The following is a 72,089-nucleotide window of genomic DNA, read 5'->3' as shown; positions in this document are numbered from 1 at the left end:
ATTATTCCTCAAACAAATGCCTGCAATACCATGCGGCCACAGATTAATGTAATGACCTGTCTAGTTTTCCACCCTTGTCTATTCCCCAAGGTCACATGTCCTGTTTCTGTCTCACACCCCTCTCCGGCTTCAGCCTTCTCAAATGTTCTGCATCGCTCAGCATGGCCTCCTGGCTAATCCCTTCCCGGCCGAGATCCCCGCACTCATGCTGAAACTGGACCCTGCAGTCTGGCCCTGATAGGCACATCGATAACAGTCCAATGCCTGGTCTCAGCGTCCCGGCGTCGTTGCAAGAATTCCACTTATACGTCAACACAAACCTATTAGTGGCCAGAGGACTCAAAGACCTAGCTTTACAAAAGGTGAATGGCTGGCTATAAGGCCCCGGTTAGGTAGAAGGTATTAGATATAAAGAGAACAATGCCGTCTGCCACTTAATTCTTCTGAAATCTGGAGAAGTGCATTGCGAATTTGTTCAGCGTGAGAGTTGGATATCACTTCATAATACCAGCACTCACAAGCAAACTGAGAGCAACATGCGTTTGTAATAAGCACAACTGGTGAAAGATGGAGCAGAGAGAGAGAGAGAGAAAGAGAGAGATGATGGGGCAGAGGATGAGAACGTTTGAGGATTGAGTGTTTCTCAACTTTAGAGAAATGTCAATTACTCATTAGTGCCTCAAGGCAAAGACAGAGAAAATGATTGATTTTGCTGTTAGGCATTGTAAGACAAGACAACAAATCTGTGCCTGTCAAAGGAGCTAATTAATGACTCCAAATGTGCAACTGCAGATTTCAAATGTGAGTGGATTTGTGATTGAACTTGTTTGTAGTAAATATTTGTTTTTGTTGTTAATACAAAAATCGTCTCTTACCAGGCATTTTTATATACTAGCATTTGTCAAGGCGATATTAACCTTATTCATCTAATAAGAGCTGAAGCAGCCATTGGAACCTTATTGGCTCAATACTACTGGTCTCATTCACTTCCATTGATTTTACCCATAAAAAACAGCTCATTATACTGCTTGATGTTGCAAATTGGTATTTCGTAATTATATTATTTTTATTTTTATGTACACTACCTGACAAGTCTTGTCGATGATCCCAGTTATAAGAGCAACAAGTAATAACTTGACTTCTAGTTGATCATTTGGAAAAGTGGCAGAAGCTAGATTTTTTTCAGATGAATCATCTGTTGAACTGCATCTCAATCATCACACATACTGCAGAAGAGCTATTGGAACCAGCATGGACCCAAGAAAAATCATAACATTCGGTATGGGGCATGCAAGAGATCTGCAGAGTGGATGGCAACATCAACAGCATGAGGTATGAGGACATTTGTGTTGCCCATTAAAATACAAACCACAGGAGAGGGCAAGTTCTTCATCAGGGTAGTGCTCCTTCTTGTACTTCAGCCTCCACAACAAAGTTGTGTTGTAATATGTTATTTGAGTCATTGCGGAGATGTATGAATGCAGTCCTCCAAGTTCATAGAAATCATACACAAAATTATTTGTTTTTTCACTGCGCCATGACTTTATATTCTATACTGGACATTATTTCTGTTAAGTGACAAGACTTTTTTTTTGACAATAGCAAAGTCAGACCTTACTGTCCTAATTAAATAATTAAAAATCAAGGCATGATCATATTTTTTTTTTGGTAAAAGAAGCACAATCTAGAGGCCTTTGTTTTTCGTATAAGCCACTTCTGATACCAATTGATCAACTAGACTGCAAGTTAATGTTTGTTTCTAAAACTTCGGTGGGCAACAAGACTTTTGTCAGGTAGTGTTTAGTCATAAACATACTTGTTTGTAGAGCAAGTTTTTGAACTTTTACATTAACTAATTCATTTGTTTGTTTGTTCGTTCGTTCGTTCATTCATTTTGTTTTGGCTTAGTCTCTTATTTATCAAGGGTTGCGTCAGCAGGATAAACTTCCAACTATACCAGCATATACTCGAACCAACGACCTTCTTGCTGTGAGGCGACAATCCTAACCACTGAGCCACAGTGACCTTTTTTTCTGACATTTGTTATTCCTTGTCACTTCTTCAATACGAAACTAAATCAGAAGATCTGAAGCAATCGCAGAAAGATGCGCACTTCCACATTGCAGAATAAAGTCAGTAGACAATTTTCAACGTGGCTTTAGAAACAAATGCTACAGTAATTGATTCAAATCTTTAAGTCTTCAGAATGCAAATGCAGATATTCTGTCTATTTATTGGATGCATATACACTCAAAATGTTTCAAAAAGTTTGTAAAGACGTCAGATAAGTGGTTTAGTCCAAGTCTTGAAAATAGAATAAAATTGTGTGAATTTGTGGAGTGTAGTATAAATATATAAATATTATATGGATATTTTTGAATTGTGCACTGAAATGAAATCAAATTTCTTAAGGTTTTGAAAACACTGAATTCATCAAACCAGCAGCTGCAGTTGCTGAAAACAATGTAAATCCACAGCATTGGTTCAGAGAAGTGTTTTGATGTGAATGTCAATGCTAATTTAGTAAATTCATGGAAGTTCAAGTTTGTGGAGATGGTTTGTTATGGTTCTCCTTGGTGGCGCCTTTGGACTGGCGGTCTTTTTAACGGCCGCCTCAGAGCTAGAGTTTGGTCTTGGGCGTTGTCCTTTAGCAAACCCGCAGTCCTTATCACTGTGGACATTTCTATAGTGGCAACTGTCCTCAGTGTTTTTGCAGGTCGGCTGTGTTTACACTGAGGCCAGCATTTGTTTATCCAGGTCGTAAACTCTGCACTCTCATCTCATCTTTTTGTCTTTGCTTTACTTTATGTCCCTTCAATTATCATCCCACTCAGTGTGTCTTAGTGTGGCTGACAGCAGTGTCTGTGTTTAAACACTAACACTTGCCCGACGTGTCTTCGGGAGGCATTTTATGTTCAGTAAACAACAGTGCACACGTCCAAGCCTTCAATTAAACTGACTTCCAGCGAGAGTTTGCATGACCATGACTGGGACGTAATTAAAGTAAAGACATAGTATTTGCAAATGCTTAGCTGACAGTTCACATTTGTACTGTGTTTATTGCTGCTGGCGTGGTCATAAAGGCATGTGGTGTGCCTCTGACAGCGTTTTCTGAGACGCTGTGTGTTTGTTTGTGGTGGCTAATTCAGAAAAACAGATTTCAATCTTTTCCTGCTTTTACCTTGGCATCTAGACACTGTGTTTGGACTCATCGATAATGGCTATTGGCTAGGAGTTGGTGTGGTGGTTCAATCTACGACTGGCAAATGAATATGAAGGAAAATGTCAAGCTTGCTGTGATCTGCTTGGCACATTCTAAAAAGCTGAATATTGCAAATCTGTTACTGTATGAAAGTGCCATGCCAAGTTCTGATGAACTGGAGAGGAACCAAGTGCTTTCACCCTGCTCATGTTCAGTATGTGTAGCTGGAATGTTAGACATGAATTTATTATATTTTGGAATGGGTCCTGTGCTTAAAGGAATGCTAAGGTGGCACAGTATATAGCTTTGACATACAGTTATAATACTAAAGTGAGAAAGCCTGCTTTCAAAACAAAACAATATCTCCAAATTTTTGCAACATTAACCCTTTCACACATACAGACCTTTCCGGAACATCACCAGCAATTTTCTGGAAAGATCTGTATGTCTGAACAGGCCCTTTTTGAAAATTTGGAATGCTGCGCTGTGTGTACGCAAAAGGAAAATTGCCGGAAAGAGCACATTTATGATTAAAACGCGCTGACGTGAGACGTTTACTCCAGCCAATCAGAACATTTCAGACGCATTCACATCTGCGCTATTAATGTAAATCAGATAACGTTTCTATGTTCCTTCTTAATGCTAACAGTGTTTAAAAGAAATGATTGATAAAATGCTTATGGTAAGCCGCTGTTTGTTTACCTTCATGCTCTGCTTCAGTTGCTTGATGCGTGTGTATGTGAAGGAGCCGTTAAGTGCCACACACAGATATTATGTGCATCTCGGAATTTTACAGTATTTTTTATTGTTTTCAAACGTGTAAACATTTAGCTGCGGTTCGCACTTCTGCCTTTGGATGTCTCTGGGACTAAGGCTACTGCATGCATGCTAAAACTTCAAATAAAAGTAAAACCATCAACAGAAGCCTGACCCCTTCTATGTTTACAAATACAAACTGTTTAGAGCTAAAAAAAAAAAAAATAAATAAATCTGTAATATTGAATATATTGAATATATTTACGATTAGTTTGGGGTCAGTATGATGACAACAAATGAATTGTTTAATCAATTGGCAGTAAAGACATTTAGAATGTTTTTATTATATATATTTATATATATATATATATATATATATATATATATATATATATATATAAAACATATTAAAAATACAACATCAGGGGAACATCTGCATAAAATCTAATAAACAAATTGATATATTAATACAGTAATTAAAAAGTTATAATTGAAATAAACAATGTTTTATAGTATTCCGCATTTAACAGTATTTAACAGTATTTAACCTCAAGGTACAGTAATTGAAAAATAAAAATAGAAAAAAATTAATAAAATTTAACTTTATTAAAGTTATTAACATTACACAGGCCTCAAAAAATTATAATACAGACTCAGCATTGCAAATCCTGTGATGTGACTACTGCGAATTATAAAATGATAATGCAGCCCTAATAATAACCAAGCCATCACGATTGTTGAAGGATCATCTGACACTGCAGACTGAAGTAATGGGGCTGACAATTTAGCTTTGTCATTGCAGCAATATATTACCATTTAAAATAAATTAAAATGGAAAACAGCTACTTGAAATGATACACTCCACAGTATTGCAATTTGCTAGTATTTGTGATCAGATATGGCAATGACTGTTGGTATATTGTAAACGGATTTGGGATTATTAAAAAAGACCCAAGGTGATGTTTTTAAATTTATTTTGTGTGTTATGTGAATGAATATGTTTCCATATCTGTTTTATATATCAGTTTTGCTTACACACATGCTAAACACTGTTGCATTTATAGGATCTGTGTAATTCACTCTTCCATAAGGATGTGTGCTTCTGCACAAAAAAATATTCAGCGCTCCTTCCTGTCCAGCATGTTTCGATTTAACAGATGGGAATAGGAACCCATGGCACAATAAAGCAGGCCAGAAAGTCACATGCGCTGCCAAACGTCAAGTGAGCTGTCCACCCGAGAGAAGGGAACCTGCTCTTTGCGTATATCAGCACATTGTGCTTTTGGAAGTGTGAGGGATTCACGCTGAGCCTAAACACAAATTGAGATTAAAGCGTTTTATGTATGAACTCATATTCGTAAATCGACAAGGGAAGACGAAAAAAATCTGAATTATTAAAAGGAAAGTCAAGCTGCTAGTTTTTACCTGTAAGTTGTTCCTCAAGGGTTTTGGCCTGGTATGTTTGGTGTTAGACAGACAGGTGATTTTTGCAAGTTTCCCCTCAGCACATGATCCTTCATCCCCCAGCGACTTCACTTTACAGAGCTGCCGCCCAGGCATGGATTAAGTTTAAAAGCAATAATAAAGAATGGACCTGTTGGCTAGGTAAAAACCCCACAATCTGATTCGTCACAGCAACTTTCCTTTTCATGTGCGGACTGTGTTCAACCGAGCATTTAATTCAGCAAATCCACGGTTGTGATCCTTCAGGACTTCAGCTTGGGGTTTGTTCAATTTGTAGCGAGCGATCCTCATGTGATCAAAGCCTGAAGAGCTCTCCCCAACATGCTGCTTAAATTAGACTAACACCAAAGTTTCTGGCTCTGGGACAGTATTTGGAATGTTTTACCAGAGAAGAACATTCCTTTGCACAGATGTTTCCAATAAAGACGAATGCCAGCCTCACATCTTTAATGGGCTGACACTCACAAACCCCGCAAAAAAAAAAAAAAAAAAAAAAAAAAAAAAAAAAAAAACGTCTTGTGCTGTCACCCACAATTCAGTGTTGCTTTCTATCTCTCTCTCGCTCGCTCTTTTGCTTCTATTATCTTCCTTTCTGTGATCCGGTATCTTGTAACACGATGATCTGGGTTGTGGAGGAATGCTGGATGTTATTGAGAAAGTGTTAGGCCTCACATATGTGTGTCAGGACCTTTTGCCTAAATGTGTGTGTGTGCGTAAGTGTGATAAACTTTGGGCTGTGGTCTGAAACAGACGTCTTAAATATTAGGTTTCGGCTCTCTTGTGGTAGACAGTCAAACGTTTGTTTGTTTCAGATGTGGGTAGTGTTTGTTTGTAAATGATGTGGTACGTTAAGTTTGCTTGTATACGTGGGCATGTGCCTCTTCGCTCAACGCACAATTGACACATCATCTCGTTCACAAGCAAACTGCAATTCCGGCATCATACCGTTAACTTTAAAGTCAGCTTTGCTTTGATTTTTTTCAAGCTGAAACCATTTTAGCCCATCAGATTTTGGATTAAAGGGAAGGTTCACGAATAGGGCTGTAAGATTCTGGCTAAAATGAGAATCACGATTTATTTTGCTAAAAATCAAGATCACGATTTTCTCGCGATTCTGAAGATGTAAAATAAAGGTTAATATGAGTAGGCTATTATTACCGTTATTTATCAAACATATGGTAAAACAACAATAACAAAATGAGACCTATTTGTGGGTCTACAGTTAATTAAAACTCCAAGTTTTGTATAGACTTGGAATGGTGGATTTGAACAGACTTTGATGTCCTGTTTGATAATGCACAGGAAAGTGATGACCTCAGAATACAACTATAATTCTTGATAATTCTAAAGTTGAATCATCATTTGGTCATTTGTCATTGACAACATTATTAGAAATTTTTTTTACAGGTAAAGTCAGACATTTGTCATTATCATTCAACATTATATATTCAACTTTATAGAGGTTAGAGTAATTATAGTGACTCTATAAAACATTTATTTACATGCACAACACTTTGTATTCGATATGAATGAAAAAAAACAACATATGCTTGTCGTAATCATAACTCTAAAATGTGATATGATCATTTAAATGATGTGAGTGCTTTCAGTTTCAGTTTTGCTGCAGAATACGGCTCATGTCATGGCTGCCGTCACTTTGAAAAAAAAATATATATATTTTGTCGGTTTACTAACGGTAGTGAGCGTTTTGCGTACTGCTAATGCGCCCTGTGCACATTTTAACTGCCTGCTGCACCTTTGCGTTTTTGCCGTTGCGCGCTGTCGCTCACAGTTTACATAAATATTAAAATTATACCAATATCAACAGCAACACTCTCGCACAATACCCAGCTTATTCAGTTATTGCGACTTAAAAGGGGAACTGTGCTGGTTCGCTTCCCATTTTTGGAACAGAAAATCGTGTTCAGTGTGATCGACCCATAGGCGTCACTGGTGGGCACATGTGCGTCCTTTCTGTAGTAAAAAAGTGGTCAGTCACGCGTGATTTCGTGGCCACAAATACATCATTACATTAAAGCATATATAACTTTTCTGGGTCAATTATACCTTATAAATACTGTATGTGACTCTTTCAACACCATTTGGAGGTGTCCACATTGCTGTGAAGACTTGTGTGACCGCGTTTACGCTTCTCTCTTGACCTTGCAAATATATTTGGGGAAATTGTAGAAAAGCTGAATAAAGATCATGTGTAGGGTCGAATCGAAATGGTGATCTTATTCCAATTAATCGTACAGCCCTATTCATGCACACACACACACACACAAATAACTCATCATTTATACATGGACTTTAAATATATGAACTTAATTTTTTGTGAAAAATACTATCTACATATCTTATAGACTCAGAAACAAAGTCATAATGTCAACCTCAAACCTAACAAAATAAAAGTCTTTTTTAAAAGATAGATTTAGTTTCTAATAAATGCAAAATTTTATTGACCGCCCATTCATTTATATATATATATATATATATAAATGAATGGGAGAAGGACATGTTTTAACATGTTTTTTAAAGACATTTTGCACTATAACAACAGCAGGGTGAGTCAGAATTCATTTTTGGATTATCTATTCCTTTAAGAAAAAATATTAAATTATCAAAATAATTAAAATTGCTGTATCTCATCAAATATCATTATAAAGTACAATTAGACGACACAGATATGTTGTGTTACATATACAGAATTCAGAATCTCAAAAAAAGTGTCTGCTTTCACTGCCACTGATTTGACTGAATTCTCCAGAGAACGTAGGGTTCCTGCTTTCATTTCCCACACTATGTTTGCACTTTTGTCACCACAGGCATAAAAATCAGAAAGTATGAAAAGCTAGAGACTCAGTCTGGGAGTTGACTCGGCCTCACAGCATTATTTCTGATATGCTGCAATCAGTGAAGTCCCTGTAGAGAACACTGCTGTGTGTGTGTGTGTGTGTGTGCGCGTGTGTGTGTGTGTGTGCGCGCGTGCACGAGTGTGTGTGTGCGTGCACGAGTGTGTGTGTGTGTGTGTGTGTGTGTGTGTGTGTGTGTGTGTGTGTGTGTGTGTGTGTGTGTGTGTGTTTACATGTGTGTTTTCTCTGCCAATGACACACTGGGTGCAGTATTGTGCATCAGTTGTCTCCTTGCATTGAATCATTTCAATAAAATGCTTGACATACCTGTTAAAACCTGTTAAATCTTTTCAGAGAAGGAAAAAAGATGACCATAAATTTCTTCCGTCAACTTGATAATAGCTAATTGGTTAAGTATAAATAATGTTAGTCATTGTGTGAAGAGAGGTCTACACTGACATTCCATTATTATGGGGGAATCCAGAAAAGAAAGAAAGGGGGAAAAAAGGTCCACGTTTATTTTTCTATGTGTATCTCGTTTCCCCCCTCTCTTAGCTTTCTCTGAATGTCAAAGGTTAACCTAAGGCATAAAGTGTAAGTTGTATGTCCTTTGAATAAAGGTGATATTGAGATGGTGAGACATTGTGTTGTTGTTAACCTCTGCTGATGCCTGAGAGGATCTACAGATGCTGTGGATGGAACTCCACCTTAATGAAAGAATGAAAATAAAGCCAGTCTGCATGATGTTAGACTCGAGACATACTGAATACAGAAATACAATAGTTTTGTGTGTTTTTATAACATGATCGTGCTCTCGGTTGAATGCTACTGTCTTCGTTTTCTTTGGTCTGTGTTTAGACTTTCTTTAATATTTTAGATGCTGCAAACGCCAAAACATGATTATTCTTATGTGATGGATCCCCATCCTAACATGGAGCAAGTAAATCTAATTAGCGTGTAAAAAGCCCCAAGTTATACTATGAAACAATATCATAAATATGTCTGAATTATAAAATTATTTATAAAATATTTACTTTCAAAGTTACATTATTGCTCAATATTAAAGTATGCTATTTTGAAACTTGCACATTCACCAATTCATTTTCATATTTATCAGTGGTTGACCTAGCAGAATTAACCACCAACGTATCCAGTATATGTTTTAGAGACAGAGGATGCCCTTTCAGCTGCAACCCAGTATTGGGAAACACTCATACACTCTTGTATTCACACACATACATTTAGTTAACCCAATTCACCTATAGCGCATGTCTTTAGACCGTGGGGGGAACTGGAGCACCCAGAGAAACCCCACGCCAGCACGGGAAGAATATGCAAGCTTTACACAAAAATGCCACCTGACCCAGCTGGGACTCAAACCAGCAACTTTCTTGCTGTGAGGCGATCAGTTCTACTAAAGTATAAATACATTTATTTTATTATTTTTTAATCATATCTTCATATTATATTTAATTCACATTTTAGAAGTTAATTGTTTGTAAATGTTTATTTTAATATATATTTTTCAATAAATTACATAAGGATGATTCATTCCTCTGTGGCTGTAACGAAGTGGCTGACACAGAGGGATCCATTTGCAGTATTTTTAATTAAACACAGTTTAATAACAAATAGCACACAGATGTGCATGTGTGAACTCACGTCAAACACAGTTGTATATCGTCGTTGGGCTGGCGGCAGGTAAACACAGGATGAGTATGCAGGCATCGGTCAGAGGTAGGCGGCTAGTATCAGAGTCGGTAAGCAGGCTAGAGTTCAAGGGCAGGCAGCGAGGATCAGAGACGAGGTTCAGGCAAAGGTATAAGACAGGTGGCAGGCAGGACAAGGTCGGTAATCGAAGCAAGGTGACAACGGGGAAGCAGGCAAGGATGAGATAAGCTCAGTAGTGTTAGCCGGGGCAGAACAAGACTTCGCAATGAGTGAGTGTGAGAGTGCTGCTTATATGTGTGAGTGTGTCATCAACTGGATGAGCTGAAGGTGTGCATGCTATCAGTGTAAGTGGATGACATAATGCTAGAAGTCCGTTGATGATGACCTCTGCTGGCCAGTGGGGGGAATGACTGGGACCGGTTCGGTGACAGTGGCGACCCCAGATTGACAAAGGGACAAAGCCAAAAAGATAATTAATAAATGAAAAATTACATACTGTAAGTATGTTCCACACACACCTTAGCATGCTACTGTACTTAATGAATATGAGACCAATTGTGGTAGTTCAACTAAAATCATAAAACTAAAATTACTTTTGTTTATACTTATTACAAAAATATTTTTATTTCAGTCCAGTTAACCTCTAAAGTAGGGGTGTCCAAACTCGGTCCTGGAGGACCGGTGTCCTGCATATTTAAGTTTCAACCCCAATTAAACACACCTGAACCAGCTTAACAAGCTCTTTCTATGTATTCTAGAAACTTCCAGGCAGGTGTTTTAAAGGAAGTTGGAGCTAATGTATGCAGGCCACTGGCCCTTCAGGGCCGAGTTTTGACACCCCTGCACTAAAGTGTCAGTGTTTCTAAAAATATATCATGAAACACTTTTAGGCTTTTTTTACATGTATAATTAAGATAAAGAATTGTTTATTCTGCACTAAATTAGCATGTCAGGATTCTAAAGGAATCATGAAGAATGGAGAATTTTTATTTATTAAAAATGTTTTTTTTTTTTTTTTTTTGTAATTTCAGATTTAACTACAGTTCAATTATTCAGTCAATTGTGACCATTTACAATTATATCTGAGTAAAAAAAGTCATCATTATTAAGAATAAAAACAGCCACATTTTACAGTGGACTGCCCAGAGGGGACGTCCGAAGAGGAAACGTATCCAGAATCCAGAGGTTGAGGAAGGGAAAACCTCTGAAGTAACATGCCATTACCCTCTGCCACGACCCTGTGACTGTTTGTTGACACTCTCTCTCGTGACGACACTTGAACAAAAAAGAGAGCGAAACAAAGAGAGAAGAAGAAAGAATGTTGTTTATGATGGATGAGGGCTTCTCCTGTTACTTTTGGAGGGACTACAGCTGTGATGAGCTGCTAAGTGCAGACAAACAAGTGGGCTAGATCAGTGAAGACTGCTTAACAGGCAGCAGCTCGGTGTTGTAATGACAGCCATGTTGAACATAAGGGCAGACACAGAACGAAACAGAGACGAGGCTTCGGCTGAATCATAAACAATCCTTTACCCTTATTCCTCTGGGAGAGACAAAGCAAGAGACTCATTTATCTTGTTATTCACTTATGAGAATGAACGAGAGATTGGACTTCTGAGAAAGATTTGACAAAATGCAGCTGTCAGTCTGTGTCTAATGGTTTCGTCACTGCCGTGCTTTGAAAATGTCCAACATGTTTTGATCAAAAAAATATTTTAGAGGGGAAAAAGGCATGAGGTTTGTGAGATCTTTGATGCTATGAAGAGGCCCAAAAAAAAGAATTTAGATTTCTATGCCACTACATTGAATACTTTAATTCAGTAATTACAATTAAATTAACGTAAAAAAGAAAACCCTATTCTTGTATATTTCACAATTAGTTACAGTATAAGATGGCAAGTAGCATTATACTTAACAAGGTTAAATTCAGCGTTGCTGTAGAATCACAACACAAGGTTTTCCAGAAAATATTTCAGTTAAAGCTTTAAAAGGTTTGAAAAATAGATCACAAAAAGGTTATAACATAGTTTATGTACAGTTAAAGTCAATTATTAGTCCCCTTGTTTATTTTCCCCCAATTTCTGTTTAATGGAGAGCAGATTTATTTCAACGCATTTCTAAACATAATAGTTTGTTCTGTAGACAATTAAATAAATATAGCTTAAAGGGGCTAATAATTTTGACCTTTAAATGGTGTTTAAAAAATTAAAAACTGCTTTTATTCTAGCTGAAATAAAACAAATAAGACTTTTTTCCAGAAGAAAAAATATTATCAGACATACTTTGACAATTTACTTGCTCTGTTAAACATCATTTGGGAAATATTTAAAAAAGAAAAAAACTCAAAGAGGCGGCTAATAATTCTGACTTCAACTATATGTAATGACAGTTGTAAAACAATTTTGTTAAAAATATAAATATTTATTTCCAAATGTCAAACTTTAAAACAGATAGTAGTGATAATAGAACAGATTATTGGTGTATATTTAACCTGTAAATTAAATTAAATTAAAAATAAAATTATAAAAGTATAAATAAATACAAATTTAATACATAATGCAAGACATTCATACATGCATAATGCTGTTTAAAAAAATAAAAATAAAACCAGGCAGCAATATTTATTTTTTATAATTTTATAGCAATGTTATAATATATTATAATTTAGTCATTACTAGTAAATTGAAAAGAAAATAATAATAACAAAGAAATGGCTAGTAAAACATTGAATATAACACAAAATATAATATAAGTAGAATTAATTGACATTATGTATTATAATATTATAATGAAGTTGTATAAAGATAAGATACAATCTGTTTAAATCAATTATTTTTCACACTTGCATCTTGCAACTTTCATTCATTCATTTATATTTGTTTGGCTTAGTCATTATTTCAGAGGTCATTTCAGTAGAATAAACCACCAACTATTCCAGAACATGTTTTTTTTGCAGTGGATGCTGCAACCCAGTATTGGAAAACACACACACACACACACACACACACACACACACACACACACACACACACACACACACACACACACACACACACACACACACACACACACACACACACACACATATACGCTACAGACAATTTAGTTTATTCAATTCACCTATAGCGCATTTGTTTAGACTGTGTGGGAAACCGGAGCTCCCTGAGGAAACTCACACCAACATGGGAGAACATGCAAACTCCACACAGAAATGCCAACTAGCCTAGCCGGGACTCGATCCAGTGACCTTCTTGCTGTGTGGTGACAGTGCTACCCACTGAGCTATCATGGTGCTCTCATTTGCAACTTTATATGTTGTAATTGTCTGAAGTTTCAATTGTTTTCATCTATTCTCAGGGGCAGAACCATGATTCTATAGTTGTTGTTTTTTTCACTTTACCAAAAAATACCTAATACAAAAATCAGTGTGTCATTTGATGTGTTAACACACCGAAGCAATTGTCTTGAGCCATTCCACAGACAACGTTTTCCACTGACATTCTTTGTAGCCATTATTTCATCACTAGTGCATTTCATGACTCAGAAGTTTCTCAATCCCTCATGTTGTCCCACAGCAGAGGCGCAGCGTCTTCCCCTTTTAATAGAAGACGTATGGAACTGTCAGCTGAGATCCAGCCCTAGGAAAAGCAGCATTGACATAAATGTGTTTGTATGTGAGGAGCTGGTGGTGAAGCATAAGCTAAATGGTCGTGGTGAACCACAATTGAGTTAGCAAATTTTTAACTTTGGTGTCCCTCAGACTGAGGCGAAGGAGAGAGGGAGAGGATGGCACCCATGAACAACCCAAAGCATATGGCCTGTTGTTTGTCTTCGTTACCATCAATCTAACAGAGAGCAGTGACTGTGTGTCGACAGACTGATGCCGGGTCTGATGTTTGTGTTTACCCTGTGAAAATAGGTGTTTCCACATGATGTTCAACATTTATTTAGAATGCCAATGTTTCCCAGACAAACAAATGGAAAGTAAATGTAACAAATAAAGGCTTCAACATTATCCACAGCTGCTCCAGTCTACACAGCGTTTCTGTTGTCGAAAGCATTTTGAAACTTCGGATTGTTCCTTGATTTGTTTTTTATTTTGATATTTTTTTGTATAATTAATATTTGCATAACTTTTTTCTTTTGCATAAAGGAGAAATAATGTTTGATACAGTGGGAGATGAAATCTAAAAAACAAAACCTCTAAAAAGTTGATTCTTCTGTATCGTTCATTGTTCTAAATTGGAAATATTTTTAGTTGTGGCAATATCATACTAGAAGAGCTTTGTTTTACACGTCTTTATAATTTATAGAGATATTCACTTTCTTTTTTATTCACTTTTATAGAAAGTACACTCAGCAGACACACAATGCCATTAGATGTTAATACTATATTAGGTAAGATTTAGGTCTTCAGTGTCTAAGGACAGTGTTATTTTGACGTCTACTAATGACATGAAATGACATTTATTATTTGTTGATTTTAGGTTGTGTTAGAAAGTGACCAAAATCCAACGTTGAGCTAACATCTTAAACCAACGACAAATTGACATCAAATACTGATATTGATTCATCACGTATGGCAACCTAAATCCAACGTGTGATAGACATCATATTGGTTACGTCTTAACAACGTCAAGCGGTAGTAGGGCTTGGTGTTTTGGCCTAATCAAAATCTCAATTAAGTGAACATTTTAACTCAATTACAATTTTATATATATATATATATATATATATATATATATATATATATATATATATATATATATATATATATATATATATGTGTGTGTGTGTGTGTGTGTGTGTGTGTGTGTGTGTGTGTGTGTGTGTGTGTGTGTGTGTGTGTGTGTGTGTGTGTGTGTGTGTGTGTGTTTTGTTTTGTTTTATTTTTGTTTTTTTGCATTCATAGTTTACTGACAAGTTTTGTAAAGTAAATAAGTTCACCTATTATTACAAGTGAAAGATTTTTGAATAAAGAGTGCATTACTTGATTTTAAAATAATGGAAGGAAACACAAACTATCTACCATCTATGATTATTTATTGAACATCATGGCTGAACAAGTGAAATTAAAACACATACTGCCTAAAACCTAAAACACACAGCCTAAAACCTTATAAAAAAAGTGAAAATAAATGACTTGCTCCTTTGGAAACAAAATGAATCATTTTCAATGTTTTTCATATTAAAAGTAAAAAAATAAGCAGTATCTTTTCTAAATAAAATAACTTTTGCATATCCTGTAAATAATATTTTAAAACAGTGCATTTCTTGCATCTTCTGCAAACAAATATTTTAATGCAAATAATAATTTGAATGTAATGGAAAATATGCCATCTAAAGGCGTATCTGACGCAGCATCCAATCATCATCACTGCAGTGCAAAGAAATGTTCAAGAATGGGTCTACCATCCTACTTGACCAGGGATCATGTGGCTGCAAAGTGGCCAGAAAGAATAAATCAGCCTCAGACTTTAAAGCTGATTTATACAACTGCATTAATTGATCACCGTGACCCACGGCACATGCCCTGCGCATAACCGTGCTTTAACTCCAGTGTGCTGTTTGTGTTGCATTGCAATAAACTTTCGAAACGCAGGTTTTTATGTTCCTCTGTGTTGAATTTCTTCGCTGGTGTTTTGTTTTTTCTGAACGTATATATAGAATAATGTAGAAGAAGCTAAAACTCGCTCATTCAGAGGCTGAACCGGGGCACCGGTGGATATGCAGCAGCTTTAATCATAAGGTAAACACAACAACAGCTTCTCCATGGGACTTATTAATTTTTTTCAGATGAACATCATTTAGTATTTTTAATTATTTATTTCCCTCATGGGGACCACTCGCCATTCCCCTGCAATGTCATAAAAATGTCAGGTTTTACTATCTTTGTGGGGACATTTGGTCCCTAAAATGAAAGTCAAATAAGATTTCTCTCTCTCTCACACACACACACACACACACACACACACACACACACACACACACACACATACACACACACACACACATATACAGCTGCTGTCAGGATGCCCTGATGTTAAGTGTCACAATCCATCATGTGTTTGGGTTAAAGAGTGATTCTCCTTCCTGCAGCACACACTTCACACTTGCCTGAGCTTTTCTCCAGGTCACTACACAATACACTGGTAACCTTTATACCACTAACATCATCAACATCCCTTCTCTCTCTATCTTTCTCACACCCACACACACACAGTCTCTCTATCTCTCTCTCTCTCTCTCTCTCTCTCTCTCACACTCTCACTCAGAGGCAGAAAGAGAGAGAGGAAATATATTTATACCTCACGTTTGACGGTGTTATTTTTCGAGCAAGCGGCGGTGTTGCTACGTGCTGTTTTGGGATATTTATTGGAGAGAGGTGAGAGGAACAGAGAAGGATATCCAGGCCAAACGCTGGTCCACATTTGAAGTGCTACTGTACCCCTGCTGAGGTAACTGACCTGGCAGCGGCGATGCTGTCTGCGAGCGTGCTGTTGACGTCAGACACACAGGGAAACATTGTCACCGAACAAGAAAAACACGGCAAAGGGCCATGTCGGTTTGCAAGCGCGTATAATAAAGGTCAGGTGTAATTTGTCATGTAGGAGATCTGTCCTGTGTAATGGATTCTAAATATAGCCCGCAACAGTAAACAAAACAGCGTGCGACTCTTTTTCTGTCAAAATACACCATGCCCTTTTAGAAAAAATATTGTTTTTGCTCTGCCCATTTAATACACAGTGACTGAATTCACAGAGGTTCTTGGTGTCACACTTTTTTCTTCTTCTTCTTCTTCTCTTCCCAGTCTTGGGGGAAAGAGAGCGGGAAATCAAACAACAACAAACACTTGCATGTTTTGCACCCAAATCACTGGCATGTTTGTCAGTTATTAATTTGATTTAATTTAATTTGGAAAACATCTTCAGCAAGTTTCCTGCTGCTCGCTTTGAAGTGACATTATTAAATAATAAAGCCCAATTAAATATAAATCACAGCGGGTCCTCTGTCGGCATTTGTGTGATTGTGTGATGTTTTTAGAGCATATTTGATCATTCTCTTCGCCTGTTTTCCTAACAGACCTCATCTGGTTTAATTGAATAGTTTCTCTCGCCGTGTGCGAGTCTCTCATTGTTGTCGGTGCCCACCAATCATCCTTGTCTACTTCCTTGAGCACGTAATGCATGCAGTAAATTATTTAGACCAAATTAATTTTACAGCACCTTGTTTCCACCAAGCATGCCAACATCTGTTGTCGAGTCACAAGTTTACATTGTTGGTCATTACTTTCCACAATGAGCAAAATGTTTTATTAACATCCCCGGGGATGCCTCCTTTGGATCAAGCAGAAACGCTGCTGCTTACTGAACCTCCCCTCGACTTCAATAATCAAAGCTCGACTGTTGTTTGGACGCCGCTGTACTCGCGACACATTCTGTTTGAGCAATTGAGCTATCGGACATCACAAACCACTGTCAGGAAACTGCTGACTGCGGTGAAGTAGCACTAGCTGTAAAGTGGTGTCGTGCCTCCTGTTTTTTTTTCTACTTAGGCTAATACAGTCTGCTGCTCTATTGTTTTTGTAATGATAGTAACTGAGGGGATATAGTGTTAAAAGAGAAATTTTAACATCATTGATTAAAATATTTGTTTGAGTCAGTAATCTTATTTATAAATGTATTGTATTGCATTGTGGGCTTCTGTTTGTTGGTATAACTTTTTTACTTAATTAATGCTGGTTTTTGAATATGATATATTGCATTCAAGATTTTTTTTTTTTGTTGTATTATTAGTTCTTCTTGCTTATCTTGGGAATTAAACCCATAACCTTTTTGTTGATTTTTATATATATGAATTAAATTCATGAATATATTGATGAGTTTATACAGTAGCAGTGTTTTTGCTCTAGTCTATTCTAGTGAAAGATGGTCATGCGAATGTGAATTAGATATACTTTTGTTTTTTTCATCATGTGAAATGTGTTTTAATTATGTGACTATCAATTATAGTTCATGTAACTTATATAAATTGTTATGTTTGTTTGATATTAAAAATTACTGTGGAAATACCAAACTATGACAACGGTGACAGAGAATGTATAAGTTATCCAAATGTAGTTCAAAACTTCAAAAGCCACAGTTTGAGGGCCCTATTATACACCTGGTGCAATAAGGTAAATAGTAAAAGTAAAAAGATGATGGAGGCTCATTCTTTATCTCTGCACAGATTGAATGTTTTCTCGCTAGTGAAGTGTTCAGTTTTTCCACTTACAAATTTCACTGTTAATTGCGAATGCGCCATGACGTGACGCAACAGACTCTTAAAGGGAATGTGAGATGAGACTCTGATTGGTTTAATGCAGGTTACGCTCAAAACACACCCATAACTTAATTAGAGAATCAGCACAAACCAGTTAGACCTTGCACCAGAGGGTGGCGCAGAGCGTATTTTTCTGTTCTTAAAATAGCAAAAGTGGATTCGGATACGAATACTTTAGACTTTGCGCCTAGAACGTTAAAATAGAGCCAACTACACATTTACAGAAAACGATTATGGTTTATTGATGGTGCATATGAGATTATAGACTTTATCAGGGATGTGGAATAATAGATTAAAAAAACAATCAGAAAGTCATTTTTTTTTAACAAGTTTAAGCTTTTTTATCCCCTTTGACACTAAATTAGTGTCTTTTTCTCCCTGCTTCTGTCAGTCTCTCTTTGCCTCTGTATTCTGTAATGAGCCTCCTCACTGACTGGTTCTGTGCCAGCGACAGATGTGCTCAGTAAAATGACTAATTGAAAACCCAAAACAAAATCAGCAGCCTGGCTATTTGGCCTCTTTAATAAGAGACCTAGATGACTACATACACACACACACACACACGCACACACACACATACACACACCTCTCATCAGGCAAGCCATTAACAATCACCAGGAAAGATGAAAACAACGCTTGGTTTATTCACTAAATGAAAGCACATAACTAGATGCTATCCCAAGAGTGCATTTCCAGTTTTAATAATACATCAAGGAGCCATGGCCCCAGCACACACACACACGCTTTACACATGAGCCAGGCAGACACACACACACATACAGATGCGAGCAGACAAATCCCAGTGCTGTGAATTTAGCAGAAGGATACACAATACGAGCTAGCAAGCAGAAAAGAGCGGTAACCGGTGAGAAGTGTCAGTAGGTCTCCTGCTAAACATCACTGAGTAAACCTTTCCATTTCTGAAAACACATCAACAAGCTGTGCTCCAATTTTATGCCCTCTTTCTTTTCATCTGCTGTTTCGTTTTAAGAGGTTGTGCGGCTTCAAATTATGGGCATGAATAATACAATACCATCTAATTAAAAACTGTTGTTAAATATGCAAAATTCTAATGATAATGAGATTGTGCAATACCTTGGAGTAAAGCACATTATAAATTACTTAGAGAAGAGCGGCGGCTTGACCCAAGCGGAGCCCATCGAACGTGCTTTCAAATATTGAATGTTTGTATGCCCTCTTTAGCAACATGGAAAGCGTGCGTTTTTATACACTGCTCAGTAGGCCATCGTGTGTTCTTCCTCTTGTTAGACACGATAGATCACAAAGAGTGTATACAATCAGAATGATCCCATTTATTGAAACATGCAGTAGAGAAAGCGTATGACCGACTATACATCTATACCGTGAAGGATTAAAGCTATAGTTCAAGCAAAATGTAACATTTATTTGTTTTTGTTTGTAAAATGCAAAGGAATGGCACACTAAGGGCGCACTCACATTAGGTACAGTTGAACGGCCTGCACTCACATTGCATTTTTATCTATCCAGACCTGAGCACACTTACATTATCGATGATGTGACTGTCCACTTCAACAAGAAGAGAAGTGCTCTCGCTCAGCACAGTGGAGATTGCTTTAGTATTATTTTTAGTCATTTGGGATGCAGTGAAACGCTGTCAAATATTTTGCCAATCAGAGACAACACTTTTGATGCTCATAAATTATCATAAAAGTCCTCGTGCTGCAGGTATTAGGAGGTTTCATGAAGGTGTAGCTGACGTGCAGCGAGGGGTTTATTAAATGACAGTTCTGACAGTTTATTAATGACAGTTCGCACTCGTTGACAGTAGGAATAATTAATAAATCCACATGAAACATTCCCTAAAAGTGACGTTGCGTCTTCAGTTATGGGCTCAGGCGCGCTTTGAGCCCAAGTGAACCACGCTTTGGCACACCTTTTCCAACCGAACCGGGGCCGGCTAACTTAACCGCGCCTGAGCCCAATTCAGAAAATTGTTCAGAGAACAATTTAGAGAAGACCAAGGTCGCTGGATTTTAGAGATGGGTTTATAAATACAAATGCATCATTTTTTTCATGAATATATTTACAAACTGAAATGTTCAGCTAAGATTATTTAAAACTAGAAAATTATGTGGTGTGTCATCTCAAAATTTACACACACTTTCATTTTGTTCACTGACTGGCTTATTTGCTAAACTGAAGAGCCAATCAGAGTTCTTTCATTGATTGATTATGTTAGTGGATGCCAATTCAGACTATAACTGACTATAAATCAGAGCTTGACCGACGGCCAACACTGGCTGACCACTGAATCAGTGTGTCATATTTTCTGTTATGTTCCGCAGAAGAAAGAAAGTCATACAGGTTTGTATGACCTGAGGGTGAGTAAATAATGACAGGACTGTCATTTTTGGGGTGAACTATCCCTTTAATTAAATGATCTGTGTTTTTGAAACGCTGTAAAGTGGAAACTTATCAAAGCTAATCAAACATTATCACTCTGCAGTAAACAAGCAGAGAAAGAGCATGTACAGGAATCTGCTCTGGCTTTGTTCAACCGAACAAAGACAAAAACCCAAGCAAAGTCTCTCCATCTTCTCACTTTCATCCCTGTTTTGTTTGGTGTTTGGAATTTAAATGTCAAAAATCCACACGTTTTTTTTTTTTTCCTGTTCTGATCGAGCTTGTGTTGTTGTGTTTGACAAACACCCCTGTGTTCACAGATCTGATGAATATAAAAGTCTTCAGAGCCGAATTTATTTATTTAATTGTTTTGAATGGCAGAGATAAAGAAGCAAAGAGATGGAGCTTGTCATTTTAACAGACTATTTCAGATCTCCCACCATAACACAAAACAGGCAATCACATTATCTCGGAGCTCTCTCACACGGCTTTGTTCCAATGACAGTCACGATCAATCTAATCGAGCTCATGCGCTACATTTGTAAGTACATTCCAAAATATTTGTTTATTTGCGAATTTCTGATGTTTTTTTCTCCTATTCCTGAGTATATTTTCCTACTAAGCTGGTGAGTCAGTGTGTATAATGCAGATGTATTTATGTGTGGGCTCTATTCTAGGGGAGGTACTGTATTAAAATTGCTCCAGTAATATTCTCTGCTTAATAAATTGTGGCTGACGTGAGCGGGATAGATCCTGTAGTTAATGTGAATGGGTATAATCTTTTACGCAGATGGAGAGGTTTTCAGCGTGTGCTGTCAAACACAATCGTGCCATTCGGTTGCAGATGGGCTGGGAGGGTGCCTGCATAACTCACCCCCCATTTGATAGGCCTCTGAGATGTTTATTAAAATTTTAACAAGACTTTGAGCTTGACAGGTTCATCAGCTATTCAAAACAGCCCAACCGATCCCACTTTCTCACCTCGTGTCGATGACCTTCCGCCACACGCAGCCGTCAACGACTTTCCTCCGAGTTTTTTACGAGCGAATAAATATCAGCATGCGGGGCTATTCATCAAGCATTATTATTATGATTGTTTTTATGTCTGAACTATAAACAAATACTTGATTATAAAGTAAAGGGATAAATCTTGGGCTGTGGGGGGTGCCGGCGAAAGCGTCGTTTAGATTAACAAAGCAGGGTCTCCTTCCCTCCCGCCTCTCTTTTAGAGTTGGCTGAACATGATGACCTCAGTGCTGCGTTGTGAACTTTAAACCTTTGCATGCTAATCAAAATACACAAGACATCTGACCTTGGTCAAGGTTCTGAAGTATTTCATAAAAGAGATCAGTCTCGTATCTCCGAGAGCCATGTTGTCATGACAAACGACAACAGCAAGTTCAGGGCAGTTTACCTTTTCATTATGTCGGAATATGGTTTAAAATGAGAACAGAGCTAAGGTCATTCGCTGCACCAGCAGGAGATGATAAATGAGAAGGAACAGCGCTCATTACGCGAAAACATCCCCAACTAAGGGAAAACCTGCAGGTGCCTATGATCATATGAAATTAGACACAGATTAGCAATCGATCTGGTTATGGTTGTTTATTCGTATGTTCTGCAAAACAACTGATGAGGTCATGGGCTTCAGAAGGAAAACAAGCTGGGAATTTGGCTCGAGGTTTACGCAACAATGACATGACGTCAAAGCGTGAAACAGTGGACAGTCGAGGGGAAGACTGTGGCTCTTTGAAGTATGAAACAAACAGACAGACAGGATGTGACATCAGAATACCAGCCTTGAGTTTACCTTCATGGTCTTCTGTTATGTACTTGAAGGCTGAAGGTGCTATGAGGGGAGAGAATTTCGAATAAAAGAGCTTCTTTATGCTAAGTTATTTGCTTTCCGGTTGGAATGAAATGTTTTTATTTTAGAGAGAATTGCCCTAAGCTGTAATGAATGCATCCTTGTCTGTTTTGTGGCACAGCATTTAACATGCAGATAAATCACACTGGGACTGTGATGCATTTATTTTAATAACTGCCTAATGAATACTAAACACACAACTGATTTTGCTCATTTTTAGCGGTATAGAAGGATGAAAAAGATTCATGCATGCTGTCTAGGGAAACTACAATCTTGGGTAGGCTGTATGACTGTTTACTTTTGTAAAACCCTAGCTTATTCAAGGGCATTCTGAAATGCATAATTTCACAGGTAGGCATGGGATGATAATCGTTTTCAAGGTATATTGTGGTTTGGAAAAGTCTAGGTTTTTAAGACAATAGTAACAGTATCTTCAGCATAAAAAATGTCCAAATATACCAGTTTAAATTGTAACGAAATCAGTGTTTTAGAACCTAATGAAGACAGCAGAATGATTCATTTGAATTATTTAGCTTGACATGTTAACTATTCCAAATATTTTAAGTGTTACTTGTTTTTTCAGACAATAAAAAAAAGAAAATATTTTAGAGCAGTAATCACAATACCGTCAAACCATGACACCATGATATTTTTATTGAAGGTTATTATTTCATCTGAATCTTATACCTGCCCATGCTTATTCACATGTACTCTTCTAAAATACAAGATCAATGTGTGATAGATGTTTTGTCATTTTTTAAAATTTATTTAAAATGCATGAAATACAGTTTATTCATATTAAAATACAGTTTATTCATTATTCATTAAAACTGTCCTGATATCATCATAAGAATTTAAATATATATTTGAAACTCATTATTAAAAATATAAAATGATGATGATTATTATTATTATTGATAATAATTATTGATAGTAATATTTAATTATTAATACAAAAGTAAGAAAATCACTTGAAAATCATCACTTTTTCTGAATTTATTAAAGTTACTATGTATGGGTTTGAGCTAGGCATGGGCCGTTATAAGATTCTGACAGTATGATAACCTTGGATAAAATCAAAATTTCACAGAATTGTGATTACTGCTCTAAAATATGTTGTTTTTAAATGTCTGAGTAAAAAACAACTACTTTTTTCCCATTTAACACAATATATTTTATTATAGAAACATTTAAAATATTTTGGAAAAGTAGCTTTTGATGTGGAGGGTCATTTTCACCTGGGGTCAAATCAGTGCTAATGTTTTGTCTAAAATTGAAAATAATCAAAACATGGAACATTTTGGTTTTATGTAAAATAAATATTTTTGTATATTAAATTTGGAAGATATGTGATGAGTAATTTTCAGAATAATAAAACATTCCATTTCCTCAAACTCATAACACGAAATATTATTCATAAATTCATTTAGTCACCATCTTTACTGAATTAAAATATATCATATATTTCTTTAGTAGGTTTACAGACTCTTTTAATAGAAGTAAATAAATAACGTGTTCATTTATTAATTCATATGGGCTTCATCTTCCTCAAGATATGCCTAAAATAATTGTGCACTTAAAAGAGGCACTTGCTCTAATGCCCTTTAAACATATATTCATGTCACTCAGAGTCTGTATCCAGTGGTTGCGGTAACACACACAATAGTGCTGTGGTTGTCAAGTGTGGTGTGAGGAAGCATTGATAGGGTAGGTCATCTCTGAAAGGGAAGAAGGCAGAATTGGGCAGGTGGGCTCCAGGAGGCGCTGTACAGCCTCTATGTTTGACTGCAGTGGCCTGAGGCTCTCACAAATCAGACGAACTCCATGGCAGGCTCAGAGAAGATGCACTTGTTCTGGGTAAGGTTGTATTTGGTAAACATGTCAAGCCGGCACCAGGTGCAGGCAGTCGTTGTGGAGGGCAAACACTGGGCCATGTAGCACAATGTTGTCAAGGTATATCACCCCTCAGGGACAGCAGTAAAGATGCTTGACATAATCTTCTAGATACAGTTTGGGACAGAACTGAGTCCGGAAGGCATCTGTTTGTAACGAAAAACCCAATCATTGGTGACAAATGTGTCAGAGTTGTAGCTACAGTTGGAGGCCAGCAACACCTGCACTGGCAGAGCTGGAGCCTGAGATTAAAACAATGTGGAGCTATCAATTAGTAACTAACCATGGGCAATGTACATGTATGTCTTTTTGCATATTACAATTTGATTCATTTTTGTTGTATTTTTAAGTTGTATCTGTGTAATTAGACCCTCACGGTTAAACTTTTTATTTTTTTTACCCTTTTTCTCTGCCTGGTTCTCGGGAACTGGGTCTGGTTGCCAGAACTCAGGCTACATGTGCAATGTCACTATATGCAATCATTATAAAATATAATAATCAAAATCATAGTAGTTTTTATGATAAACAGACTTTTAACAGACTTTAACATAAATTTCATGACCTTATTTAACTTATTTACAAGTATTCATTAATATATGTTCCAAGCAAACGTATGTTTTGTTTGCTATGTTTGTAGAGAAAATCAAGCAGTGGAGATAATATCAAACAGGTCTCAAGAAAACATAACTATTTTACATTTTGGAAGATTTGTGGCTAATCTCATTCATATGAAAATATGTTTTTTTTTCTGTTTCTTTTTCTTTCTTTCTTTCTTTTTTCTTTCTTTTTTTTAAGGCATTTCCCTCAACACAACCAACACTGGCAATGAGACTGTACATATTCATCTTAATTAGACACAAATATAAAATAAAATGCATCTATAATAATAAAGTATACACTACCTGACAAAAGTCTTGTCGTCAATCACGGTTCTAAGAGCAACAAGTAATAACTTGACCTCTAGTTGATCATTTGGAAAAGTGGCAGAAGTTTTTTTTTTTTTTTTTTCTGATGAATCATCCATTCAACTGCATCTCAATCATCACAAATACTGCAGAAGATGCATTGAAACCCATATGGACCCAAGATTATCATAGAAATCAGTCAAGTTTGGTGAAGTAAAAATCATAGTTTGGGGTTACATTCAGAATAGGGATGTGCAATAGATCTGCAGAGTGGATGGCAACATCAACATCCTGAGGTATCAAGACATCTGTGCTGCCCGTTACATTACACACCACAGCAGAGGGCAAATTATTTAGCAGGATAGTGCTCCTTCTCATACTTCAGCCTCCACATCAAAGTTCTTGAATACAAAGATGGTCAAGGTGCTCCAGGATTGGCCAGCCCAGTCACCAGACATGATCGTTATTGAGTCTGGGGTAAGATGAAGGAAGAGACATTGAAGATGAATCCAAAGAATCTTGATGAACTCTGGGAGTCCTGCAAGAACACTTTCTTTGCCATTCCAGATGATTTTATTAATAAGTTATTTGAGTCATTGCAGAAATGTATGGATTCAGTCCTCCAAGCTCATGGGAGTCATACACAGTATTCATTTTTTTCCACTGCACCATGACTTTAAGTTCTATACAGTACATTATTTATGTTAAGTGACAAGACTTTTGTCTTAACAAAGTCAGACCTTACTGTCCTAATTAAACAATTAAAAATCCATACATGATTATATTTTATTTGGGTAAAATAAGCATAATCTAGAGGTTTTTTGCACAAGTCACTTCTGATACCAAATGATCAACTTGAAGTCAAGTTATTATTTGTTGTTCCTAAAACTTGGATAGGCGACAATACTTTTGTCAGGTAGTGTACTTTATATAGTAGAATTCTACTTATAGTGTAGTAATATACATGTAAGTGTGCCTACTTGGACTAAATTGCCTTTTAAGCACATTTTACACTGTAACAATTCATAAAGTAAAAAATGTATTGAATTCAGCACATTTTAGTTTATGAATATACACTTTGAATGTCTTTCAATATAAACCTATATGCTAACTGTAAACTATTTATTTTTGAAAAATACATATAACCAAAGGTTTCAATACATTTCTGCATTATGTAAAAACACATCAACATATGAACTTTGGAATGGCCTTTTTAAATGAAACCAATTATGAAGATGATCTGATGTCTCTGTTGTATTTCTCTTGCTCTTTCTGCCTTCCCTTCTTATTGACTGACAGACAGGTCTGATCCAGTGAGCTCACTTATCTTTTGCTTATAAGAAGGTCAATGATCTGCTCTTTTCGGCTTCAAAACATGCTTCACATAGCTTAATTAGGTCAAAAGACTTGCAAAGACCTGAATTTGACTGGAGCTGAAGGATATGTGGAAAAGGAAAACGCATTTGAAAATTGGCTCAAATGGTGCGGAATGTGTGGAAAATTCCCTGTTAGCCCTAATTGTTTTGTTGATATTTTGCAAGGCGTTTGCCCACCACATTTCATCTAAAGCACTATAAATACACAAGAGCATCGTGCATATGTAAACACAACTAAACAAAGTCAGTCTGAAGGTTTAAATAAATGGTAAACTACTGGACATCCTCATTGTCTGCTGTGCCAGTCAAGACGCGCCAGACATGACCAATCAAACAAATTGCCCCAAATCATCCACTTTCTCCTTTTATTTGCTTGGGTAATATACTTGTTTTGATTGTGCCGCCAGCAAGATGGTTCCAGTAGACCACATTATTTACCGCTCCTGCTTCGCTGATCAAATATGACCGCCCCGATGGGCCCATTTGTACAGCGTGGAAAAATATGACACAAAATGTAGGGGAAAACAGTGTTTACCAAGTTCATTTTTCTTTTGGCTCCCCATTCTTCCATTATGGGTTTATTTTGTATAATTCCATGTCCCCATGACTCTCTCCAGGCCATTGTTTAGTGAGTTGTGTGTCATCTCAGGGTTTTTAAATGCATCCGTTTTGTGCTGTTTGTCAGCGAGGCTCCAGGAAAGTCTACAGGGAACAATGCATCGGAGAACCACAGAGCTGCTGCTTTCGGTCCAGCTTTGTGTAGTGAGGAGACAACCGCATTTAGCCGTTATTATGGCAAGAGACACAAACACAAGCCCTAGCATTTACGGGGACCATGGACACATTGCTGTACCTAGTGCATCTCTTTTTCTGTTTTCTTCTCTCGTTTCTCTCTTCATTTTTTTTCTTGTTGCTCCTCTTCAGCTCTCTGGAGTTCTCTCCAGGCCTCTTTCTCTGTGTCCGTCTTTCTCTGTGTCCCTGTGGGAATCGCACTGCTAGTGGAAAGCTTGGTGTGGTGGAAGAATAGCTCTTATTTGTTTGGACAGGGATGACCTCAGCTGACCTGAGCCTCCTATGGTGGTGTGTGTGTGAGTGCTGGAGAGACCTCTTGAGACTGGTTTGTGTGTGTTTGCGTGCTGTATGAGAACAAGTAAGTGTGTGTGTTTGTGTGCCTCCATTACCACCTCAAAGTTTCTTTGGACAACAACGCATTTACATTTGGAGGGCCTGAATTACAAATAGCTTCAAACAAGGGCTTTGGACTGGATTGCACATCACATACAGCTTTTGGAAATATCTAAATTGGCTAATAAAAATGTATATAGTTACCAGGCTGATAACAGGTAGATGCTTTCTGTCCTAATAGGTACAGCAATGGTCATTGGAAATGTTTTTTTGTAAACATTCAAATGACAAATTATACTAAAATGGGCAGGGAAATATCCCTAAGAATAAATCTTACAACTAATTGTTGGGGAAATTCATTTATTCATTATCTTTTCAGGCTGGTCACTTTATTAATCTGGGGTCGCCACAGCGGAGTAAACCGCCAACTTATCCAGCATATGTTTAGTCTTCCCAATTCACCTATACCGCCTGTATTTAGACTTGTGGGGGAAACAGGAGCACCCAGACAAAACCCACTCAAACACGAGGAGAACATGCAAACTCCACACAGAAAAGCCTACTGACCCAGCTGAGGCTCGGACCAGCGACCTTCTTGCTGTGAGGCGATCTTGCTACCCACTGCGCCACTGTGCAGCCTTTTGGGGAAATGCAATTTAATATTTAAATAAATAAAACAAAATTAATTTAGATGGTAAAAATTAATATGCAATAATCTGTAGGGACTGGAGATTTAAAAAAATAAGCGTTCTTAAAAGTCAGCAGCTTTATCACTTGATGTATAGCTATGGAGAAATATAATAGGATAACACATGAATATCTGGAAATGCTTCTTATATTTGTGTGTTTGAGTAAAATACAATTTTGGTTTAATGCTGACATTACAAAATTATCAAAATATACAGATTCTTTTTACAAAAATAATTAGGGCTGCATGATTTGAAGAAAAAAAACAATTGCGTTTCTAATCAAAATTGCGATTTTTGATTTATAATGAATAAATAGTGTAATTGTATAACAGTGCAGCACGTTTGGTGTGATGGTTTGAACAGCACCAAAGAAAGACCAAGCATAAGTACAATGTACGCTATGCTTCTGTTTATTTAAAACCATTTTTTCCCAATAAAGTTGTCAGTTGACATGACAAATTAAAAAAAAAAAATAAATAACTACAGTATTTTAAATTAAATTAAATTCTATATAAATTTGTATATATAAAAATAAAATACCTTTACAGTTGGATTGTTACATTTTTCATATTGATTTCATGACATTTACAGTGCATTGACAGTTCTGTCCATACACAATTTTAGATTCTAATTTCTCAAATTTAAAAAATTCTAGATTTTACTTTACAGCACAAGAATTCTTGTATTAAAATTTATAATTTATAAATATCTTCATAGATTTTTTGTAATACAGTTTTGTCTTTTAGTTAAAGCAGTCAGATAAATGAAAAGTATATTTAATTTTACCTGCTCAAAGAAAAAAACTCAAGTACACAGAACACCATGATCATTCATAGCAAATAAACTAATATAAATATTATTCTGCTTGCTTTTTGAGCGTTGTCGAGCGAGTTCTTAAAAGTCTGTGATTGGTCACTGTGTTCCCGCACGCAACAGTAAGGACTGCTTTTAGCACTAAGTTTCTGCTTTTTTTTTAAAGTAACTTTACTCACCTCCCTTGCCATAGTAATAACTGAAATAATCACAGCTTTTGTGGTTTGAGATTTACACCTTTTCAAATCGCGATTTCGGTTTAAAATGAATTAATCGTACAGGCCTAAAAATAATGTGATGTTCCTAGGTTCATAATCCTTTTAAAACACAATACTTCAACTTAAGGACATTTTAAAAATCTATTTTCTGTGAAATAACCCTGACTTTCAAACACGACAAATGTCACCATTCATAAATTTCATTAAAGTGTCATCTTATTTGAAATTGGGAAGAAATGTTATCAGACCTTTATAGAATAAAGCAAATATATCTGCATTTTTCTTGGACAATATAGATACATTTTATGTTGTTTTATAAATTATTTTACATATAATATTGTGGGTTTCTCCCACTCCTTGACATTACAAGACACTGCTCCATCCTTATTTGCCAATCCTACATCTTCCTGTGATTCCTGTAAGTCATGTGACCACAGTTCCTTATTGTGTCAGAAATGTTGGCAATCAGCCTTAACTATCCTCAGAGACGGCCTATCCTTAAACTAACCCTACATCAAAGAGGTGCTGCATGGCACTGTTGTGCTGACTTTCATAATTCTGTGGGACTGTGTAAATGTGTGTGTGTGTCTGGACCTGTGGCGTACGTGACTTTTGTGGGTCTGCACAGGACAGAGGAGGTAAATGTGTCTTAAAGTGTGTGTGTTGTTCTGCGCTTGACCTGTGTGTGTGAGGACAGCAGTAGGAAGGTGTGTATATTTGGAGAATGTTGGTTTGACTCCAGTGCGCTCATTAGCCAACCGCTGTGGGGTCATTCTGACCACATCAACTCTGACTTCCTAAAAAACACTCCCTCACTGCACATGGAAATGTGTGTCTGTGCGAGAGAGCCGAACACTGGTACACAACATCCTGGTACAAGAGCACAGATAAAAATAACAGTCTGAGAGGTAAGTCTGCTGGAAAGACTCGCATGAAGCAGATGAAGAGTGAGATGGAGAGGAAAGAGAATCTAGCCAATGGTGCAGTTGTGCTTGGAGAACTGAGGGTAACCTAAAATTAACCCCCAATTTATTTATTTGTGTATTTATTTATTTATTAAACAAGAGGATGAACACCATGGTATAACTAGTAACTAGTTTTGCACACTTTCTTCACCCCAAATTGGGCCAGTATTGTTTGTATGCTTCATATATATAATAGTACTCTGGAGGCACTGTTTGGTATGTACCTTGGGTTTGGTATGGGTAAGGTACAAAAGGAATAATAACAAATTTTCAGTACCTGCTTTTTCGTTATTTTCCCGATTTCTGTTTTTTTCAACACATTTCTAAACATAAGAGTTTAAATAACTCATCTCTAATAACTGATTTATTTTATCTTTGCCATGATGACTGCACATACTATTTTACTAGAATTTTTTTAAGACACTTCTATACAGCTTAAAGTGACATTTAATGGCTTAACTAGGTTAATTAGGTTAACTAGGCAGGTTAGGGCAATTAGGGAAGTTATTGTACAATGATGGTATGTTCTATTGAAAAAAAATATAGCTTAAAGGGGCTAATAATTTTGTCCCTAATATGTTTTTAAAAAAATTTAAAACTGCTTTTATTCAAGCGAAAATGAAACAAACAAGTCTTTCTCCAGAAGAAAAAAATATTATCAGACATACTGTAAAAAACATCCTTGCTCTGTTAAACATAATTTGGGAAATATTTATAAAATCAAAAAACAATAAAATAAAAAATCAAAGGGGAGCTGATAAATCTGACTTCAACTGTATGTGTTTGCATGGGTTTCCTCCAGGTGCTCCGGTTTCCCCCACAGTCCAAAGACTTGTGGTGCTGGTGAACTGGGAAGCTAAAATTGACTGTAGTGTATGAGTGTGTGTTTGAATGAGTGTGTATGAGTGATTCCCAGTGTTGGGTTGCATCTGGAAGGGCATCCGCTGCATAAAACGTGCTAAGTTGGTGGTTCATTCAGATTGATAAAGGGACTAAGCCGAAAAGAAAGTGAATGAATGAATGAATGTATATAATATTATATATATTAGCATAGTTACGGAGGTTTTTGCATTTAATTTACATGGTTCAGGCTATGGATCTCCGACAGAATTCAAGAAAAAAACTTGTCATAACAATGGTTTTTTTTTTTTTTCACAAATGATGGATCTTACTTTGGTAGTTTTTGGTACTTTGAAAAAAGCAGCCCTGATTGACTTATAAATAATTTTAAAAAGAGAAGCTCACTGTGGTTATTTTATGTTGCTAGAAAATTACTAAGCAACCACCAAATCAACCATCATGCCACAACAGAAGGCCCACCTCTTCATTTACTGGATTGGGCAATGGAAATAATGTGATGATGTAAAAGTTTTCTGCACAGGCATTCACAGCACTTGGACTATAACATTATTATACCTGTATCCGCTAGTACACCAGGGTAGTCTAGCTTTGTACTGTGACTCGCAGACAGGCCGAGTGTGAGCAGCGTCCAATATTACACTGAAAGAAATAACACTTTAAACCAACTTTGAAAAAATTACAGTCATTTTTTTTCTCTAAAAGTATCATTTAACTTTGGTTCAAACTATACAATTTCATTGTATTGATTTCATCAAAAGTAGTTGTTGTAAAAATGTACATGTACTGAATGTAAAAACATAGAGGTTTCACTTTTTTTTTAGTGTAGAGCCAGTGTGACAAATGTTACAGTGACAGTGGTGAATGTAATGTTGGTTCTTTCAGGTGATGATCAAGTGTAGCCGCTGGATGATTCATCTGCTTCATGTCATCCTGATGTGTTTTGATTCAATGTTTCCCTAGCTTATTGCTGTTGTGCTGCTGCAGTGACCATATGGAGGTTGGCTACTGATGAGGGTGCACTTGGAATACCAGGGTGGTTAATTAAGGGCTGTTTCCAAGGACACTGGAGACACTTACTCACTGCTTCCCACCAAAGGTAACCTTGCTCACTGACAGAGCGACACAAAATTGAAACGATTAGGAAGAAAAGAATTACATTTCCCACTTTAAAATGTAAACATTAATAGGATCACATGAAATTATTAGATAGTGATAATTTCAGCACCAATAGCCTACAGTAGTTGTTAAGTGCATCAACACATAGCACTGAGGTGATCATGAGTTTGACTCCCAGCTCAAGGTCCTTTGGCTGGTTCTTTCCCACTCCCTGTTCCACATTCATTCATGTCTCCTGCTCCACTGTCCCATTAAATAAAGGTGAAAGATGCAGTGGCGCAGTAGGGAGTGCTGCCGCCTTACATCGAGAAGGTCTCTGGTTCAAGCCCCGGCTGGGTCAGTTGGCGTTTCTGTGTGGAGTTTGCATGTTGTTCCCATGTTCACTTGGGCTTCCTCCGGGTGCTCTGGTTTCCCCACAGTACAAATACATGTGGTACAGGTGAATTGGGTAGGCTAAATTATCCATAGTCTATGAGTGTATGGATGTTTCCTAGAGATCGGTTGCAGCTGGAAGGGCATGCGCTGCGTAAAACATATGCTGGATAAGTTGGCAGTTCATTCCGCTGTGGCGACCCTAGATAAATAAAGGGACTAAGCCGAAAAGAAAATGAATGAATGAATGAAAATTAAAACTCAACATATCTTCAGGTTCGCTGTTCTGTTTTATATGCCAGGTGACCTGAAATACACTTTATATTTACTAAAATACTCTAAAAGTACTATATTTATAGTGAAAAGCTCTGAACAAACAAATGTAAAGGAAATAAAAAAATGATTCTGCTTTAACTGTAAAAATGAATAGGAACATTTTTGTCTCATATATGTCTTTATGCATAAGACATGTCTTTTACCCTTGCAATGGGATCATAATATTTGGAGGTCAAACATTTAACACCCGTACATCATATTAAACTTTGTTGTGATTACTAATTCATAATATATACATATATCTAGCTTGGGTGGCTTTTGGCCTTAAGCGATAACATCTGTCTTCACAAAAAAACTGTTTACATGCTCAACTGCCATTCGCCTTCAAAGCAAGAATGTTCTTGGAAGTGATTGCGTTAATTTGGGGATTCAACACATTCCTCAACACCTGAAGCACCATAATTGCAAAATGAAATGGAAACCTTTCAAAAAGCCTTCAGCGTGAGCTCATCTTCATTGTTCAAAGAAAAGTGTGTCTTGGAACACACTTATAGAGGAAGCAAACACATTCATCTTCTTTCAGAAATAATATAGTTCAGCTATCAACAAGACTCGGAGCTGAACTATATCCCAAGCTTTACATGGAAGCAGAGCTGAGGAAGTGCTTTTCAGTCTTCTCCAGTCAGCACTGATCCACATTTAAACTTTGTTTGCTGAGTCTATTCTCACTTCATCCATCAGTGTCTGTCCAGAGCATCTGCCCACACCAGGGGTGAGCTGCCGTGGATCATCAAGACCATCATCTGCGCTCACCTTAAATCCATCAACATGTTGTATGGCTTGATGTCAAATGAAGATCATCTGCTTCTTCGCCACCCTGTTCTGAATCTTCTAGCTGTGGAATAAACTCAGATATCAAGGTCACTATACCTAGTTAAACTTTGGAGAAAATCTGTTGAATTACATGGTAATGGAAAAGGAATAATCTTGTTTTTTTCCCTTTATTTGACAGTGCTGTTTTGCATGTACAGTGTGTAAAATAAGTGTTGAGCATGTGACAATTTTTTCTCAGAAAATACAGTATTTGTTAAAGTGATTTAATGTAAAGTTGTCAGTAACAATTAAAGTAATCCATGCATACAAAGAAAATAAAACTAGTTTAGAAATAAGTTATGTGCAATAAAATGAAATGACACAGGGAAAAGCATTAAACATATGAAGAAAGTGAGGGGTATAAAAGCATGCACTGTTAAAAAATTAAAAGTGTACTAAACTTAAAATTGTAAGTCAACTTGCTGCACAGCTTTTTTGAGTTGACTTTATTTTTAATCCAAGCGCTGTAGTTGAATCGATTTTTGTTGAGTCTCCTTAAACAAGCTGTAGAGCAAGTTGGCTTAAAACTTTAAGTAAATTTATTTTGCGATGTGGAAAGCCCAGACAGCAGCTGAAATAACTCAGTAGTTATTCAACAACCCTGCCCTCTTGTCAGTGTAAATGAATATTAATTGCTTCAATCCCAACACCTACTTCACCAGTTGATAAAGATGAAAACAGGGTTGACATTTCAGAAAGACAATGATCCCAAACACTGCCAAAAAATAAAATCTGGTTTCAGAAAAGAAAATAAAGCAGCTAGAACAACCCAGCCAATCACCTGACCTGAATCCAAGAGAAAATAAGAACTAAAGATCAAATTTCATAGATGAGCCACACAGAACAGTCAAGATTTTTAAACTGTTGAAGTCTGGGAGAAAAATCACACTTGACCAATGGATTTGACTCTATTCTCCAAACAAGTGGCATCTTGAAGCTGTGATTATTGTAAAGAAATACTTTTATTTACAGTATTCAGTAGTGCAGTGCTTTCTCATTGTGTCAATCCATTGTTTTTACACATAACTTAATTCCTGAACATGTTCGGCTTTGATTTATTTATATGTACAGATTGTTTGAAATTTTACTGAAATCTGTCAATAGCAATTCATGTCAATAGCATCTTTAGAAATTCATTTACTGATAAAAATTACGATATTTAGGGCTTTTTTTACCTGCTGTTCATACTCTTTATGGATAACAATTTCTAATTTAAATTATTTACAAACCCAATGATTGTGGTACACTTTTTTTTACCCAACTTTTGGGTTTTATCCATGTTTTACCCAAATTTATGTTAAAATAACCCAGCATTTTTTTAGTGTGTAGTTACTATTCTTACACCTTTACCTTTAAACCTAACCTAAACTCATGCTGTTGGCATTAAGGTTAACCCCATAATAGTTAATTATACATGCAAAATCTTTATTCAGCAAGCATGAATTAATTTGATAAATGACAATAAATCATTTCCTTTTATTGTTTATTGTTTTTTTTTCTTGTGTTAACTTTGTGGATACCTATCAAATAAAAAAAATCATCACAACTAAGCATAAAAAGATTTGTAATGTTTACTATGAATTAATAATGACTGCAACAAATACAGGGCAGCACAGTGGCCTCACAGCTAGAAGACCACTGATTTGAGTCCGGGGGCAGTTAGCATTTCTATGTGGAGTTTGCAAGTTCTCCCCGTGTTCGTGTGGGTTTCCTATGTGAAGTTTATGTATAAACAAATTTCGAGAGGATCACGTGCTTATGATTGCTAGCAGCTGACCCGCATTATCCAATTCACTACGATCCAATCAGATGACTCCTAAACTACTATAAATACCCTGGGGTTTATTCCATTGCTATCTTCGTTTTGAAGAGTCCCCCCTTCCTCCCCTACTCCTCCTTCTTAGACGGGTGACACGGTGGCCCAATGCCTAGCACTGTCGCCTCACAGCAAGAATGTCTCTGGTTCCTGGCTTTACCAAAACTAGCAGACATTTCTGTGTGGAGTTTGCACTTCTCCCCGTGCTCACGTGGGTTTCCCCCGGGTTCCCCGGTTTCCTCCCACCGCCTAAAAACATGCAATTAAGTCAATTGAACAATCCAAATTTTCAACATAGACACGCTTCTAGTTAGTAATTAATTTCAAGAGCATTCACTTGCTACAGCAGGGGAGTTCTCGAGATCTACCTGAGCTCAAACTCCCCTCCCGCTTTGCAACGGGAGGGAGCCCTGGGCTCGAGGATCTCATGAGCTCATGTGCTCAGGTCTCTCCCGGGACAGCATGCCAAGCAAGCTTTATAATTAATCATCAGCTAAGTGTGAACTCTTGAAGGGTGCACCGGTTTTCCCCACAGTGCAAAGACATGCACTATAGGGGAAATGAATAAACTTAATTGGCCGTAGTGTACAGATTGTGTATGATTGAGTGTGTATGGGTGTAAGGGCATCCACTGCGTAAAACATATGCTGGATAAGATGGTGGTTCATTCCGCTATGGCGACCCCAGATAAATAAGTCACTAAGCTGAAGGAAAATTAAAGAATGAAAGCAAGAAAGAAAGAAAGAAAGAAAGAAAGAAAGAAAGAAAGAAAGAAAGAAAGAAAGAAAGAAAGAAAGAAAGAAATACAGTAGTTATGAAGGAGACCTTGATTAACCCTAACCCTGACCCTAATGTATTTAATTTAATACTTATTTAGGTTGGTACACTGTATAGAAAGTACTCCTAAATACACAAAATAAAGTGAAATCATACTATTGGCGCTGAAAATAATTTTTACCCCCTGCTTAAAATAATGTCTTTTTAAAAGCAAGCAATCTCTGCTTTAAGAAATATCTAGTTTAGTATTCAAAACCATAATTCTCTCTGTGTCCCCCTGCCCCCCATCCACCTGCTTAATTTGAATAAACTATTCTTGGTTGTCAGGAGGCAACCTTCACTTTGACTGACACTATTTTCCTCCAGTGCATCTTATCCCTAAAGGAAGGGTAAAGGAGACGCTTCTATTTAGATTAAGGCAACAATAGGTTTGTTACCATTCAAAGAAATGCCATGCAGAATGGCAGGATATGAATTTTTTTTTTTTTTTGTCATAATGTATGTATATAAAATACTGGAATCTACATAGCACTTTAAGCAAGTTTGTTGGTTTTGTTATTTCGTTTTTCTGCTATTTAGTCAATTTTAGTTGTTTGGTTTGTCTTGCATGCCTTTATAGTAATAGGTCAATTATCTGTAATACAATTAGATCTGCCTACTAAACAGAAAAGAGAAGATACAGGCTTTATGGAAGTTCTGAGTCTAATAGGTCTGCTCTGTTTTGTTCTGCTCCTCTTTATGAGCAGGTAAAATGTATTTTACAAGGAAAACCCTCATGTGCTCTGTGTGTTTAGCAGTGCAGTGTTTGCTGCTGATGGGATTATCTGATAATTCCTTTCAATTAGATTTTGCCAAATGCTGCACTAATATCACCGTCACTGATAACATCAGTCAGGCTGACATGTCTGCTCAGGCCACTGTCTGATAACTCTCCTTGACCTTGGCTTGGAGGTCGTTCTCCATGTGAACATCTACGTGTGTGATTACAAGATGGACAGTTTGGCTCTGTTGTTTTCTCATTCTTCACTGTCATCTTAGCTCAAAACACCTAACTCTCTCTACTTGTTCATCAAACCTAAAGGGTATGTGTGTGTGCATGTGTGTGTTTGTCTATAGGTGTGTGATTTTTCCCAGAAATAGGCATTAATAATGGAAGGGAAATAGATAAGCTACCTTTCCCACACCCCTGCCGAGACTGATTCTTATTTAAAGTCTCATGAACATTAACAGGAAAATAAAGCAAAACTTCCTTTAAATGACTATATTTGCTTAGATTTCTGGATAAAAGCAGGCTGCTGATATTTTTGACAGACTGACAATGTAACTATGGAAGGTTATTGTAACTACAGGTATGTGTAAAGAAAATACATATAGAATGTAATAAAAATAACTGTGGTTAACCTAATGTAAGTGTTTGTGTCTGCTAAAAAATAGCTTATGTAACCCAGGGTCATGATAAGGAAACTCAAACTGCCATATTTACTATTCTGACTATTTATTCTGACTATAAATTCTTTATTTATTTATTTTTTATTGTTTTTATTATTATTTAGTTTTTTTTAACCAAAGAGATGTGCGTTTCTGTTGTTTAGATGGATGCAGCATGGCCTTATAGCAACTATAAGCAGAAAATATGCAGCAAAAATAAAGATGTACATGGACTAATAAAAATAAACATCACTGAGGCCATGTGAGAGCACAGTAATATGTTTTTATTTTTATTTTTCTCTCATTTTTGTCCTTCTGTCCGCATTGAGACTGTGTTTTAGGCAACAAAATATATATTATTGCAAACTCTTTCCAAAGTGGATGAATTTGAAAATGCTTTTTTTCTGGTTACAGTGAAGACTGTTAAAACCGAGGCTTTCGAAAACAATGGTGCATTGTTATTCATAGACCAATTCAGCTAAATAATAGAGGGCATTGTATAGGAGTTGTTTGGTTCTCTCCATATGGACAGCATTATTAACGATTAATGTCCAGATTGCTTTTTTTGAAAAGACACAAAATGTTTACAAAAAAAAAAAAAACTCAGAGAGTTTCTTCATAAAGAGCTGGAAAGTAAATAAAAGTTTTTTGTTTGTTTGTTCTGTTGTTTCAGTGTGGGTGACGCCGTGGCGCAGTAGGTAGTGCGGTCACCTTACAGCAAGAAGGTTGCTGGTTCAAACCTTGGCTGGATCAGTTGGCGTTTCTGTATGTAAATGTGATAAGAATTTGTAGGTCTTTTGGAGATCAATATTCAATACCTTTTCTGTTGTGCTTCAATATAAGTTAGAGCCGGAAATACTTGTAGCATTATTTGGAATTGCACCAGAAGACTCTCTGCATCAAAAGATAAGAGTCTTGCCTTTTCTTCCTTAGCATGCAGAGCAATTTTGCTCAAATGGAAAGATCCCCTTTCGCACACCTTAATTCAATGGACCAGAGAGATGATGTCTTGTCTTTACCTTAAAAAATTAGAAACTCTTTAAGAGGATCGAGTAAACAATTCTATAAAATATGGCACTCCTTTATTGATTATGTTGACCATATTAAGTAATGCTCTACAAATATGAATGTTTAATAATTTAATTTATTTATTTTTAATTAATGAATTTATTTTTGTGTTTTGTATTTTGTTGCTGTTGTTGTTATTATATCATTTTTAACATTGCTATGTTTCTCCAAATACTTGTAATTTTAAACTGAGGTGATTGACAGCTATGTTTTGTTCTCTTCTAGGTAAGGGTTTTATGGTTTGTGAATGGATATTTGAAAACTAATAAAAAATATTTAGTTAACTGAAATTCGGACCTAACTGTGGGACACAGTTCTGAAATCAGCTGATATTGGGCAGCTCTATTAACGGTTGCATGCTGAATGTGCTGTTATAGCCTGGAAAGCAAATGTTGTCTGGGCTTTGAGACAGTCGCATTGTTACTTTCATCCCACGTTACTCTCGTCCCTGCTCTCCCTTATTTTTTAAATCAATTGTTATACAATTGGATCAGTTATAATATATACACTGATACTTTTTTAAATCACATTTTGTCTACATTTTAAAATATTTCTCCAAATGTAAGTCACTGAAAACTTTGGAAGCTTCATATCTTATAGAGGTGTTTCCTCAAGTCTGTTCATAAATGAATTCTATAAAAATATATTCACACAATTAGGAAAACACCCACTTGTGTTGCATTAGCATAGTGGTTGTGTGATGTGCAGACAGGTTCCTCTTTAATTTAAGGGTTAGTGTTAGAAGCCTGAGGGGGTTTAGCGGCCAGCCTCTTGTCTAGCGTATACATGACATGTCTTATTAAAGCGCTGATGGCAGGGTTATGCTTCATTGTCATGAGCTAATAACAATCCACCATCACTGCTCCTGCTCCTGAGGTCACCATTACATTTGACCTCTGTCTCATCATGGCCCTTAATGTGACACCTCTCCCTTCCGCAGGGGCCTCATGTACCAATCGCATTTGTGTGCTCGATTCAGTTCCCCCTGATTGGCCTGAGTCATGTTGGCCTGTCTAGAAAAGGGAAGCGGAGGTGGGCCGGTGCATGCTAATGAGACAGTTATAGCATAGGGCTCTAATGTCTTACACACAAAAGATACACACACCCTCAGTGTTGTTGAGCGGTCTCCAGCTGCAAGCTGTCAGGTGGCTTGTTACATACTGTCATTTTCTCACTTTTCTCTACTCTAAAAGCAGACTGTTGCTTTGGTTACTGTCTGTGGTCTGCTTGTTGGTATTTAAGTTATCAACTATGAAAAAAATGATTTGAATTGGTTAAAAATCTGATTATACTTGCGGTTTAAAGTATATGGATTACTTGGGTTCATGGATCAGACTGCAGAGGTCATGGTCTAAGTTTTTGAAGTTTTTGATCAGAATCAAAATATGTGAATTTGTGTGTGTGTGTGTGTGTGTGTGTGTGTGTGTGTGTGTGTGTGTGTGTGTGTGTGTGTGTGTGTGTGTGTGTGTGTGTGCACTATACTGATGATCACAATGTATGCTTTTGATTCACTGACTAAAAGATTCATATGATTCATTTTTGCTACACTGAACATAGTTCATGTTTTTGTATCATTAAAAGGAATTCATAAGAGTGATTAGTTGATGAATCTTGAACCATGATACTCAATATGTTTATTATATTGTTATTTAGTGAAACTAATTGAATCATTTGTTCATGATTTATGTCTTCTCATCAAATGGACTACAGTGGTCACTTTAACACTTTTTTTAAATTCCCTAAAAATAACTCAGGACTTATAAGAGTTATTATTTCATGAGACAGTCTGCATTTATATATATGTTTCCTAACAAAAGTTTTGTTGCCTATCCAAGTTTTAGGAACTACAAATAATAACTTGACTTCAAGTTGATCATTTGGTATCAGAAGTGGCTAATGAAAGGGCAAAGGCCTCTGGATTACACTTATTTTACCAAAATAAAAAATGATCATGCCTTAATTTTTAATTATTTAATTAGGAGAGTATGATCTGACTTTGTTGACACAAAAGTCTTGTCATTTAACAGAAATGATTTACAGTATAGCATATAAAGTCATGGTGCAATGAAAAAAAATGAATAGTGTTTATGACTCCCATGAGCTTGGATGACTGCATCTCTGCAATGACTCAAGTAACTTATTAATAAGGTCATCTGGAATAACAAAGAAAATATTATACAGTAGCAGGACTTCCAGAGTTCATCAAGATTCTTTGGATTAATCCGTAACACCTCCTCCTTCTTCTTACCCCAGACATGCTTAATAATATTCAAGTCTGGTGACTGGGCTGGTCAATCCTGGAGCACCTTGACCTTCTTTGCTTTCAGGGACTTTGATGCGGAGGCTGAAGTATAAGTAAGGGCACTTTCCTGCTGAAGAACTTGCCCTCTCCTGTGGTTTGTAATGTAATGGACAGCACAAATGTCTTGATAGCTCAGCCTGTTGATGTTGTCATGCAATCTGCAGATATCTTGCACACCCCCATACTGAATGTTATCATGATTTTTCATTCACCAAACTTGACTGATTTAGCTTTTTGTGAGAATATTTGGTCTATGTGAGTATCCACAGGTCTTCTGCAGTATTTGTGATGATTGGGATGTAGTTGAACAGATGATTCATCAAAAAAAAAAAAAAACTACCTTCTGACACTTTTCCAAATGATCAACTAGAAGTCAAGGTATTATGTGTTGCTATTAAGTGTTGATTAACGACAAGACTTTTGGCAGGTAGTGTACATGTTAGTTTGTTTTTATTATTTACTAAAGCAAAGTAGATTATAACATTGTTTGTTCGTGAATCAGATTGCAGCAGTTCTGGTGTTTTTGTTTAACTAAAAAAAGTTTGTAAGAATCAACTATTCATGCATTGGATTGCACTGAACTCAATATATGTTTTGCTACAATAATTACAAAATAACTAAACTAACTAACTCAAACATTACGTCTTAAACTACACTTATTTGTGGTATGTGTTTAGATTCACTAAAATTAACTGGGCCAGAGAGTGATTTGTTCATGAATTGTCCATCAAATGAACAACACTGGTCACACTGGATATTTTAAAATCACCACAAAGATACTGTAAAATGAATATGTTTCTAATTCATGATTATTCTCTAATTATAGATCATCAAGTAAAAGGAACAAAAACTATTTATTTGACTACTTACTTGAGTGACGTACAAACAAAATGGCGGTAGTTTATTTGTGTGCGAATGCAAGATGGTATGGGTGTTTCTCAATAATGGGTTGCAGCCGAAAGGGCATGCACTGCATAAAACATAGGCTGGATAAGTTGGTGGTTCATTCCGCTGTGGCGACCCCTTATAAACAGGGGACTAAGCTGAAGTAAAATGAATGTGTAATTGAACTTATTTCAGTATTTATTTCTGTGTAGATTAGGACATCTACATAATCATGACTTTTCCCTTGTCTCATTGAATACAGACAGTAAAATCTGCAATTCAGGGAAAACATTTATTTATTCTTCTCTAGCACTGGAGATTCAGCAGCAGCACATTGCAGCAGTAAACATAGGTGTATATGCAAATCTGTGCGCAAACCTTTGTGCAAACGTGCACAAATACAAGTCCTCCTACAGGCCCGTGGAGGTATGCTGTTAATGATCCACCTGTCAGGCTACCACACTCTTCCCTGCATTTTGTTTTTTTGATTAGAGTGATGCATTGGCCTTTTGTCATCTGCTCTGTCAACCAGCATAATTACAACTCAGCACCATCACACAGGCCTGCCACATGCACTGACCATCTTTATATCTTTTCTTCCTCATTACCTTTCCTTATTCCTTTCAAAGGTGCGTAGTAGTCCTATAGCACATATATGGAATGATATAATGACAGGGATTTTCGATATAGCTTGATTAGTCATATATATAATTCCAGAATCTAGTTGAAACTGACATTTCCCCCCCAAATTATGTCACACAGGCACATGACATAGAATGGTGCGATAATGACTCCATAGAGCTCGAGCAACCTCACCAATTACATTTTCAGATGACAGCACCAACCCTATTAATGACACACAAGTGCATTGCTATTCCATTCTCTCTATGTCGTCTTCGGCTGCTGGTGTAATTGGCAGTTGCTGTGGCTATAGAGCAGATTTTTCTCCTAGACAAGAACATCTCAATGTGCCTTACGCAAACAGACACACACTCTTCTGAAAGTCCCAGTGACATTAAACGGCAGTTGTGTCTGCACTAGCTCACTGTGCCCGAGTTTGATGGGACAAGCCGAGAGCAGCACATTCCAAACACAGTTCAGCTCCTCCCAAAAAACTCCTGCTGTATCCGCTTGCTTTAACAGGGCCTCCGCCTCGAGAAAAAAAAAAAAAAAAAAAGCATATCACGCTGAATGACCCTTCTGCACCTCGACTCTAGCTGTGCATAAACATAGGAGCAATACACTCACAACAGATCCAGTTCTTGATATCATTTTTTTAAATCTTTTTTTTTTTAAATCAAAATAACCTGAACATTTATGAGTTGTTATATAATTCATCATGCACTTAAGCACTTTTTTTCAGACGGCTCACCGGTCAGGTATACATCCACTCTAAAATATCAAGGTAAAAGTCATCATAGCTTGTGTAAAACTACTTTAGCTGTGTGTTTATCTTAAAATAAAGGAACTCCTTACAATATTCATCAGCCAATCAGAATCAAGTCAATCATTCAACTGCCTCTAAGCACAATACAAAGAACTAATATGATAACTTGTTTAATCCATAAGTCATTTCATTGGCCCTTCATAGGGCAACAACAACAACAAAAAGGATGTTGATAACGAGAAAAAAAGTCTTTGCTAAACTTATATTGTTGCAAATAATTATCAGTTCTTCGCTGCCATCCCTCTTATTATGACCTTCCTTTACTCCCCCTACTCTCCAGACTTGTATTCATCCTCAGCTGTAACCCAGAGTTGGTGAAGTAGCGTGTGAAGGCAGACTGCTTGGTTCTGGCCCATTGGTCAGGTGAAGGAGGGGTGAGCGGCAGCTCTCAGGTGACTCGTCTGAGTTGAAGTGCTTCTGCTGGGCTCTGGTCATGTTGATAGAGTGCCTCTGCCAAGAACTCATTCCACCATCCTCACGGAACAATTAGCAATGCTGAGCAGCTTCGCAATTAACCGCTCGGTAATTGTCACATGCCCCACTTTCCAAATCAACCGCAGCAATATCTGTTTTACAGCAAAGTTTAATTACAAAGTGAAATCATTTGCATTCTCCGTCATTACCATTTTAAATGACTTCTTTTTATATTGTCGTCTCAGACTGAGAGAAGGCGAGAGGAAAGGTGTGGCATAAGTTTTCTGAAACTTGCTGTGGTAAGGTTTGTTTTAGATCTGCCAAAAATGCTGGAGTAAGTTTTACAATTTGTGTGTTTTTGTGCACATATGCTTTAGTGTCAAATATCTGATAGAGGGTCAAAAATATGTTAAAGCACTGTCCTGATATCATCATAAAAATTATATATTCTAAGACCTATCAGACCTCCATTAATTCATTCATTTTCTTTTCGGATAAGTCCTTTTATTAATCAGGGGTCACCACAGTGGAATGAACCGCCAACTTATGCAGCATATGATTTACACAGCAGATACCCTTTCAGCCGCAAACCAACACTGGGAAACACCCATATACTCTTGCATTCACACACATATAGCAATTTATTTTATTTTATTCACCAATAGCGCTTGTTTTTGGACTAGAGGGAACCGAAGCACCCAGAGGAAACCCACTCCAACATGCAAACAGAAATTCCAACTGACCCAGCCTGGACTCAAACCAGCGACCTTCTTGCTGTGAGGTGATTGTGCTAACCACTGCACCACTGCATCGCCTTTACCACAGATTCCACATTTCCAATATAAGCGTATTCCAAATCTCACTCTAGCTTTTTTGTACACTAGCTCTTGTTCTGACACTAGCCACCGTGACGCCCCTGCCAAACCTTTACAAACAATATGAGACCTACAAACTATTTAAATAGGTTTTCAGTACTCTACGTCTTCATCTTTAAATATGATAACCTTGATTGGTTTAATACAGAAACTGAAAGTTGAAATAAACACGATTCATTAACAAGATTCATTTTGTGGTTTAAAGTAGTTAAATAACGGATTGTGTTTTTTAAAATAAAAAAACAAGAGTATTTCTTTAGCATTTAAGTTAAGAAGAGTTGAAGATGTCAGATGCAAAACCCATTTTCTATCAGGCTCCTCTGATTAGGTTCAGAAGTTTCATTGTGTATGTAATGATAAGGTTATTAGCTAGTGAATAAAATACCTTTTTTCGAAAATGTCACTTTAGACATTTTTTTTTTTTTACACGGTAAATTTTCTTTTGCGTCAAAACCAGTTAATTCCACTTCTGCTTTTTATGCAAAAATCTCTAAATCCACCTATTTGGACAAGACATTGTAATTAGTTGAAAATCATTAAGGATGCAATTAGAGATTATTTTACCAAACATAAAACACAAACCACCTGAAATGTTAAAAAAATTAATCTGTCAAGTTAGTGGCGGTTCATTCCGCTGTGGTAAATTTATCTTTTAAAATATAGCTTGCATTAGCAAATAAAACACAAGGTAGGCCCACTGTGCAAAATGAGGATGTCTCTCAGGAGCTGTCATTTATTCATCCTCACTATACTTAAGATCTTGGCCTCTTTTTCATATCTTGTTTATCCTCATAGCATCCATGCAGGACAAAAGAACGGCATCTTAACTTAGTCTTTCGTGAAATAGAGTTGCTGTTTATTGCTATAGTACTTTAAGCTATAGTAAATCGGACTCATTCAAAGTAGCGCCGCTGTGCAAACAAGTGTGATGAATGCATGCTACACTTCCATCTGTGCATTGAGTTTTTTTTTCTTATAATGCACAGAGTTATGAGGAAGATGATGTTTTCATTTGCCATTCACTGACAATCGGACAAGCTCATCCAGTTCATTGAACACCATCTTTTAAAACTGAAATCGGAAGCGGAATAAAACAGTCTCCTCATAAAGCCGGCATATTACCTGGCTGCTACATTGAAAAAAATGGCTTTTGCTGTCAAAGGCTAGTGGCATTTAGGGGCTTTTGCCAACAAACTGTTGTTTTTGAATGTGCTGACGCTGCGATTTAGATAATTTCAAACAAAACTAATTGTTGAACATGTACTACATGCCTAAAGCACTCACTAAATTTCATTAGCTCATTTCTGGCAGAAATGGCGTTTAGGGGCTTCAATTATTTTCATATAATTTTGTTTAAAAATTTTCCTTACCCCTGAAGATCCTCTTGAGTGTGTCAGGGTGAGTAAGTGGCTTAAAATAATTCGTTTCAATTAATCAATATGCTAAGTATATTTTATAACCGTAAGGCTCAATATTGTTTCATTTTGAAATTGAAAATGTATATTTCAACCATCATAAAAATGTATTGCAGGGTCAAGTTATTTCCAACCTTACAACAGAATGTGGATGGAGATGATGTAAGATATCCATTATTACAAAATAAAATAAACAGACACTTGACATAACTACATAACGGTCCAAAAACTAGTACAACCAAATTTATATGTTATAGAAAAACATTAAATACAAATAAAAAAAGAGAAAAAATAAACAAAAAAAATGAAAAATTTAGTTAGAAATTTTTTTGGTTGTAATTTTTTGTAATATGTTTCTTGAGTTTAATTGTGTTATCTATCTATTTCTAAATATGTTTAGTGACTAAAATATTATTTTAACACATATCTAATAAATATCTGTTTTGTATAAATCCACCAAAATACATTGCCTATATTCAATGGAAAAAAAAAAATTTATTTTCAAAATGGGGTGTTCCTAATTATGCTGAGCACTGTAAATAGAATTTTAGATTTTTTTTAGGTAGATCATAGTGATATTTATGAATAATTTGTAAGAAATAATAACTTGGAAAAAAACATTTAAGCAGATAAAGGGGATATATATATATATATATATATATATATATATATATATATATATATATATATATATATATATATATATATATATACTTTGAATATTACAGAAAAAAGAGCTTTTTTGGGGACCTTCAGAACCTTTCACACTCTTTCCAGGTCGACAGGCATTCAGATCCATCGGCGCCTCTTCTCCACACTGAAGCTCCTAAAAACGCGGCGTATTTCAGTCGATAGGATCTGGCACACACACCGTTTGTTATCCAATCGTGTTTTCATCCGTCTCTTTTGCCCTGTCTCTCTTACAGGGTTTAGTGTTTCTGGAGTGTCCCTGTGGGTATAGGGTCTATCACACTGCATTTGTTTCAGGGTCTCTCCATTCACTTTCAAAAGGTTAAACAACCTTTTCACCGGCCCGTCAACATTCCCTGGCCTGCCTGGCGGAAAAGTCTGCTCGGGTTTTGTCTCTCGATCGACACTTGTCTCCGCGTTCTGTTGTTGCCTGCGTGGTGTAATATCCATGACAATCATGTTGGGCCTTTGAGTGGGCTGAGCCTGGAGAGGGCCGAGGGGCCACTTTCAGGCTGTAAAGAGCTTTATTTGTGAGGATTTGAAAGAGTAGTGTGAAGGGCCCTCCACTCTAAATCCTCTTCAGCAACTCATCCTGCCTCAATGTGCCTTTAACACACACTCGCACATCAGTACCACCCTCACGTTCGTACGGCCTGACAGCCTCTCAGTGAAAAGATGGAGACAGAGAGTAGAGATGTTGAGGAAAAACTCATTCAGATATGATTCCTGGGGTAGATGAAGTTTAGTCGAAGAACGCAGGTGATTGGCCGATTGAGGTGAGCATTAAAAACTGAGCTGACACACGGGCATCAGGGGCGTGTGCATGTGTGTGTGTGTGTTTAGTTAAGGGTCGTGGGAAGTAAAAGCAAAGCGCGGCGTATCTATTTTCATGGACCATATGGAAATTCTGCTGTGTTTGTGTTGGAGTCGACAGATAACGGGCGACCCTAACGGTTTTGTGTGTGTACGCTGAATGGAGTGTGTGTGTGAAGCGGGAGGGCACTGTGACCCCAGGCATATGGACAGCCGATCTCCCTCAAACGCACTCGCACCCCTGGGACTTTGATTTGTTAATGAATTGCTCTATTGACTTGAATCTTGGCTTGCTTCATTAGAGAAAGACCAACACTGCCACTTTCTCTCTCGCCCCGTTTTAGTGCTGAAGTGTGTGTGTGTGTGAGAGAGAGAGCGAACTATTGTGCAGGCGGTTTAAAACTTCACATTTGTCGCCTGCTTTAGTCTCTCGCTCTTTTTGGCTCAGGCTAATTTGTATTGTGAGGATATAAGACAACTCTCCAGTGTTCAGTGATGCGAAACAACAACCCACAATGCCCTTCAAGCCCCCTCCCTCACCCTCTGTTCCTCCCTCCTTCCATCTCTCTCTCCATTCCTCATTCCCTCCCTCTCTCTCTCCCATCTAAATTTATTCAGGGCCCCTCCCCGTGTTCATTAGCATGTTTGACAATGATGTTATTGTGCGGGCGATACCTGCTTTACAAGGGCCAGATTATTGTGTAGGGTTAGTGTTAACACAACAAGTACAAGCTCTTCTGTCTGAGGGACACACTGTCTGTCAACAGCCAGCAGCAGCTGTTCTATTGCGGGGCACCACATACCCGCTCTGATTCTCTTACACACACACACACACACACACACGCACTTCAGTTTTCAAAATGCTAACTGTCTCACTTTGCGTATTAAGCCATGTGTATTTAACAAATTAGAGACATTTTCTTACACAAAATAAATGAGGATCTGCATTTAAAACAAGCATTTTTGGGGGGGTTTTATGGTGTTAATTGTTGATCAAGTTAGTATTAAGTGTGTTCTCACGCCTTAGTTTTAAATGGTTTTTGTGTGTTATTATTTTGTTGTTGTTGTTTTTGTTCTCAAAAAGCTAGTGTCAGAACAAGAGCTAGTGTACAAAAAAGCTAGAGTGAGATTTGGAATACGCTTATATTGTAAATGTGGAATCTGTGGTAAGGGAGATGCAGTGGTGCAGTGAGTAGCACAATCGCCTCACAGCAAGAAGGTCTCTGGTTTGTGCCTCGGCTGGGTCAGTTGGCATTTCTGTGTGGAGTTTGCATGTTCTCCCCGTGTTCGCGTGGGTTTCCTTTGTATGTTCCGGTTTCCCCCACAAGTTCAAAGACATGTGCTATACTGTAGGTGAATCGGGTAAGCTAAATTGTTCGCAGTGTATGTGTGTGAATGAGAGTGTAGATGGATGAATGGATGTTTCCCAGTGATGGGTTGCGACTGGAAGGGCATCCGCTGCTTAAAACATATGCTGGATAAGTTGGCGGTTCATTCCGCTGTGGCAACCCCAGAATAATAAAGTTTTTTTTTTCAGTTTAGGATCATGATTAGTAGTTGTCCCATTTAAAACACTTGGGCCACAAGGTGAGTTCATTTAAAAGGTAAAATATTTTACTAAATTTTACATTGAGGAAATGTCACACAACAAAGGGATCAGTAGGAATTTTAAAAATAATACCGCTAAAACATATTTTATTTCAATTCAACAAAACTAGTTTTCAACAAAAAAGCTTATTTTCAGAAACAGAAATTGAGATTTGAGCATGATTCAGAATGTTTCTAGTTGTTTTGAAGACATTTCTACAGTTTTGGTTAATTTAAAGCAAAAGTACTTCCACAACTTGTATTACTAGCACTTATCATGATTGTTTACTTCTTTATGATCGATCGCTTGCTTGTATTTTTTCACTTGTGCATCATTTTGTTTAAGAAGGGTCTGCTAAATGAATATATGTCATTGTAAAATTAATTCTTTCATTTTTCTTCAGCTTAGTCCCTTTATTCATCAGGGGTTGCCACAGCGGAATGAAAAGCTAACTTATCCAGTACGTTTTCCAGCTGCAACCCAGTACTGACAACCATCCATTCACACTCATTCACACACATACACTACAGCGAATTTAGTTGTATTCAATTCACCTGTACCACATGTCTTTGGACTGTAGGGGAAACTGGAGCACCCGGAGGAAACCCTCATGAACATAGGGAGAACATGCAAACTCCACACAGAAATGCCAACTGATGCTTACATCAAGGTTAGATTACAATAATCAAACGTGACAGTAAGGATAATGTAAAATGAGATCTCAGTTTCAAATAAATGCAGTTCTTTGCATTTTCTATTTTTCAAATAATGTCTTGGTTACGACAAAAAATCTAAACTTTTTTTCAAATTTGATATTAAAACAAATGTTGGACACCAAATCAGCATATCAATATAATGGTAACACTTTACAATAAGGTTGAATAAGTGATTATTGTTAACTACTAGACAAACAATAAACAATACATTTATTACAGTGCTTATTCATCATTGTTAACATTAGTTCATGAAAATGTGCATTAATAATGTTAACAAGCATGGGTTTGGATGCTAATAATGCATTAGTAAATGTACAAGTATTGCTCATTTCATTCATTCAGTTTCTTTTCGGCTTAGACCCTTTATTCATCAGGTGTCGCCTCAGCAGAATGAACCCCCAACTTATTCAGGATATGTTTTGCGCCGCGAATGCGCTTTAAACTGCAACATAACACTGGAAAACACCTATACCTCTCACATTCACACTCATATGCTATGGCCAATTTAGTTTATTCAATTCACTTATACCGCATGTCTTTGGATTGTGTGGGAAACCGGAGCACCCGAAAAAACCCAGGCACAACACAGGGAGAACATGCAAACTTCACACAGGAATGCAAACTGATCCAGCCAGGGCTCGAACCAGCGACCTTCTTGCTGTGAGGCGATCATGCTACCCACTTCGCCACCGTGACGCACCTATTCATAATCATTCATTCATTTACTTTCTTTTTAGCTTAGTCCCTTTGTTATTCCACAGGAATGTAAAGGCAACTTATCCAGCCTATGTGTTATGCAGTGCATGCCCTTCCAGCTGCAACCCATCTCTGGGAAACATCCATACACACTCATTCACATTCATACACTACTAACAATTTAGCCTACCCACTTCACCAATAGTGCATGTCACATAGAAACCCAGCCGAGGCTAAAACCAGCGATCCTCTTGCCGTGAAGCGACAGCCCTACCTACTGCGCCACCGCGTCGCCTGTTCATAATCAATTCATGTTAATAAATACATAAACTAATGAAACCTTATTGTAAAGTGTAACCAATATATTTTTGAGGGATTGTTTGATACAGAAATTTGTAACATCTTCATACTAAGAAATGTATTAATGGTTGCTAAAATGCACATTTAATGAGCTTAAAATACATTTCATCATAAAAAAAAAACTCACTGACCCTTAAAACTGTATTATAAACATGCAAGGAGCAGGGTTTCTGTTTTATGGAACATCTCAAATAAATGAAGTATCTCTATTTTAAAAATGAATTGAGAGATCTTCAACTTAGACGCACAAGCTCATGAACAAGAAAATAACTTCCCTTAAGTGACCATCACTTTGCTAACAGCCTTATGCCTTTCCTCAAGACCTCCCGCTGCTCTGTATCCTCAAGTAAGCCAGCTCTGCTCCACCAGTCATATCTCTATGAGTGTATCCACACCGCAACACAAAGTGAGTGAAAACAGTCTTTTATCTAATCATGTTGAACTTGTGCTGACAACAGCAGACATGGTGGTAGTAAAAGGCTCTTTTGCCCCCCCCCCACCCCGCTCCTCTTCCCACAGTGGGCATTGTGTTTGAGTCAGTCAGGGAGCTCTTATCTTAAGTCGCTTTGCAAAAGCCACAGAGGCTACAGTGAGTGTCACACACACACTTCACACCAGATACAAACCCTAAAATATGACAGATGCTTCCAGCGACATGCAGAAAGACTTGGTTTCTGAAAATTTGCATACATTCATTAGTATAGCACAGCATAAACTCTCAGAAGGGTGGTCACATTTTGGATTTTGTGTGTCTGTGCTTCCTAGCTTTAGCATAATGGCTGCTCACCTACTGTGCCGGGCTTGGCAGTCTGTGTATCCTGTCAGTACGAGCAGGGGGTAACAGACTCACTGTTAGGGTTTCCTGCCCACTGGTTCTGTTGAGCACACACACACAAACACACACACACACACACACACACAAACACACACACACATTAGCATACACGCAGTGGTTCGCTAACATGCAGTGAAACAAAGAGAGTTTGATTTGCACACACAAACGTAGAGTCGGGTACAGTCCTGCTGTGACTCCTCCTGACAGTGTTCCAGCTCTATTGTCTATATAGAGGATATGTGCCTCTGTCCCTTGGGCCTTGGCCCGGGACGCACGGGCATGACGCAGGTCTCATTCCCCCAGACCTCTGCTATGGTGGGTGGGGTTCCCCTGCTGGCCGGCTTCAGGAGGGGTGGGAAAAACTCCCTGAGGGGCTATAATTATGAGGAACTGTACAGTAGCGCTTCTAAAATTAGATTAATTGTACAGTGCAATATTTAGATTGATGCTTTGTGAAATGCATTGTCTTATATAATTGTTGTCAGATCTGTTCCTGTTTTTTAAATTGTTTTAAAATATGAACCTTGACCCGTAGAGATTTTGGTTTTTTTCTTCTTCTCTCATTTAAGTTGCTAAAGATGAAAATAGCTGCCCTGGGGCGCTTCAAATATGGCTACCAAGCCAACAGACTTTTCTTAAAGAAACTAATTTTATGCAGCTTTCTATTTTGTAGTTGTTCTGCTGGCATCTTAATTTATGTGTATTTCATTCATAGCAAAACAAAAAGTTGAATTTTCATCAGCCATTACTCTAGTTTTCAGCAGGGCCTGAAACTAACATTTTGCCATATCTTGCGATGGCTGGTAACTTGAAAAAAATGCACAGACCGTATGTATTTTTAAAGGCCATAAAAATTGTAATGTATAATTTATTCATTAATTCATTTTCCTTTGGCTTAGTCTGTTTATTTTTCAGGGGTCGCCACAGCGGAATGAACCACCAACTTATCCAGCATATGTTTTACACAGCTGATGCCCTTCCAGCTGCAACCCAGTACTGGGAAACATCAATACACACTCATTCAAACACAAACGCTTATACAGTACGGCCAATTTTATTCAAATCACCTAAAGAGCATGTTTTTAAACTGTGGGGGAAGCCAGAGCACCCAGAGGAAACTCAACACAAACATGGGGAGAACACAAAAATGCCAACTGACCTAGCCAGGACTCGAACCAGTGACCTTTTTGCTGTGAGGCAACAGTGCAAACCACTGAGCAACTGTGTCTCCAATGAAATTGTATGTGTTTATTTAATAAACGTACATGCCTTACTGTGAATTGAGCTACTCAGGAAAACTTGAACTTTTATCATGAGCATCAAAATACAACAGTATTGATTACATATTTATATATTTGTGATTTGATAAATACTCTAGACCAGTGGTTCTCAAACTGTGGTACGTGTACCACTAGTGGTACGCAGGCTTCCTTCTAGTGGTACGCGGAGGAATGAAATATGTCTTGTACATGCTTCACACATTTCCAAGTTTACCAAAAATGATGTATATAATATGCCATATATGACATATAGCCTATATTTCTGAGGTAATCTGCCATGATCTTTCTAACTGTGCAGTTGTAGCTGCTTTACTGGGCCTACTACGCTACTGTATTTCAATACTAGTCGTTTTGGTGGTACTTGGAGAGACAAATTTTTTCTAAGGTGGTACTTGATGAAAAAAGTTTGAGAACCACTGCTCTAGACTATATGTTATCAGGTACAGTTCTAACTGATTTATTCATCAATTTATTTTTCATTATCTTACATTAAGAAATGTATTATTAAGATGTAAAAACATATTGGTAATGTGAAAACACTGCAGTATGCATGTGCACATATTAGGGCTGCACAATATATTGTTTCAGCGTTGATATCACAATGTGCTCATACCAATAGTCAAATCGCAAAAATATGAAATTTTGAGTCTGAATTATAGTTGAGCAGGAACTACAGACTTATTCATATAAAATCGTTACATAATCTTACTTAAAAATTAGATGACTTAGAATTAGATGATTTATATGACTTAGGAAAAAAAACAAGAATTTTTGTCTTGTTTCTAGTCCAATATCTACATTTGAAAGCAAAAACAAGTATATTTTACTTTTAAGTTTTAAGTAAAAACTCTTATTTATTTCTTCTGAAGTTAATAGCAAACAGCATTTTTTACCTGATCTAAGAACGTTTAGAGATTTGGTCTAGAAAAGAGACAAAGCTACAGGAAAAAACAAAGATTTTTTGCATATTCATTACTCAATTTCTGTACCTGAATATTGTTAGATTTGCCTGTTACTGTTAGATTCAAACTATGTCTAAATGTATATTTTCTTTGAAAGCTATACAATATTATATGTTGCATATACACTAGATTAGTCAGTACTGAAGCCAAATCTGGAGCTTATCTGACAAAATGACTTATAACGATCCAAAAAGTAGTACAACTAAATTTATATGTTATAGAAAAATATTAAATACAATTTTTTCTTTTTTGCAATATTTTGCTTGACTTTAATTGTTTATCTTTCAATTTCTGAGTATGTTTGGTGAGGAAAATATTTTTAATGAATATATCTGTTTATTATTCTCTTTTGCTTAAATGCACCAAAATACATTGTCAATGTTCACTGAGAAATGGATAAAAATATTCATTTTCAAAATGGGGTGTACTCAATTATGCTCAGCACTGTAGTTATTGTGTTTTGAATTCACAATTTATACCATTATAACATTAACCCTGTTTAATAAGTATGTTTCTTCAATGTTTATGATGCAAAAACAGTTTAAATGCAGTGTGGATTAACCATAGAAAGAGTTTTATCTCTCTCTCTGTTTCCTTTTTATTTTGGCTCTTTTGTTGTGACTAGCAGGAAAGTCCAGTGTCCAGGTCAAAATGCTTATATGCAATCTGAGTGCACACCACAGCTGTGTGCAGGAGCTCAGAGGGTTTTGATGGAGTTTCAGCAGGGGCTCCACAGGGGCCTCCAGCCTGTCAGAGTCTATGTCTCTGATTTTACACGCTGACCTGGACAAATGGTAAATTATACACTGTCAGCCCTTCACACCCAAACACCCTCTGAGCACAGACCGACTGCTGCCCCGCTGATATGCTGAATAACAGTAATGCTCGACATAAACATTAGCCATGCTTCTTTATCAAGAGGCATTATTTGGAATATTTAATTTTCATAATATATTAATGTTGTACACTCTAAATGGAACGAGTGTGTTGGGGGTTGGGTGACCCCTCTCTATTGTACTTGTATTGCTCTTTGACATCTCCTCAAATTTACTATGACAGCATCCCATCTTCATTCTGTCACAATATGAATATGAAATGATTCCAGGCCAATTAAAAATGAATGGAGTCTATGACCTTTTGGCCTTTTAGTGGTTGGTGAGAAGGTCTTGTGTCTGTCAGCGTGACATGGGGAGGCAGAGGGCTTTAACTACGATAGTCATAAAAATGTACAACATGGGGGCCGGAAGAGGAACATGACACTTTTGTAAGCATTGAGGTGGCTAATTCCGTGTTTACATTGTCCCAAAGGTGAACAACCAGTGTCACACTACATAACACACATTACATTTGATATAAATATCAACGTACAAAAACCTCAGCTCTGACATTGTTTTTTTTCAATGTCAAAACACATTATTTTGATGGTCTTCTCTAGATATTAGGCTAAAAGTAACTCTGCGGCTACTAGTCATTACACAGCAAAATCCTCTGAGTAAAATGTATGCAGTTTAGTATTTGGTCCCTCTCTAAATTGAGTTAAAGTTACTCAAGAAAATGAAAGGATTAATTAAGTCATGATTGAGCACTGATGAGGAACAGCTGCTGTTAAAAAGCAGAAACACAAAAGAGAAACACAAAACTACTGTACAGCTGACTTCAGTCACAGCCTTAGATGAAGTCAGCTGAAATTTAATACATTGAATCTCTCAAAATCTCAGCAGAGGATCATTAAGCAACTCCACAAACTGCAGCTTTACTTTTTACCAAACTGTTTGCCCTAATTTAAAGAGGGACCAAATACTTTTTGAACTGAGTAAATTTTACTCAGGATTTTGTTGTTGTACACTTTAATATCAACTAACACCGTATGTTGATACTCTCTAGCAGATTAGTCTGAATAAATGTAATTTTGTGCCTGTCTGTCACTATCAAAAAAAGTGAAAAAAAAAAATTTGTAGCATTAAAAGTTCTGTAAAAAAGTTATTATTATTATTATTATTATTATTATTATTATTATTATTATTATTATTATTATTATATCATTACTTATTAGTAATTTATTGTTATTATTATTATTATTATTATTATCATCATCATCATTGTTATTTGTTAAATTATAAAATTTGTCTATTTTTTAGCATAATTGTGAAACTATAGTGAAATTATTCTTTACCTGTGTCTAGATTCTAGAAGACCCAGATCTAGGTGGGGTTTAAACCAAATATTTACATAATCATTAATTAATTGTTCTTCAGCTTAGTCCCTTTATTCATCAGGGGTTGTCACAGCGGAATGAACTGCCAACTTATCTAGCATATATTATACACAGCGGATGCCCTTTCAGCTGCATCTCGGTAATGGGATATATCCATACACACTTGTTCACACACATACACTATGGCTAATTTAGTTTATTCAGATCACCTATAGTGCAAGGTTATTATAGTTAAGGAAAACGAACGGATAAAACGAAAACTAAAATTTAAAATAATTTTCGTTATTCAAAATAAAAATAAAAGCGAAAGCTTTTTTAAAAAAACTAGATCTAACTAAAACCGTATTGTGTACATTCAAAACTAACTGAAACAAACTTATAGCAAAAACATCCTTTGTAAATGTATTTAATAGATAAACCTACTGTAAGCCTTTAAAAGTACATCTACAGTATTTATTTAGGCACCTCAGAGACTGTAATCCTGATGCTATTGCCCAGATCAAACCGATTCTCCTCCAGTCATCCTCGCTGTTGCTTCCTTGACAAAAATAATGAAATGACATGACAGCAGCATGGTGACAGCATTAAAAACAGAGACTTAAATTATCAATTTAACACATTTGTGCCTAATAATCTGTTTAATTTGTGGATTAGTGATCGTGACCGCGAATGAATTGTTCATATGATTGGATCTTCTGAGTGAACCGGTTGAACTACTTCACCAAATCAAACTGAATCATTTAAAATTATTCACGTCTCCAGTAAGCACTCTTATCCACAAACTACTTTTTAACATGTCCTATAAAACCATCTGAGTCAAAAAAAAAAAAAAAAAAAAAAAAAAAAAAAAAAAAAAAAATATATATATATATATATATATATATATATATATAATGAGTTATTCAGTTATTAGAAAAGTGCACTGAGATAGTAAGTATATTTAAATAATTACAAAGATAAAACAGCTTTTATAATTTTAATTTTTTTATTTATTAATTTCACAACGAAAAATATATTTGCTTATTGGTATTTAGTGCATCTCAGCTTCAATTTAAGAAGTTAGGATCATGCATACAGTAATAAAAGCACACTGATTTCTTACCACATTTAGAGAATGACTGACTGTAGGCCAATGATTACCCTTCATTACCCATAATTCCCTTGGCTTTATAAGACACAGTGCAGATATGCCTGATTTGCTGCAGTCTGTTCTGTCTTTTACTCTCCCACAGCTCAATTGTCTGTGGCAGGATGGAAGGTTTCCGCTCCACTCTATGGAGTCTGTCATTCTAACGGCACATTAGCAGTTGGGTTTCATCCTGCACGCTTCTGCGCTCGTACGAATCACAGTTTTTATCACGTTTATGTCTGACCGTGGCATCTGCTGAGAAAGACATTAGTCATTTGCGAGCCTTTTCATACGCTCTCTCATTCGTATCCCTCTCTGTTTGCGCCCCGTCTCTCGCTTGCCTTTAAAATGCCAACGTCTAAGCAGGCCGTAGCCTAAGCCTGACGTGTTTGAAGTGAGGAAAACTGAAGTCCAAGCCCATTAGAATAAGCTGAATGGTGTAATTTGATTAATGCGAGTGCTACTGTGCTGTTGTGCTACTGTAGAATGGAAACGGACTGTATATTATAGACATGCTTTGATCAACAAAGACCACACTGGGCTGTCAAACCTTATCACATGCTCTGAAACGTCAATTAAATCCACATGCAAAAATTACAACATGCTGTTTTTTCTTTTCTTTGAGAAACAGCCAAATGGTGTTCATAGAAAAGATCCAATAACATTTATTTGTCTAGTCTGATCTCAACAAAGCAGAAAAGATTTAAAGGGGGCCAGGCATGATGCAAGTGTTTTTTTGATAGCTTCACCACACTACAGATATTCATTTTACGCCCTGTGCCACATATTTAAATAGCAAATGCCTTTGTGTCCACTTGTGCACCCATGGGTTTGCTGGACTGAAAAGGAAGTGTGTTAAGGAACTTTGTTTTCGCATTGCTATTCTGAGGCAACTGAAATAGACTATGCAATTGACCAACTAAAAGCTGTTCTTAAGTGAGTGGTGCAGTTATTTATTTATTTATTTTTTGTTATTTATAGGCCCAATCCCAATTCTACCCCTTAGCACTTCCCCTTACCCCTACACCTCGTTTTGTGCATTCCCGTGAAGGGGTAGAGGTGTCCCAATTTTTTTTAGCTTGAAGGCGTAGGGCTTAGGGGAAGGGGTAGACACCCCTTCAAACGAAGATTTTTCAGGACCACACTCGAAACCAAGGGGTAAAAAAATTTCCCAGAATACACCAGCCACAGCTGCACCCGGAAGTAAGGAGATCCACAAATTAATATTTTTGGTCATTACTACGAATTTTACAAGAAATAAACACGTTTTAATATATCCATAACCGCATTCATGTTTTACCGTCATGCTTTTTAAAAAAAAATTTAAAATAAAATAAAACCGCTAAATTTCGCGATCTATAATCTCTAATCATAACTCCTATATAGCAGTCCCACAACATTCTGACACTCGAATGCCTTGTCAGAAAAGTCTAGTGGCTGCAAATAAGCTTTTTACAGTGTCTGCTTTAATGTTAATGCTGTTTTTGGTGTGTTAACATAGATGAATACGGCCACTGTGTAAATGCACTGTACAATTATGATCTTATTGCCACATTAGATCGTTATGATAACATTATATGTGCCTTCAGTGATTTCCTGAAGATAAAAACCAAAAAATAACACAACTGGAATAACTACAGCCATTGTGATCATCTGATCTCAATCTGAACTGTTGCTTATTACACACACAGGAATGCACAGCAGCACACAAACATCTTTAAATATGAAACGTAAAGGATTAACAAGTAAAAAGATTATTATAGTTCACGTCAGGGCTTCTAAAAGTCTGGACTCTATAGTCCCGATCCAGATATTCAGAAAATAATCAATCTGGATCCACCTCCATTTCATATTTCAAGAGCACTGATCTTGAAGTTGAAACCACAGTTTTTGTCTTATTTCAGTATTTTCTTATTTCAGTACTTTTTGATGTTTGTCCTAAATGAAACCAAAGGCATTAGTTTTTCTGAGTTCTTCTCAGTTTAATGACATTTGCCGTAATGACTGGGTGACACTCTACTCTGCAGGGAACATTTGAATGGGAAAGAAAAGAATAGTTGACAAAGAAAACCAAGTTTTCAAAGACGATTGGACAGAGAGGCTTGCGTTCAGTTTGCTTCATCACAGCACAAAACTTGTAATGAGATAGTCAGAGCTGTGAAGTTGAAATGCCTCTATGGAACAAACATTTATGTAGCTGATGACAGTGCCATTTTTCATATTAGACTGCTATGTATTTTGCACTGATACTGTTAACCTACCTCTGGTTGTTATTATTTTTTTACATAAAAATTTCTTATGTTTAAATTAAGTTTGACTTGTCAATTTTGCATTTGTTGTTAATGTGTTTTTAACAGATGTGTTTCCTTGTTAGCAAAGCATTTGGATTTCAAACAGCGTTCAGTAAATCCATGGCATGGCTGCAACTTACTCTTAAAGGGATTGGGAGATGATTGATTTAATGCATGTTATGTCCAAAACACATTCATAACTTATTAAAAAAATAAGCACAACTCTTTAAGTCCGTCCGCTGGATTGTTTTTCCATATTAAAATAGCAAAAGTGGATTCGGATATGCCTTAAGTGCACCTGCACAGACTTTAAAAAGACTATAGACCAGGGGTGCCCAAACTTTTTCTTATAAACGGCTAAAAACCAAACTTGAACTTGAGTCTATTTAATAATGTTTAAAATGACTAGAAAGTATTGCTTTATATTAACTAATACAGTATTTTCTTTTACATTTTATAATGAACTTATTGCCGTAAAATCAAAACAATAATTTAAATCAAAATTAAACTGGTTTTTGCCTTGATTTGCTTGTTGATGCTTTGTGCATAGTCCTCTAACCGTTGAGTGACAGTATTTACATTTTTTAAAATCAGATTCATTTACATTTAATTGAAACATTTCATTTCTGTTTGCTTTTTTGTAGCTCAGCAATGGTGGGCCAAATCAAAGGTTACAATAGGCCAACTTTGTCCCGCAGGCCCTACTTACGCCATCTCTGCTATAGACCATATGCTTAGATTGTTAAAATAGAGCCCATCATGCCATTAGTCCTGGTCATGTGTCCGTCCACTGAAAAGCCATTGAGGAAAAGCTCAGCTGGTGAAAAACTCAGACCAGACTGTCACAGGAACATGAACACTGACATTTTCATTAAAAGGTCAGCGCTCTCCGACTGATACGCTTTTATTTTAAAGTCAGATCATAGCGGCAAACACCATAGATGTGAACTTGAGAGGCTGAAAAGGTCTAATGAGATAAAGGCCAAAACTACCTGCTTGCTGGTTGAAACACAAGGTCTCATGCAAAATTGAAGACATTAGTAAACAATCAAACCTCAGTGGTGATATCGTGCCTGCAGCAAGGACGTCTATTTGTAATTGTTTACTGTTTAATTGAAGGAGATTTAAAAAGTGCTGAAAAGTCTTAATTGTGGATAAATAGAACAGTTAATTTGTAAATGAAATTCAGAGTGTTACGCCTCTGTAATTTGACTTAAAAGAAGTCCTCATTTAGAGCCGCAAATCTGCAGCTGGAAAATGTTCTCTGAAAAAGGATTAATATAATTTGGTAATCATTTAAATACCAGTAAGGACCCACAGTGTATCTGTTCAGCATAAAATAATTTAAACTGTAAATTAAATAGCTTATTATTCCTTTCTCCTTTTCCCTCAGGGACATTTCCCTCTTAACTTATTTCCCCCTTCATTCTCTCTAGTATGGGCAGCCATTTCTTTAGAGGATATGAAATTAGAAAAGAACACTTTGCTGTTCTTCAATGAGATGAACATCTCCGTTTTTTAGTTTTACAGGACTGCATAGTATCATCCACTTAGTGAAGGGCAGGGGAGCATGTCTTCATATGCTCAGGATTAAGATTTCAATGCATTTTTCTCATTATAAATGTTTTGATGAATCAGTCATGAGGCATAATAAAATTCAGAGGGAAGTGACTGTTAACAAAAAGCTAAATTAAAAGCTTAAGTGATTGTTCTACCACAAACAGCTTATTTTGCTAGCCTGTATCTTCAGTGATGTGAAACCTAATTTTATAAGGCTGTCGGTTGACAATAATTAATCTTTTCATTTTGATGGTCCCCTTTAAATATTCTGAATATGGATACATTCTGACTATAAATGTAGCATTTCGATTATACTCTCATGAGAGAATTGATAACAAAGCAGAATAAAATAATAAGGGTTGGAGTATATAGAATAAGCTGACGAGTAAGTGTCATAAAAATCATAAACCATAAAAAAGTTATCAGATATTAGGCAGACAGTCTACTAATTCTCTACTAATGCTTTAATGAAGTGTATATTGAAAGCACACACAGGATACTGAATGTTGTTTGCTACTAACTTAAATGCTCAAGCTCATTAAAAAAAAAAAAATGCGGTGGATTGTAATTGGCAATGTTTCAGCTATTGCTCTGTTTAATAGATGTGGTGTTTACAGTATGTATGTATTCTTCTCGAATTAGTATAATTAGATTAGAACTAGATAATGATTTAAGAGCAGTGATGATCCCGATTTAAAATCCTGAAAAGTTCATGGAAATTGAGCTTTTTGCTCAGTGAGAGTCAACCCTGGCCATCCCTTTCTCTGTTCGCTATGCTGGAGAGGATCAGACTGCACAAAAGGTGTGCTTAGTGAAACACTTCAGTTACATCTCTCTTAGAGCTCTCATCTGATTGGCTAAAGGGTATGAGTGACCTGTTCACTGCCAGGAAAGTCTAAAAAACACACACACACACAAATCCAAGGTGACTCATACGTGAAAGAGGATTTGCATTCTCATTCAGGATGAACTCACAAATTTTAAACACAGTTGATAGGTAGTTTCAAAGGTATTTATATAATGAAAGTACATCATACAAATAATGCATTATAATCAATGTATCCTCTGGGTCTTTAAATGTCTTAAATCTCAAAAGCTAAATTTTAGGCCTTAAAAAAGTTTTTAAAAAGTCTTTAATCTACTGAAATATTGTGTTGTACTGTAGCTCTTAATCTTTTTTTAAACAGGTCTTTATTTTTCTTTGTTCATGTATAGCTTCCCAATCTGGCCATTAAAACCCATACAGTCACCAACAATCCATCTCAATATATTTTTTGAAACTTTTTATAAAAAAAAAAAAAAAAAAAACACATTTAGTTACTCTCTTTACAATAACATTTGCTTAAAAGTTGCAGAGGATACTGGCACAACCTATATTTTTTATTATTAAATTATTATTATTGTACACTAGACTAGAAGACTAAAGGTAATTGACAGCTATGTTTTGTTCTATTCTTGGTAAGGGTTATAGGGTTTGTGAATGGACATTTTTGAAAATTAATTAAAAAAAAACATTTAAACAAAATTATTATTATTGTATTATTAAGCGTATTAAATTTTAATAATTTTTTGACAAGACATATGAAAATCTTTTCTAACTGAGATATTCAAAAAAATTCTTAGCCCTGTTTGAGTCTAAAATTTAATTCATAATGATCTTAAAAATGTCTTAAATTTGACTTGGTGAAACCTGCTGAAACTCTGATATAAACAACCTTTGGATCATAAATCTAGAAAGTGGCATAAATTAACTGATAGGAACCTTAAATTGCTTCATGAAACCATCAATGCTAATAAAGAGCCTCTATTATTAAAGTTGAGTTATCTCTGTCTTTTAAAAAAATGTAAGAAAAATGAGAAAGGAAACCAACTGCACAAACTTTATTTAGACTTTAGCCTGAGTTAGCTACTGTAACACAAGTGTTTGGTGTTGGGTGACTGAGTGAAACAAACAGATACACACAGACAGAGAGGCTTCAGACTGTTTGGGCTAGATATTAGATGTGTATGTGTGTGTGTGTTTTTATGAATGTGTACGACGATTTGGTCCTGACAGCTGCGCGGGCCCCTGTAATGTCTCCTCTTGGTAGAGGCCAAGGCCCCTGTCCTGCTGTCAGTGAACCTATCAGCTTTCATGGATCATCTCTTATCTGCTGAATCTGGCACTGACCACGGTTCACACACTGCACAAATACAGCTTTTCGCTGCATCTTCACTGCTGCCACTTGATACATGCAAACCCAAAAAACAGTTTGAATAAAGAAAGAAAATCAGAAATGGAGACTGGAAATGAAGGGAAATTTTAGTGGAACAGAGACGTCCTATACTGCCAGTCAGTGTATACGAATGTGTTTGTGCGTGTGTGTTTTGTCTGTTTAGACAGATGCACAGACCCATCTCTGGGATTCTGTCAGTGATCAAAGTGAGTGTTGATGTGGAACAGATTCATGGGCCATGTCTTATCAGCTTGTGCTTCAGCCCCCATCCATCAGGCCCAGCTCTGCACCCTTTCCCCCCACCCTGACAGCACCCTAAACAGGCAGCATTAATCACCACACATCCCTCAATCCGCACCCTCCTCCGCCCAGGCCAGGTGTCCTCCCCTGGGGAGATTGGACAGGCCCGGCCTCAGAGGATGGATGAGGACAGGGTTCGGTATCAGCGGAGCCTCAAAGGAAGAGCACTGGTGTGAGGTTTTGGGGTCGAGGGCATATGTCAGCTCCTATGTGAAGAGTGTCAGTATGGCTGGAATCAGCATGTGCAGACATAAAGATACTCACATTCACGATTGCTCTTCCTCTTCAGTTTATGAATGCAAAATATAGACGTCTCATTGCATGTAAGCTTTCTTCCTGCCTCATGAAGCTGCCGACTGAGGCAGCACTGGAATGATAAACTAACTGCGAAGTTTTCTGAGAGTGAACCAGACAAACATCTGTTTGCAACTTGTGCTGATAGTATGGTTATCTCATTTTTAAACTACTGGACTGGTGTCAGTTTCAAACAAACAAGTATCAATCTCTGGTCTCTGCTTTGCCCTAATGCAGAAGCCAGATGTGAGCAAATGGTTAATCAGCACAATTTTCATTTTTCAAATCATTCATTTGAAATGGAATTTAAACCACACTTACTTGCATACTTATCAGTTTTCAAAATACCACTGCCATTTCTTTTTCTTTTTCTTTTTTAATCAATTTAGGTCCTTTCTGAATATGAGTATTACTTTTTTAAGTGACTTCAGTTTCCAGCATACAGTATCTTAAGATTTAATCAAACTGAATCAAAAAAGGAACTGTGAATTTGTTTGATGCTTATGGACATACACTACCTGACAAAAGTCTTGTCGTCAATCCCAGTTGTATGAACAACAAATAATAACTTGACTTCTAGTTGATAATTTGGAAAAGTGGCAAAAGGTAGATTTTTCAGATGAATCATCTGTTGAACTGCATCCCAATCATCACAAATACTACAGAAGACCTGCTGGAACCTGCATGGACCCAAGATTCTCACATAAATCAGTCAAGTTTGGTGAAGGAAAAATTGAGTGCGTGTGCAAGAGATTTGCAGTGTGGATGACAACATCAACAACCCGAGGTATTAAGACATTTGTGCTGCACATTACAATACAAACCACAGGAGAGGGAATTTATTCAGCAGGATAGCGCTCCATTTCATATTTCAGCCTCCACAACAAAGTTACTAAAAGCAAAGAAGGTTAAGGTGCTCTAGGATTGGCCAGCCCAGTCACCAGACATGAACATGCATGTCTGGGGTAAGATGAAGGAGGCATTGAAGATGAATACAAATAATCTTGATAGAGTCCTGCAAGAACGCTTTCTTTGTTATTCCAAATCAATATATTAATAAGTTATTTTAGTCAGAGATGTATGTATGCAGTCGTCCAATCTCATGGGAGTCAGACACAATATTCCTTCTTTTTCCACTGCACATTATGCATACATTCCACTGTACATTATTTCTGTTAAGTGACAAAACTTGTGTCAGCAAAGTCAGACCTTATTGCCCTAATTAAATTCATAAAAATCAAGACATGATAATATTTTATTTTGGTGAAATAAGTGTAATCTAGAGGCCTTTGCTTTTCATATAAGTCACTTCTGATGCCAATTGATCGACTAGAAGTCAAGTTATTTTTTGTTGTTCCTAAAACTTTATATATATATATATTTTTTTTAAATTTTAATAAACTCCCATTTGGTTGTGCGCTGTCCCTCTACACTGCTCCTGTCTCCTTCTGCGTTCTTTTCTCTTCACATCAAGCATTGTGATGTCTTACATCACATTAAAACCGGTGCACCCTTCATCCGAATCTACATCTGGGGTGATTTACACTGCGATTCTCCTAGATTATCATCACTCTCTCTTTCATGGCAGACTTATTTATAATATTCACACAAGTTGGGTCTCACCGCTGAGGTGTGTTAAGACTCGACTCTAAAAGCCACATCACCCCTTATGCCTCCACCATGCATGAAAATGGAATTGAAATATAACTACGCCTCACTGACCAGGTCAAGAACCTAATTTCCGTCCGACTCCAAAAGGGGTAATTTGACTTGAGGAAATGTTTGTAGATGTATGTGTGAGCGAGAGAGAGAGGGAGCTGGATGTGTGTGAAGCAGACGTAAGGGTGATCAACCTGAGCCCTCTGTATTTATGATGCACTTTTGTGAATACATTACAGCTGTCATGATGAAATAAGTGACATACTTACACACCGCTCGGCCTCTCCGAGGAGGAGAACAGAAGGAGGGGGGAAGGGGAGATAAGAGAGGAGGTAATTAATACATTCATCTTTTTTACGATATCATTTTTCAGACGTATATGATCACAATGTAAATTAGAAGTAAGGAGGGACCAGAGGAGAAATGGAATTCATTTGCAGCAGGTCAATCGGCCGACAATGGGCGGCAGGAGAGGCCAGAGGTAATTTATTGAGCCGTTTGCAGCCTCCGTTTACCCACTCGCTCACACACTCACTCTCTCTCTCTCTCTCTATTTCCTTCTGTGCATGCTGCTCTTCTTTCAGTCTTTCAGTCCCAGATGTTGATGTTCTCCTCTGGAGATAAGACTGAACGTGCTCAAATGAGCTTCATTTAGCCCAGACGAGTGAAAAAGAGAAAGCTGAAAAAGCAAACACGGCTCTCTGATGGCTTCTAATGGCATTCTATGGATTATTGATTTTTGATTTGCTTTTCTGCGCGTGGCAGGAGCCCTGTTTTAGCGGCACCATTACCTCCATAACGATTAGAGACAAAAAGTTAATTATGTAATTATAGAGGCAATATCGGGGCGGCCTGCCTGGCTCTTCCCAGGTCCTTTTAAACATTATCTCCTGCGTGCACATCGGAACAGACGGAATGTGAGACTCGGAGATTAACGCCTTGGAAAGCAGATGCAGTATTTAATTCTCCCTGAACCACGACAGCCTGGGAAACCATTAACCAATCATAACATTCGCCCATTTCAGACTCAACAGAAAGAGAGAGAGCGCGCGCCGCTGCCAAGCTTTTTCAGTTTTTATTGACTGTAACGGCTCCCCCCGCCTGCAGGCACAGATGAATAAAATGGTTAAATGGGGTCCTGCAATCTGTCAGAGAATGAAAAGTTGGAGTGGGTGAAATGAAGTAAAGAGGAAACGTAAAACGGCAGGCGGGCGGCAGAGATGCGCCGGCTCTGATATGACTCGCCCTCGGAGAGGAAGCTGAATAAACACAGAGCCTTAGAGATTCATCCAGATCGGTCTGATGTTTTTCCACATCTGTGGCCATTCTGCACGCGCTGGAAATGATTTTTTTACCCTCAGGTGATGGTGATAAGAAACACTATGTATAGAAGTTTCTAAACCAAATCTGTTTTGAAGGAATTGAAACACTGGAGGTCGTGCGCCTTTGTTTACCGCCACAGGACTCATCCGCCTAAGCCCTTGACCATGATACATGCAAGCACGCATGCAGAGTGAACATGAGTGAAAATTCACAGGCAAAGATGCATGTGTTATAATTTATCTCTGCTATTAATGTGGTCAAAGGGGAATATTTATTTAATGTAACAGGCTGAAGATGGTGCTAATGGCCCTTGAGAGAGGTCAGGATGTCACAGGCTTATATTAACAAGCACTTTAGGTCGAGACTGATTAATTGGCAAATTCATTAGGTTAGTGAAACCACCAAGGCGGAGAACGTATGTGTGTGTTTTGGCATGGAGTCTACAATTAGCACACTTGACAATAAGCGTGTCATTTTTCAGCGACAGTCTCAAGAGCACTTAAGATCTCAGCAGCCACCAAATTACATTCAGTTTTGATACATTATCCTGAATGGGTGAAACTTGCGGAATGCAGAATATATTTTTGTGGTGGATTCAGAAATTGCAATGAGGGAAAAAATAGGACATTTCTAAACATTCCTGCTTTTTCCTGAAAAAATTGTTTATTAGGTTATTCTGCATACACACTCACCGGCCACTTTATTCGGTACAGTTTACAAGTATCAGACGGGATTGGAATGTACTGGAAATATTGTTCATAGATTTTGGTCCATATTGACATGAGACCATCACACAGTTGCTGCAGATTTGTCGGCTGCACATTCATGATGAGAATGTCCCATTCCACCACATCCCAAAGGTGCTTTATTTGATTAACTTCTGGGGATTTTGGAGGCCATTTGAGTACAGTGAACTCTGTCATTTTCAAGAAACCGGTCTGAGATGATTCGCTTGTTATCCTGCTGGAGATAGCCATCAGAAGATGGGTACACTGTTGTCATAAAGGAAGGGACATGGTCAGCAGCAATACTCAGGTTGGCTGTGACGTTGAAATGATGCTCAATTGGTTCTAATGGGCCCAAAGTGTGCCAAGACAATATCCTCCACACCATTACACCACCACCACCTGCCTGAATCGTTGATACAAGGCAGGATGGATCCATGCTTTCATGTTGTCGATGCTAAATTCTGACCCGACCATCTGAATGTTGCTGCAGAAATCAAGACTCATCTGACCAGGCAATGTTTTTCCAATCTTCTGTTGTCCAATTTTGGTGAGCCTGTGTAAATTGTAGCCTCAGTTTCCTGTTCTTAGCTGAAAGGAGTGACACACGGTGTGGTTTTCTGCTGCTGTAGCCCATCCGCCTCAAGGTTGGACATGTTGTGTGTTCAGAGATGCTCTTCTGCATACCTCCTTTGTAACGAGTTATGCAGAGTTACGTTATTTGAGTTACTGTTGCCTTTCTATCAGCTCGAACCACTCTGGCCATTCTCCTCTGACCTCTGCCATCAACAAGGCATTTGTGCCCACAGAACTGCTAGTCATTTTCTCCACTCTCTGTAAACCCTATAGGGATGGTTGTGCGTGAAAATCCCAGTAGATCAGTAGTTTCTGAAACACTCAGACCAGCTCGTCTGGCATCAACAACCATACCACCTTCAAAGTCACTTAAATTACCTTTCTTCCCCATTTGATGCTCGTTTTGAACTGCAGCAGATCGTCTTGACCATGTCTACATGCCTAAAGGCATTAGGTTGCTGCCATGTGATTGGCTGATTAGAAATTTGCATTAACAAGCAGTTGTACCTAATAAAGGGGGTGAGTGTATACAGTATCTTGGTATTATACAAGCATACAGCAGCTTGTTTGTACTTGTAGAAGTATAGATCTCAAAACCAATGCCCATTATCAGATAATCTGTGGCAAACAACACTGCTAGACAAGACAAGATGTTTTCTCAGATTGACAAAAGCAGAATGGGATGAAACTGGGAATAATTTTGTTCCTGAATGTGAATCGAAGTTATTCAACGGGTAGTGGCATTCTGCAAATGACAAACTCCTGTTCAGTTAGATTTCTCTATATGTTCTAACTGAACTAGCTAATTCACATCACATCAATCATTTGTTTTAGACTTCATTCACTCATTTCTCTCTCTGTTGAATGTGCAAGTGCATAATATATATATATATATATATATATATATATATATATATATATATATATATATATATATATATATATATATATATATATATATATATATATATATACTTTAAACTATTCGGAAAATCTGACATCTAATTGCTGTGATGCTGCAACAAAGTTGCAATATTTTCTATCCAATATAATATGCCGTCCTTGCTCTTACATCAGTCCAGGGGTTTCAGCCTCTCTTTTGTCACGTCCTCTCTTTTCCTTGTGACAACTTCCTGTAGCTCTCCATCAAATCGGGCTGAGCCGGCCGGATTGTCTGACACATCCTGACACATTGAGAGCTAATTACACAACAAATAATTAACCTGACAACATGGCACAGAAACAATGACACTCTCTCAAGATGGCTGTCTCAGGCCTTGATGGATGACTTAAAATAGATCTATCTGCTGAAAATGACCTCCCACGTACACTGCCGAAATTCACGTTGACATACTGAAGCTATCACAAGCAAATTATGCGTTATTTTGGGTATAAACTGTCTACTCACTGACATAATGACATGTAAATAAATACACATGCACACACTGAAGGTTATTCATTATATGCGCTCCCTCAATAGCAAACACTCGTGAAGAGGGCAACTTTAGAAAGCAGAAATTCAATTGTCTGGATGAAAGAGAGGGATTCCCACTCTTGTCGATTTGGAAGGCTGCAGAGGGCTGGAGGAAAAGGATGGGAAAATTAATGACTACAATGGAGTCTTCGCATTTTTCTTACTGCTAAAAAATACCACAAAGGACAAGGCCAGTGACAAGCCCTATTATTTGGTTATGCTTGCAAAGAAGCGACAGCTCCTGCTGAGAAGAGGTGACCTGGAGAGGGGGATCTATAGGAGGGGGGCTCGGGGGCCCCGGGTGTCAAGAGGGCCAGTGAAATGGTGGCTGATGAGTACAGGTCTGCCCCCCTTCCTTTGTAGCCACGTCGCGTGGAGCTACCAGGCCGTCAACACAAAGACAAATTATCGCGGGGGGAATTTCACAGCCAAGAAAGACCTGTCATCCACTAAAGCATTTTTTCTCTCTCTCTGTGCCTATGTATACTTTGCTCTCTAGTTACTTTAAAGCACTCGTTGTTGTTGAGAGCACAAGAGAAAAAGAAGAAAGTAGAGACGAGTGTGAGAGGAAAAGCATTGTGTCGTATCTTCTAGCCGTCAGTTTTGTGATGCACAGAAAAACAGCAGCAGTGAGGGTGACACCAACACACCAATGTGGAATGCGCACAACTAAAAGATTGCAAGATAGCAAATATAGTAAATATTCAAAATATAACATTGTAAATATAGCAACAAGTTTTCCTCTCAAAAGCCACATCAGCTTACAAAATGTCCTTATTAGAGAAAAAAATATCAGGAAATATTAAAAGTAAAAAATATTTTACTTGTAAACTCCTTTTACTCTACCATTTTTTCCCTGAAGGAATAAAGGTTGCTTCCTGAACCTCTAGACTGCATTTTATTAAGCAGAATTTAAGTGTGTTAAAACCAAAACAAAAGTTTGTAGTTACATAATATGTTTGTGTGTGTGTGCTGTGTATGTTTAATATGTATACATAAATGTATGCATACGTATATTTAAGATTTTTTTGTATTTATATATAAAATACATAATGCAAATTATATATAAATTGACATATCTATGTAAATGTTTGTCTGTGTATTCATGTAGGTTATGGTTTTGTATTGATGTTTTTGTTTGTGTTTATATGTACACAATACATATACATAACACACATATTATGTAAAAACAACTTTTATTTTTTATATTTTTTATGTGTTATGTATTAAAGATATATAATATTTGTGTGAATATAATTTTAGACAACATGTTATATTATGTATTAATTGATTTTCAGTCACAGCAAGTGTTGTTATTCTAATCACTTGTCATTTTCTGATAAATAAATAGATCGAAAAATAAATAAATACCTGTAATACTCTGAATAACAATACATAACATTCGAAAGAAATGTTATCAGTCCTTTATTAAATAAAACTACTATTACATTACACTATTCAAAAAGCTTACATATCCAGGACATTAAAGTAAAATGTTCCATGTTGGGAAGGTTTTATTAGCTAAAACAGTGCCAAGCTTGGCTGCCGCAATATCATATAACTTTTTAAAATAAAACAAAATAAAATAAAATAAAAGAGAAAGCATTTATTTTGAACTATAATCTTTTCAAAAAACTCATTCTACAAAAATTACTTAAAATGATGTAGAAGACACTATCAAGATGTCTTTGAAGATATAGGTGACAACTAACTACTTTTTCTGTTTATTCTGTTTTACAGTAATTTTATCAGACACTTTTTTTTTCATTTACCTCTAATGTTATGTGTATATTTTCCCCTTTTATACCTAGACACCTACAGGTTTCTTGTACGCATATGTATTTATATATATATACATAGGGTGGCGCAGTAGGTAGTGCTGTCGCCACACAGCAAAAAGGTCGCTGGTTTGAGCCTCGGCTGGGTCAGTTGGCGTTTCTGTGTGGAGTTTACATG

This window comes from Danio rerio, chromosome 7, assembly GCF_049306965.1.
Source record: "Danio rerio strain Tuebingen ecotype United States chromosome 7, GRCz12tu, whole genome shotgun sequence".
Taxonomy (NCBI): Eukaryota; Metazoa; Chordata; class Actinopteri; order Cypriniformes; family Danionidae; genus Danio; species Danio rerio.
Note: the sequence above shows the minus strand (reverse complement) of the source record.